The sequence below is a fragment of the Pelmatolapia mariae genome, linkage group LG12 (assembly GCF_036321145.2).
Source record: "Pelmatolapia mariae isolate MD_Pm_ZW linkage group LG12, Pm_UMD_F_2, whole genome shotgun sequence".
Taxonomy (NCBI): Eukaryota; Metazoa; Chordata; class Actinopteri; order Cichliformes; family Cichlidae; genus Pelmatolapia; species Pelmatolapia mariae.
In genome coordinates, this window is record NC_086237.1 from 26199892 (window position 1) to 26270299 (window position 70408).

At 41.5% G+C, this 70408-nt stretch overlaps 4 protein-coding genes across 5 annotated transcripts; 3 read left to right on the forward strand and 1 right to left on the reverse strand.

Moving 5' to 3' along the window:
- The first annotated feature begins 8204 nt into the window (after window positions 1-8204).
- Window positions 8205-19070, forward strand: LOC134638544 (mothers against decapentaplegic homolog 4-like). 2 transcript variants are annotated; one of them, XM_063489250.1, is made up of 10 exons: window positions 8205-8478; window positions 9522-9880; window positions 11022-11196; window positions 11738-11995; window positions 12151-12255; window positions 12351-12401; window positions 12640-12823; window positions 14676-14844; window positions 14966-15104; window positions 15760-19070. In XM_063489250.1, exons 2-10 carry the CDS (start codon window positions 9641-9643, stop codon window positions 15969-15971), a joined length of 1533 nt encoding a protein of 510 aa, XP_063345320.1. In that variant the 5' UTR covers window positions 8205-8478; window positions 9522-9640; the 3' UTR covers window positions 15972-19070. The 2 variants fall into 2 exon arrangements, with proteins under 2 accessions (XP_063345320.1, XP_063345321.1); XM_063489251.1 differs by lacking the exon at window positions 8205-8478 and adding an exon at window positions 9033-9178.
- An 8716-nt stretch (window positions 19071-27786) lies between these two features.
- LOC134639027 (RNA-binding protein MEX3B-like) lies at window positions 27787-33398 on the reverse strand. The gene is made up of 5 exons (XM_063490031.1): window positions 32664-33398; window positions 31520-31758; window positions 31290-31335; window positions 28819-29534; window positions 27787-28501 (listed from the first exon to the last, which is right to left on the reverse strand). The coding sequence occupies exons 1-5, from the start codon at window positions 33265-33267 to the stop codon at window positions 28091-28093; spliced, it is 2016 nt and encodes a 671-aa protein (XP_063346101.1). The 5' UTR covers window positions 33268-33398; the 3' UTR covers window positions 27787-28090.
- Window positions 33399-35203: 1805 nt separating this feature from the next.
- tmed7 (transmembrane p24 trafficking protein 7) lies at window positions 35204-40646 on the forward strand. The gene is made up of 4 exons (XM_063490116.1): window positions 35204-35243; window positions 35527-35724; window positions 37106-37351; window positions 38309-40646. Exons 2-4 carry the CDS (start codon window positions 35566-35568, stop codon window positions 38543-38545), a joined length of 642 nt encoding a protein of 213 aa, XP_063346186.1. The 5' UTR covers window positions 35204-35243; window positions 35527-35565; the 3' UTR covers window positions 38546-40646.
- Window positions 40647-42431: 1785 nt separating this feature from the next.
- Window positions 42432-49907, forward strand: fem1c (fem-1 homolog c). Its single transcript, XM_063489392.1, has 6 exons — window positions 42432-43788; window positions 46789-46958; window positions 47044-47232; window positions 47516-48027; window positions 48329-48505; window positions 48672-49907. The coding sequence occupies exons 1-6, from the start codon at window positions 43245-43247 to the stop codon at window positions 48934-48936; spliced, it is 1857 nt and encodes a 618-aa protein (XP_063345462.1). The 5' UTR covers window positions 42432-43244; the 3' UTR covers window positions 48937-49907.
- Window positions 49908-70408: the final 20501 nt, after the last annotated feature.

Genomic DNA, 70408 nt, shown 5'->3' on the forward strand with positions numbered 1-70408 from the left:
GCGGATATGCTCTTTTTTGGTTTTTACCATTACCTTTTCTGGACATCCACTCTATCCGATAATGTTTAGAAAAGTTCAGGACAAGCTAGTATGTGTGAAAACAGCTTAGGAGAATCTAGGGTCCTAACAAGAAGTACTCTTATCTACATCTATTTGATAAATAGTAGATATCTTACCACTAAAAAAAGAAACAGCAGTCCAGTTTGGGGGGGTCTACAAAGACTGCAGGAGGTTGGAGAGGTGTTGGTGTCACAAGTTGCACTGTTATCAGTTCGCCAGCCAGCAGATTGAATTTAACATCCTGTGTGAAACTCCCTGTATGCACTTCCTTTAGCTTTTTTACACATAGTTTTTTTAAAAAATGATTAATTCTGAATATGTAATTAGACCTGTGACACCGTAAACTTCACATTGAAAAATAACCAAAAATGGCACTAATACCACAATCTGGTGAGCTGTGCAGGCCCACCAAAGGAAACCCTATGAGTTACTAAGACATGCAGCTACACCTTTGACGTAACAGTATTGGTTTGCATCCCTCGGCCTGCTACACACAGTCGACTACTCTGCATGCATCGGTGCAATAATACAGTTAGCTAATATGTTTCCCAGTAAGATGTTGACTGGTTTGTTGGGGCCAGAGGCATCGTTGGCAGACTTACACAAACAATATTCAGAAGCACATACAACTAATCAACTTCGAGGAGGTTCAGTGTCCTTGAGGAACGCAGAGCAATCCAAGCATCACAGGTTTACGCGTTGCCTTGATAGCATTTAGCCCTGTGTCCCAAGTGAGCTTCTTACCACCCACAAAGAGTACCAAACAGAAACAAACTCTCAATAGAGTCACAAAAACATTCAACACATTCAACAAACACTTTTTGAGCTCTTTTAGAGAAACTAAAATAAACTTTTCTGAAGTGCTTCTTTGTTTGCACCACTTGTTGCAGCACCAAGGAATTTTGGGGTAAATACCACAAATAAAAGAAAATTCATGATGAATTACTCATTTTTGTGTTTCCCTGTTTTTTCTATCCTCCACTGTGCCCTCATCTCTGTTCTCACATTTGCTTGTTAGTCATTTCTTTTTAGTTACTTCCTATTTTCTGATGTGCTCTGTTTTCACTTTACTGTTCCTTTAATGTCCTGATTGTTGTGTCTCATTGTTAGATTGTATGCTCACCTTTCTGTGTCCATTGCGTTTTAGTGTCGAGCGTTCATCTTCTTAACCACTATCTAATTCAAGGTCACAGGGCTGGAGAGCTGAACCCTAACCCAGCTGCTCGAGAGATCGCCAGTCTGTCTCAGGGTTTGTTCCCATTCCCTTCTTTTGGAGTTCTGCTGTTTCCTCATCTCCTCTTGTTGGAATATCCTTCTTAATTTTTGGATCAGTCCATGATTTAGTCCATTATTTGTTTTTCCCCTGCACTTTGGACTCCATGGTGTCCTCTATCTGGGTTGTTTTAATAACTTTGACTTTACTCATAGCAAAGACGTGCAGCAAACAAAATGTGTAAATTCAAAGAAAAAGAAAAACACAATAAATACTTGAAAATAATCATACTGACTGAATTTCTTTTAGATCTGGTAAATCTTTTACAAACACCTTCTTTGGTTTTCTAACGTAACATTTTGTCTAAGTCTTTAGATTTTTATCAAGAAGTGTTGTGTTTGATTTCTCTTAGACATTTTTGATTTCTATCAGAGGTGTGTTCTTTTGGCTGCAAACGAAGAATAAATATCTCGGAATCTGGTGGAATTTCTTTTGAAGTAATCTTCACTCATCTCTGAAGTCCTTCCACAAAGGACCAAATTTTATTCAACATTATGCAGTCTGTCTGCTTCCCAGCCTGAGGAGGGTCGCTCCTACTATTTGCCCAACATATCCAACTTTTTGTTTTTATTTGGGTATTACAGTCAAACCTCATTGGCAACAAGGCTGATTTTGTGCGGATGTGTTTCATTTGAATTAGCTATTAGAGAAGAAAACCTTTAACAAACAGCATCCCAAAATGCTTTAAACACAGATGGAAGAGATTTTGATTTCTAACTGTTTGCAAGCGGTGCAAAAATGTGTGTGTATCTACAACCATGAGAGAGCAAGTGTGTGTGTGTGTGTGTGTGTGTGTGTGTGTGTGTGTGTGTGTGTGTGTGTGTGTGTGTGTGTGTGTGTGTGTGTGTGTGTGTGTGTGTGTGCGTGCGTGTGTGTGTGCGTGTGTGTGTCTAACCATGAGTGGATGAGGGGAGGCATGTGGTGGCCATTTAGAAGGATTAGAGCTGTCAGAGACATCAAGCACGACTAATTATTCTGTTAGCACACTACACTGCAGGGATACAGCATGTGTGTGTTTGTGCACGTGTGTGTGTGTGTGTGTGTGTGTGTGTGTGTGTGTGTGTGTGTGTGTGTGCATGCGTTAGGGAGCTGTAAGCAAGGAAAGATGGAGGGCGAGCAGCTAGTAGCTAGAACAGGGGAGATATATAAGAGATATGGATATGGAGGGCAGATGGAAATGGATAAGGCCAGACAAAGGAGAACAAGAGTGGGAAAAATTGAGGAGCAGTGAGAGCTGCAGTTATTACCCAGAGAGAAAGCACTCTGTATGAAAGATGGATAGATGGGAACAGAGGGCAGATTTGGAGGTGCGTCATTGAAAAGCCCAGTGGTGAAATGTGTGAAACGTAACATAGACGGAGAAAGAAACAAGAGAATGAGGACGTGGGGAAGGAAAGAGATGTTAAAATCGTAAGGACGAAAGAAACAGAGAGAAGAGGGGTGACCTACCTCATGCCTTCACGGATGACTGCATTTGTATCCAAACATCCCAACATGCCCTGCTCTGCCACTCGGGGCGAAATCAGCCTCCAGCATCCAATCAGCCGTGGCCTTTTATCACCTCGCCGTGGGGCAGAATGTGCACGAGGGAGTAAGTCAGTCAGTGTATTTGTGTTTGCATGTGTGTGAGTCAAAACATGAGCGCGCGCACACACGCATCTGTTTGTATATGTGCGTGTGCGTGTAGTTATAGAGCTCCTCACTACGCTGCCTCTCTGATTTATCTTCAAACGGACAGCTCATTTGTCTCCTCTCACACACACCTCCTCTCACATCCATCCCTTCATTCCTTCTCTCCCTCGTGTTCACCATCTTCCATCCATCTTCTAAATACCACCCAATCAATCCAACCTTTCCTCACTAAATTCATGTCTTCGTCCATTCACTTCTCCTCGTTCCATGTACCCATCCCTCAATCTGCATTTACTTCCCGCAGGGATACACAATTTCCACAATCGCACTGAGGTGGAAGGATTTCAGATTTAATACATCCCCCACTCGTGTGATGTGCTCAGGCTTCAGAGGAAGAGGTGAGGGGTTCGATGGAGGACAGGGAACGGGAAGCAGCAGAAGCAAAGTTGTAGGATGAATACATGAATGAAGGGAAACCTTACCCAGGGTCCTCTTGCATTATTCAAACACAGCAGTCTGTCTTTATCCTTGACGTTAAAAGTGAAATACACTGTTTAACATGCGGTGTCAATCAACAGCAATTTCAGCCAACGGCAGCTTAATTACAAATCTAGTTCACAGATGACAGAATCTCCTCGTGTCACGAGTCACTTCAGACAGCATAATTAGTGGCCACAAGCAGTAGTTTGAAACATGATTAGACACACAGCTGTCTGAAATCAAGAAGTATTGCAAATTTTTAGGCGTTACCTCAACAACCTTGAGAGACATCATTATCTGTACATCATGTCTCACAATTTTTCATCTTAAATCAAAAGGTCTTTTAGAAGTGATGCAGAAATGAGTCAGTGGAAAGACATAAGAACAAAAGCAGGAGACAGAAGACAGTGTGACAACAAGCAGCAACTTCTCAGGCTGAAAACTGAAGCCAGAGCAGAAGTGCCTGAAGCTGCAGTTCCTTCAGTTGGTCAGCAGAGGTGATTCTAAATTGCATGTGAGTGCAGGCGGTTTTCTGTCTCACTGTGTTAGGCTTGTGACACACTGGTGACCTGTCCACAGTGTACCTCGACTCTCCTTCTACATAACCACAGGATGTAACCTGTCCCCCTGGGACAGAATCAGAATTGCATTTATTGCCATGTTTTCCACACAAATGAGGTGTACGGGTGTTGGAGGGAAGCCAGATCCCAACCAATCACCTTCTCAACCTGATGAGGGTGGTGTCATCTGCAAACTTCAGGAGTTTGACAGACTGGTGAATGGAGGTGCAGCAGGAGAACTGCTGCTAATGGACTGATGGTCAAAGTCAAGTGAACAAGCAGTGACGAGGTGAATGACCTCGTCCCTTTATTCTTTCCTCTCGGCAGAGAGATAATCACATCACCTGTCTTGCTTTTCTGTTTTATTTACATCTTTGACCATGTTAATGGGAGCACAGCGTAAAGCCCACACACCAAAGCCTAATTTAAAAATCCGTGTCGTACCTTACAATGCAACCAGAAACCCCTCTTCCATTCAGACATTGCAGGCTGTGTTGATCTGACATGTAGTTACCTTTCTCTGGAGGTGCACATCACATTGCATGGAAGGTAACGTTACAGGGTTAAAAGGGATTTCCAGTTAGGATGTATGTTGCCACAAATGTCTAAGGCACTAGAATGACAATATTCACCTCTGAGGAATAGCCATCACGGTGAAATGCTCTGTCTCCGGTGTAATGGTGCAGACCTTGCTGCCTTTCAGTGCATCTGAGCTATTTGTGAGCTTGTGGCATGAATTTGTTAAGAGACATCCGTGATGTGTGCTGCTTTAATGCTTAAAATATTCACAAAACACTTTTTTGTTATGCCATTTGAACATAAATTAAAATACATTTTACATAACGCATAGTAAACTTATAGTATATAAGTTGACTATAAATGCAATGAAGCATTGTTGTTGGTTTATGAGGATAAAGAAGGGGGGGGGGGGGGGGGGGGGGGGTTGCTTCTTTTACCTTTTTTCTCCTTCAGTGTATTTGATTGCACTTCTTTAGCCTTTATTCAACTTCTGTGGAACCCAAAGAGATTTTTATTATTTTATTTTTAGAGCTTGCATTACACATATTTGTCACAGCAAATGAACCAACAAAATTCATCATAAATTTTTATACTTGAAGACCGTCGGGAGGTGGACACAGAGCAGAGCTGGTGGTTTATAGGCTGGTGGTTACTGCACTCTGCTGGTAAGTGATGGGACTTATACAACATACAGCCAAGTCAGGCCGTGTGTGAGTGTGTATATTTCTAGATCAGTTTTTCATTTCCCTTTCAGCTCTGGTGCTCCCTCTATTCAAGAATTGTGACTGAAATAACGAGGTCACGATTTTTAATTATTATGTTGCTCATGGACAGCGGGAGGGGAAGAAAAAGAAGTATCACTTAAGAGTGAGAAATGGGAATAAAGTGCAACTGACAAGAACAGAGAAAAGGGAGACACTGAGAATTAAAAAATAATTGTCCTCGCAATTTCCTCAGTCAAGGTTATTTGCTAGGAATAAAGATCAGAGCACAATGAGCTCAGTGAGGGGGTGATAAGAAAGGGAAACAAAGAGAAAGATGATAGACAATTAAAGTCAAATTATGGGGGCATGCCAACTACATTAGCTACCAAAGCTGATAATTAATCATCATCGTGTGCCTGTCAGTGGGTAATAGTCACATCTGTAATTGGGACAAATGGGTAACCAGTGGGGCATTTAAACTTCGGCGTGTGTGCGTGCGTGTGTGCAAAACATGCTCTCATTAACGTGAAGAGGGTAAAATGAGCGTGCCATCAAAGATAAACAGCGTCTACTCTTCATCCCAAATAAACACCACAGCAGATGTTTTCACGTCTGTAATTAGCACCTCGTTAAGCACAGAGGGGAAAATAATGTATGAAATAAGCAGCTGTGGAGGAGCAGCTAAAATAAAACCTTCATGTTTCACTAAACGCTGGAAGATCAATATGAAACATTTCCTTCTGCTGAGAATCGTGTTTGCAGTAACTGCATGCTGCTCGTTTTGCAACCCTGTGTTAACAATGTTTATACTGACTAAAGATATATAACACTATGACACAGAGATTGTAAGGTATGTGTTAGATTGTATGTAAATATGTAATTACAGTGACCTCTTGCCTCATTGTAAATGTTAGACCCTCAGGTAACTTTCTTTCTAACATATGGATGTGTGTATTTGTAAATCTTTTATTGCTGGTTTCAGTCTCTTAGATTTACCTGGTCCCAGTCCGCTCTTCTCTTCCTCCCAGGCGTTGACATTTTGCCGCATTTTCCTGAGAAACAGGGTGCATGGGAGCTTCCCCACCCTGTTTGTCAGCAGCAGATCAAATTATGCACATCTAACCTTGCTGTACCAAGAGACTACTTCTGTTTGGATCACGTCCAAACTTGTCCTGCCTCTCTACACAACTTAATTAATTCTGATTGGCTCTCATCTCTCCAGAAAATTTTCGTCTCATTTTTTTTTTTTTTTTTTTTTATTACTTGTGAGCGAAAAAAGGACAGTAGTAGTCAACAGTGTGGAAGGGCATCCAGCAAAAAAACTTTGTCAAATCAAACGTGGATCATCAAGAATGAGATTTCCATACTGGACCAGTCTCCATCTCTCCAGTGTTGTTGGCCAACACTGTGGTGGTCCTAATGCTCGCCTAAGGCAAAGGAAGGGGAAAGGTGTGTTCGGGAGGCAAGGCGGAGTGGGTGGAGATCAGTGTCAGGGGTGATTTGTGACAAGAGAATAGCATCAAGGGAAGGGTCACAAGATGGTAATGAGGCCTGTTATTACGTTTGGTTTGGAGACAGGAGGTGGAGCTGGAGATGGCTGAGTTGAAGGTGCTGAAATTGTCGCTGGGAGTGACTAGAGTGAACAGGATTAGAAATGAGTACATGAGAGAGACAGCTCAGGCTGAGCGATTTGGAAACAAGGTGAAGAGGGCAAGCCTGAGATGGTTTGAATATGTGGAGAGAAGGAATGGTGGATGTACTGGGCTTCCAGGCAGGAGAAGAGGAAGCCCACAAAGAAGATTCAAGGATGTAGTGAAGCAGGACATGCAGAGGACAGAATAGGATGGCAGAGATGGGGTGAAATGAAGGCAAACGATCCACTATGGCGACCCCTAAAGAGTGCAGCAGAAAGCAGAAATGTGTAAACTGACATATTCTTACAAGACAGTATCAGTATCAAATATTGACTGAGCTCAAATGTTTGCACATGATCCTTATTTAAAGATCCATCCTGCATACAAACATACCTTGAGGAAATGTATGATTTATAAAGTTCTATTTCAGTCAAGGACAATCTAAAATAATAAAATAAAAATTATATCTCATAAGTATTTTACTGTATTTTCTCATCTGTAGCTGACTTTTGCAGCATTTGTTTTAAAGATAGGCACAAACTTAACTGCTGCCCAAAAACTAAATAATCTGAAACCTTTCAGTCCAGAATCACGCAAATACTGGAGACCTGTTGAAAATCACCTCTAAAGCACTCTAGTGCAGTGGAAATACCCCCAAAATTTCAAGATACCCCATATCGAAGGTAGAATATAGCACAACTGTGTCTTTGTTTTTATATTGTCTGAGGTTTCTAATATATGGCACACCAAATTTGGGTGGAATCATACATTCCATTATGAAATTACCCAAGTTCAGGTTTAGCTTCTCCCATTCATTCCCAATGCTTGCAATTGTTTTACAATTTTTCAAGTTTCAAGGGGTTTTGTTATCAGTAGTGAAATATTACTATATAAGTACACATTTTATATATTACACACATTAGACAAAAAGGAAAATGGTTTTGTTTTGGGATAGCTGTAGCTCCGGAGACAGAGCAGATCATCCACTTATTAAAAAGTTGATGATATGAAAGAAAAAGGGAAAAAACATCTATATCTGTAGGGCCTTCTTCTGACACAGAAAGAAATGTAAATATATTACTTTAAAGTTTTCAAAACTGAGAGAAAACACGCCAGGTGCAGGTCAGAGTAATAGATGGGCAGGCAAAGTAAATGCATTCAGAGAAATCATGAGGTCTTTGACGTAGTGAGAAGTTGTAGCAGTAATAATTAGTTGCAATATCTGTAATAGCAGCAGGTGTACTAATACAGCTAAAAGTAAAATTAAAATCATGAGTTATCAGAACGACTTGAGACCATGCTGGCGCTCTTTACGCATGCGCAACGCGCCATTGGAGGAAATGGTTAGAGAGGAGTGAGCGGATCGGCCGTGAGTTTCCACGAAATCTGAGATTTGACTCTGATTTAATCCACGCTTCATTTTATAGGGTATAAAGCTGAAGTTTACGGACGTCGGAGCTTTTCCCAGTCGTTCTTTAAAACACCTGCTGGAAATTATAAGGATAACCTAGGCGGTGTGCAGGACCCGCACAGACTCATCGCTGGCCCCTGTCGGCACGGCAACTTGGGGACAGAGGCAGGGCTCGTCTGTTAGCCACTACACCAGCTAACTCCAGGTAAGCGTAAAGTGGAAGGTTTGAAACACTAAAAACGAGTTTGTATTTTTAAACTACAAAGACCTTACGCACCAAACAGTGTTTTACTACTTGTGAGTGATCACGTTGTTGCTTGATGTCGTGTGCGGCGGAACTTGCCACAATAACAAACACGTCTGCTAACCTCACGGTTGCACGCTACGTAATTTGCTATCAACAGTCATCTGTGCTAGCTGATATTTTGGTATCGGGTAGCTAACGAACTACAAGAGAAGTGGCTTTAATTAAAGCAGTTATATCCGGGAAAGCACATCAAAATAAAATTACAGGCAAAGGTGATTAATATATGCACCTAAGATATATTTTGATTCCTCTACCTTTCTCTGAGAGATTTGTGTTAAAAAAAAATAATAAAATAATACTTTGTGGCTTGTGTGACTAACTTTTAATGCGTCTGTAGACCAAACCATTGTTGAGTGCCCAACCTTTAATTTTGAAGAGATTGTGCGCGCATTTCCGGTTATGTCTGTCAATTGGGAGTAATTTCCTGAAGCTTCCTTCTGAACAAGCGGCAGCCAGACTGGCGCCGCTAGTTAGCTGAGCAGCTAGCGTGCACAACAACTTAAACTTCATTTTTTTCCCACGAATAAAAAGCTACGGGAGTTTCTAAACTCGGCTGTGGATATACGGAAAGCCGCTACGACGTGTCATTTGGTTGTTGGTGAGCTAGCATTGTCATTATTCGGCTAAAAACTTCTTTTTTCTTTATAAGGTTAGAGTTTCTGGTTCACACCTGCTGCCAGCCACCCAGACTCAATACAGAAATCCTGTTTGTTTGTTTGTTTGTTTGTTGTTGTTTTTCCTGGAAAGCTAATCTGTCTTTTGAATTAACAAGGCAGTAACTCAACAGAAAAAATGCTGTTAAAATGTTTTGTCTTAATGTCTTTATATTTACCTACTGAGCTGTGCAGCACCATAATCTATTCTAGAGGTTTCAAAATGACTGAAAAGCTGAATCAGCTTTTCAGTTAAACTGATTTTTTGTTTTTGTTTTTCACTTTCAGAGCTTGTCACCAGTCTCATTAACAAGCACTGCTGAACTGTGACAGTCTCTCTGCCCTGATATCTTGACAATGAGGTGAAACCGTGTCAAAAAGCCGCAGTGGGAAAAACATTAGCCGAGATGTCCATCACCAACACTCCTACCAGCAACGATGCCTGCCTCAGCATTGTGCACAGCCTCATGTGTCACAGGCAGGGCGGCGAGAGCGAGACGTTTGCCAAGCGCGCCATCGAGAGCTTGGTGAAGAAGCTGAAGGAGAAAAAAGACGAACTTGACTCTCTCATTACAGCTATCACCACCAATGGGGCTCACCCGAGCAAGTGTGTGACCATTCAGAGGACACTTGATGGACGGCTGCAGGTATTTAAATATAAAGGCTGTTTCTGCTTAACACATCAGTGGTCATGAGGTTTTACACATCTATGAAAATTGCCAAAGATAGCACCGCTTGTCAGAAAAAAAAAATAGTATTTCTGCACCACAAAGGTAATTTGCAAAGAGCTATTATCCAACAGATTTGGCAGATATCAGCATGGTGTGCAATGAGTTCTTAAAGAAATTTGAGGAAACTGGACAAGAGGAGGACAAAATACATGGCAGGCCTTAAAACTAAACTAAGGAATGGCCCTTAAGATGAGCCATCTGCCAGAAATGGTATCACTGGAAGGGAAACTGGTGCGGAAAATCAGTGGCAACAGGTGAGAGAGAAGAAACTTAATTTGATATTTTTGGATCAAGTTGTCACTGATATACACAGATGAGATCAGGAGAGAGGTACAACAGTGAAAATCTATAGCCATCTGTAAAACATGGTGGAGACTATGCACTGTCATTATGTAAGTTTGAAAATTGCATGAATATATTCTTTTTCCCCAGAGGCCCATAAAAAAACATACATGGGCCAGTAAAACGCTGATCCACTGACCCTAGGGCTTTTAAACTGGATGCTAACATCTACTCCATCAGAACGTCTATTATCTGCAGCAGGAAACGTCACATCAAAGTGCAGGGCAAACCTCAGAGAATGCTGATATGCTCGCTTTTCTTGAGCGCACCCGCCACATTTTCTTTTAAAGGCTTACAAACACACATACTCACTCATTCACTAGCACGTTTAAACATGCCAACACACACATGAACATATACCTAATGTAATTCATCCAGTCAGAACTCTTTTTGCCTCCTGCTAATGTAAGGAAGACTTCCAAGAAAAAAGAGGAAATTTTATGCCTTAGTTTAGGTTGTATGTACCTTCATTTATTTGACATTGTTAATTGTCAATGAATTTTTTTCCTTTTTTTTCTTTGTTATTTATAATCATTTATGACACATAAATGCAACGGTATTGTATTTACAGATATTATATACAGTTAAACTATTAAAACATCGGTTTCCATTTGAGAAATATCAATGAGCTACACAAAAGTTGATAATAGGCATTCTTTTCTGCAGCAAGCATATAAATGAATTAACTCTGTTTTCTGTCTCTCATTGTTCCCAGGTGGCTGGACGTAAAGGCTTCCCTCATGTAATCTATGCACGGCTGTGGCGCTGGCCTGACCTGCATAAGAATGAACTGAAACACGTGAAATACTGCCAGTTTGCCTTTGACCTCAAGTGTGACTGTGTGTGCGTGAACCCCTATCACTATGAGAGGGTGGTGTCTCCTGGCATAGGTGAGTAATTGGTGAGGTTCATTTGGGATTTGCAGTTGATCCAGTTATAATCTGAGTTACAAATTTGGCTACCAACAGTTAATAAAACACATTTGTTGACGTACAAAGTTACTGTGAAGCATTTCGCTTTTATTCATTCATTTGGTAGTTTTGTTTACAAAAAAAAAAAAAAAAACGTTGCCTGATGAGGTGTTGATGGATAAAAGGTTATGTGTTTATTGTAATACCTGTGCTGATTTTCTAATATTGTCTCTGACATATGCCCTCCATATGATAATATTTTAAAACTAAAACTGAAACTAATACAAAAATAAGCCCAAACTAAACATTTTGAAAAATAAAAACTAAACTGAATCAAAAACAAAAATTAAATTTAAAAAAAACAACACAAAACTATAATAACTCTGGTCTGTAACACAGATTGTAGTTTGACAGCTGCTTTGCCACCTTAAGTGTTGTGATTTTTACGCACATCTGCATACCCATGAGCATCTGGTGCTGCCAGTGACCTGTTCCACCTGTCCTTTCTCTCGGTGTGCAGACTTATCAGGACTGACCATAAACAGCTCCGCAGGGCACAGCTCATCCATGATCGTTAAGGATGAGTTTGATTTTGATGGACCGCAGAGTGTGTCCTCCATTGATGGCGGCCACTCCCTCCAGACCATCCAGCATCCCCCAACCAGTAGTCGGCCACCACCGTCGGAATCATTTCCAACTCCAACTCTGCTCCCGCCCCCTGAGCCCTCCACCTCTGCCTCAACGTCATCCTTTCCTGCTGTTGCTGCTGGATCAGGCAGTAAGATACAGTCATAAAACATCACCTCGTAAACTTGTTTGTCAGTCTGAACGTTTCATACAGTCTGCTTCTCGTCTTTGAAAGTGTGTTGCACTTTTTGGAGTTCCTTGTCTTTGTTTGTCCAGCTTCAGATCTGACTTTCGTTCTCTCCTCAGATCCCACCTCCACCTGGCCCAGGAACGGCTTCACTCCCACCATACCCCACCACAGCAACGGGCATCTACAGCATCACCCTCCTATACCACATCCAGCACACTACTGTAGGTACACACGGACACTACAGCTGTAACTGTTTATAAAATCACAGACTTTTCTTTGCAGAGCAGGTGATCGCTGACATCTCTCTCTTTCTCAGGGCCAGTTCACAATGAGCTCGCCTTTCAGCCTCCTATATCCAATCATCCAGGTGAGGAAACACAACCCACCCACCCAAATACACAAACCCTGTTTCAGGGGTGAATATAATAGAAAGTCTGATTTTATAGCATTGCACTTTTATAAATGTAAAATGTAGTTTGGTTTTTCTTTCATTATAGATATATATAACTCAAAGATAAGAAAGTTTATGTAGCCTTGAGGATTAACTACGGTTAATTTCTATTGGTGATGTGAAATCATTGATATCTTCTTACCCTCTGTTTCAGCTCCTGACTACTGGTGTTCCATTGCCTACTTTGAGATGGATGTTCAGGTTGGGGAGACATTTAAAGTGCCCTCCTCGTGCCCCATAGTGACTGTAGATGGCTATGTGGACCCCTCAGGAGGTGACAGGTTCTGTTTGGGCCAGCTCAGTAATGTACATCGCACTGAGGCTATCGAGAGAGCAAGGTAGGCACCAACAACAATAATGAACTGAGATTTTAACATGTTTTGCTTGGTTTGCGTTTTTGTTTGGTTGTTTTTTTGTGTGTTGTTTTTTACAGATTAATTGCATCAGTTTTGGTTAAATGTTTGAAACTGAACAGTATCATATGGACATGCGGCCATGTGAAAAACTAAATGCACCACATCATTCAGCTGTTTACCAGCAAACCACTTTACCAGCAATAACTCAAAGTAATCATTTTCAGTGTTACTTAATCAGTCTCTTACATCATTGTGTAATTTTGGCGTGCTGTTCTTTACACCTTTGATTCGGTTTGTTGTGATTTGTGGCTATTTGTTTATGTGTAGCTCTCTAAAGGTCCTGTCACAGCAGGTCTTGAGTATGGTGTTCTTAAGTATTGGTTTTCTTGAGTATTGGTCTTGAGGTCTGGACTTTGGCTGGGCCAAGTCCACATCTCAGTCATGCTGTTGTAGATTTGCTGCTGTGCTAGGGATCATTGTCCTGTTGCATGACGACCTTTTAGCCAAGCTGTAGCTGTCCTACTGATAACCTCGCTTTTGACTTTAGAATACATTGGTATACAGGGGATTTCATGGTTGGCTCATTGAGAACAAGGTGCCCAGGTCCTGTGGTTGCAAAACACACTAAAATCCTCACCCGTCCACCACCGTGCTTGACAGTTGTTATGAGGTATTTGTGCTAATATGTTGTTTGGTTTTTGCCAAATGTGGTGCTGTGGATTATAGCCACAGTCTAAAGGACATTGTTCCAGAAGTCTGTCAGTTTTTTCATATAAAACTTCGCAAACGAATATGTGCTGCCGTGTTCTTTGTAGAGAGATGTTTTCTTCTGGCAGCACTTCCATACAAGCCACACTGTTTTGAACGTCATGCTTGGATGAGTGATATGTTTGTGGGGTTTTTTGTTTTGTTTTATTTTTTTGCAGTTTCTCTGAGCATTGACCTTGAGGCCAGGGAAGATTGGCAGCTCTCTTGAATGTTTTCTACTTGTTAATGTCTTTCTTACTGTAGAATGACAAACTTCAAATTGTTTGGAAATGACCCTCTAACTCTTCCCAGATTGATGGACAGCAGTAATTGTTTCTCTAAGATCACTGCTGATGTCTGTCCTCTTTAGTATTGTCTTGTCACAAACCTGGATGCTCCAAAATTTCTGCTTTTGTCAAGGTGGTCACATTTGCTGGTGATCAAAGAATAAAGTCCATTTGATGAATTTCTACGTACCCTCTTAATTCATATGGGTGCAGTAAGACTGCCAAGAGAAAAATGTCTTTTCACATGGCTGTAGGTAGAAATTTCAGAAGAATCTGTTCTTCTTATAACTTCCGTTTATGCCTTCCTGTTTACTTAAAGAGACCCTTTATTCTACCGGCATGAGAAGTCATTTGACTTGAAACATAACGTTTGGCACATTTTGCTACATTTTAAGCGATAACTTGCGTATTTCCTGTAAATGTGACAATGGGTGTTCTGTGGGTCATGCCATCCTCATCTATAGATTTAGGGAAGTGAGGAGTTGCATAATAGAGGAATATCAGAGGAGGCAGCTGGAGTCTCCTATAAACATGAATTTTACAGGAATAATTTTAAACATTTACCTCTGAGGCTGAATGAAAGTAGATTTTGGAATTGCTGTTTGTTTTGTGTAAATATGTGTCCACATCAAAAATGACAATCACATTGTGTGTTTACCTTTGAAATGATCTATGGATCAAGGCCTTGTTTATGTGAACTTCTGAGTGCAAAGCTGACATTTATAGGAAGTGCACACCATGTTTTGGAGAAAGTCACTCCAGTTCATTCTCTTTCTCATGTTTTCCTTCTTTTCTGACAGACTTCACATTGGTAAAGGGGTCCAGCTGGAGTGTAAAGGCGAGGGAGATGTTTGGGTGCGATGCCTCAGTGACCATGCTGTGTTTGTTCAGAGTTACTACCTGGACAGAGAGGCGGGCCGAGCCCCCGGTGACGCAGTTCACAAAATCTACCCCAGCGCTTACATCAAGGTGAGGCCACAGGTTTCAGTCCACAGCAATTTTTCCTGTGTAATAAACTTGTCAGCTTTCATATTTTTGGTTTGAGAAATGTAAATAAAAACAGTATTCAGAGTGTCCTCTGTCCCACCAGGTGTTCGACCTGCGTCAGTGCCACAGACAGATGCAACAGCAGGCTGCTACGGCTCAAGCAGCAGCAGCAGCTCAAGCAGCAGCTGTGGCTGGAAACATACCTGGACCTGGATCAGTAGGAGGGATAGCTCCAGCTATTAGTAAGATACAGCGACTGCAAATACTGATGCTATGAACAGAAATTAAATCAAAATGATTTTATGGACTCCTGCTCGGTAGAGTCTTGACTACCCCACTCCAAAACTGAAGCTGGAAATCTTTGGATGTGTAACTTTTCATATAGATATAATCTGAGTGTCTGTACATCCAAAACCTCACAATATTGAGTTTACTGTCATCTAAGTATAAGAAAAACATATTTTGATTTAAAAATGTCCTTTCTATTAAGTTTAATAAATAGCTTCACTTGTAGTTGATGAGAATCACTTGTAAGCTCACCTGAAGACTTTTTCTGGATATTACCTGACGAAGGTGGACAGGAGAACACAACTGTTTCATATAGTCAGCTCAGATACTGAATTCTCTATGATTGCTTTTATTTATAGAGTTTTTGGGGATATTGCTTCTGATAGTCCAGTGAGTTTACAGCTAGTGGTTTTCTTGCCTCCTGCAGGCTGTGTACTAAGCACACTATCCCCCTTGCTGTGCTCTGGTACAGAGACGTGGTAACTTCAGACTTGTTCCCAACATTGTCCCAAATTCATCTGTGAAAATTGGCTGATTGAGGGATGCATTTTGGGTTTGTTTGTTTTTGTCACAGTGGTTTTAATTGTGTCTTTCTCTGTCTCCTGTCAGGTTTGTCAGCAGCAGCTGGAATCGGTGTGGACGACCTGCGGAGGTTATGTATTCTCAGGATGAGCTTTGTTAAAGGCTGGGGGCCTGACTACCCACGCCAGAGCATCAAGGAGACCCCCTGCTGGATTGAGATCCACCTGCATAGAGCTCTGCAGTTACTGGACGAGGTTCTGCACACTATGCCTATAGCAGACCCACAGCCTCTCGACTGAGATCTTTATAACAGCAGCATGTCGCTGCAGTATGCAGTGGCAATGAAAAGTCTTCCTCTGTGAATTGTTTTGGGTAGAGAAGATGAAACTGAAGCTGTCCCACATGAATAAATACTTCCAGGTGTGTTTAAAGCACCTTCTGTGCACTGTGGCCCTAACTTTAGCTCGTGACACTAAATTGGCGGAAGCAGTTTATTAAGAATGCTTATCCACATTTTTGATAGATGGCTTTAATTTGGAATGACTGGAATGGCTTAAAAAAGTCACAGAGCTTCAAAGTATAAATCACCAAACATGCACAAGGTTGACCTGCAGACCCCATTAAACTAGAATGTACACCAACACAACCACCCCACTACTGACGGATATTAAAATCACACGCAGGCAAAAACATCTGTGTACTACTGGTTTGTGTTGTGTCAAGTTTTATTTAAACTGTTACAGACTGCTTTACACCTGGAGAAAGACACAGGTTCATTCAGCTGTCAGGCTGAATAGCAAAGCAGCAGCACCACAACACTCAGAGGAGGAAAACCCCTCGACACCAGCTCGACTCTCACCCATCCACAAATGTTGCAGGAGAAAACAACATGCCCCCGTGCCTGAAGACTGCTTCCAGCTCCCTAACTGAAACATCTCTGTGGACTTGGGTTTTTTTGTTTGTTTTTTTGGTGTGGTGTTGTCAAAGTACAGGTTTGGACTTCAGGTGATAGGTGCAAGTTTGTGCCCATGGATGTCCTGATGTCCTAGTTTCACCAGTTATTATACAGTGTGCTGTGCAATGAGCAGAACACCTGGCTTACGTTTTGAACAGTAGTTTTTCAGGGGTGTTGTGTAAAGTTCAGGTATCCAGTGGGTAATAGAGTACACCAATCAGTAACAGCAGTGAAACCACCTCGCTGATATTGTGTAAGTCCTGCTGCTGCTGGTAAAACATCTCTGACCCATCGTGTGAATGGGCGTGGAGTCTTTAGGTGTCCTGCATTGTCTTGCGCAGGGCTTTTGACGGCAGTTAAATTTGTGAATCGTGCTTTTTCAGCGAAATCACACAAGTACTTTATTGGATCGGGACATGAGGAGCTTGGAGCTCTTGTGGCGGGTGTTTTATCATACTACAAGAGCTTTCTGTCCTGCTAGATGTTACATTTAGATGGGCGTCAAAGTAACATTCATACAAAAGCTCAGAGTCAAGATTTCCCAGCAGGCGATTGGTGTCTCAAGAATAACTGAAAAATAAGTAATAAAGTTTGTTAGCTTAGCACTTCAAAACCAGCGTTACAAAGTGCTTTACACCAGACACACACTGCACATAACAAAATCTACATAAGCATACACGAATGATTCATTTCTGGCAAGAGGCCTTTGTAGGTGATCATTCAGTCTTTTTTTTAAACCATGGTCGCCTCCCATCTGTTTCGGGTACACCCTCCATAATGCCGCCATGATACTCTGGCTCTGTACCTCCTCACTTTTGTGCTGAGAACACAAAGAGAAAAGCTGAGATTCTTTGGGTACAATAAGATGAGCAGAGCAGAGGCAGACAGCTAATCTTTATCTATGATGTGCTTGCAGAATAATGAGCAGGCTTTGTTTTGGCAAACCAAAGCGATAAATACTGAGAAACGGTATAAATGTGTGATCATGACAGCATGAAGTCCAGTCACTGGCAGCTGTTTCTCAACCTCTGTTAGCTGAGGTTTCTTTAATTGGATTTTAAAGGCCTACATAAATTGCACATAGATACCTTATGACTTGCAGCCCACTTATTTACTACTTGATCCAGGTCACCTGTGTGTAGTTTACCCACAAAGAGAAGGAGAGTTTAAGACGGTTAACAGCAATATTGATATATTTTCTTGGTTTTATTTTTGTTACCTTTCTTTGTAAATTTTTAGCACTTTACTTTTTTTCCTCGATTTAATTCAATAACCATTGTTTTGAGGTGGTGAATGAACAGTAGAGCAAATAGGCTGGTTTATAGCTAACGTAGGGCTGTGATCAGGCAGCATCGTGTGATGCGTTTGTAATGAAAACATACTGTATGCAGCATTGGGACACCTTTTTGCCCTCTCACTTTTCATTTAAACACATCTTAGTTTTTCTTTTGGCTTATCAGACTTTTTTTCCTCTTCTTTTGATTTGCAGTTTTGTTTTCCTCTTTAATCCATGTAAATAACTTTGCTTTTGAAATGCATGTCAGTGTTTGCATGAATTTTAATGTCAAAGAAAGCCCTTTTTAAAATGGAGTGATTCATTTGCTCTGCATTACATGCAAATTGTCATCACAAGAGAGTAGAAACCAGCACCTGCTGTGTACTGATGTTTGTGTGTTCTAGTAAAGGCAAATAGAGGGAATCTGCATAGACGTAACTTACTCAAATGATCTAATGAATTTATGTAAAAATTTTAGCATGTCCTATTAAAAAAAGGCACCTTAAAGACATAAATCTAATAAACTAGTCCTCTGGTTATTAGCGGTCCACCTCTAATGAACGACCACTTCGCTCACAGGTTGAAACCTGAAACGGGTGAAGTATGACAAACTATTCAAGAAAAGCGCAATCCGCTTCTCTGGCATTTGATAGATTCTGTTGCACTGTTTGATGCAGGTTTTCACATGTTGATCACTCACAACCATCAACTCATGCTTGTTATTTTAACACATCATAGCTTCATGAAAAGGATTTTTCTTCACGAATGTCCATCTGTCCTTTTATTCTTTGTTCACATGGATCTTCACAACCCAACAAGTAACCATAACTAAGCTGTGGTTTGCTTTCCTTATCCCTGTTTGCATTATGTCACCATCATTTTGAAGAGCTGTGTTCAAAAATGTTAAAATCTTGACACTTCTTATTATGGATCTAATCTATTGCATGGCAGGAAACAGGATAGAGAATTTATGCTGAAGAATAGAGTCCGTTATATGATGTTGTGCTTTAAGGTGGACAGATGTTTTTATATAACTTGCAGTTATTATAGGAGCCAAAAGACAGCTCAGATGAGTTGATGCTGACTACTATGACAAATTGCAGATATAAAGTTTACCTGTATTTCTTATGTGAGAGTCTATAATTAAAAATGGCCTGATATTCTCTACACAGTGTCCTGTTCTTTTTTTTTCACAGCAACATAAGAAAGCAATAATTAAATGAGGTGATCCTTAATGAAAAGGCCTGGATAGACACACAGGAGTGTACAGTTACAACAGAGCTCAAGTTAAAGTTACGATAACACTTTGAATTTCAACAAAGAACACAGGATTGAAAAGCTCAGCTGATGGCTGTGTTTCAGTGCTGCTACCTTTACTGGCTCCAGTTTTGCTAATTCCTCTGATCTAAAGGGGTGATTTAAGTGTACAAAGAAGAGTTGAGGAGACTTGAGCCAAATGTTTTATGAAACAAGTAATGAAAAATATATCAATCAAGAGAAGGGTACGTGGGTATACTATGGCACACAATCACTGGAGATATAGATATATATATGGCACAACCAAGACCTGGATATCCCTCCAAAACTGATGGGAAAACTAGAAGAAAACTGGTCTGGAGGCTGCTGAGAGGTCTACAGCAGCATTAGGGGAGCTGCAGGAATTTCTGGCGAGCAATGGTCGTGTACTAAATGGGCTGTAGTGGCAAGACACGAACACAAGAGAAAGAAAAGATTTTTAGAATATCAACAAATTAAATCCATAGTAAAAAAGAAATTTAAACCGGGTCAAGTTGAACTACAAACACCACCAAGTGTGGTTCAATTTCTTACTCTTAAAACCCCCAAATTACTATCCAAAATATACAGAATGCTTTCTAAAATAGATGAATCAATATCACTTCCTATTGCAAAATGGGAAGCGGATTTATCAGTAAGCTTAGACCAAAACTTCTGGTCTCAGATTTGCTTAAAAACCTTTCATCTAATTAGAAATCCCAGTCTTCAATTAATTCAATACAAAATACTACATAGAGTGCACTATACAGGTCATCGGATGTTCAAGATGGGCTTTACGTCTACCAACAACTGCTCACACTGCCAAACCAATTCACCGGACAATTATATCCACGCTCTTTGGTTCTGTCCACCAGTTCAGAAATTTTGGCGTGAGATATGTGAAGACTTATCGAAGTGTCTGAAATGTAACATTCCAATTTCTCCTTTAGTGTGTTTGTTGGGCAGCTTAGATAATGTCACTTCAGAAAAGAATATAGCCCACATGGTTTTCACTGCCCTATGCATAGCCAAGAAAACAGTCCTCATGAACTGGAAAAATAAAAATAATCTTAATTCTAACCAGTATAGAAATTATCTATTAGATTACATTAGTCTTGATACAGCCTCTGCCACCACATCAGATCAATTGCTCTGGGCTCCTTTGATCAGCTCCATCACCTAGTGGGGGTGGGGGGTCATAGTTTGGTCCCACCTTCACTGTTGTGATTGGTGTGGGGGTAGGGACAGGCTTAGGGCGTCGGGGGGTTCCCCAGGAGCATCTTCCTTGGGGGGCTCAACCCGGGGTAGCGGTCATGGCCAATTAAGGGCTCTGTTGGCTCTTAGGTGACGGTTTCCTCGTGGCTGCGTGCAGCGGGGCTAGGGGAGGGTCTGTGCTGACGGACGTGGGTTACTGACCTGGTAGCCTGGCTGCCCCTGGGTGGGTCCGGGACGGGCGTGAGGTTCTGGGGGCGCTCCGTCTCTGGGCTGGGGCCCTGGCCGGGCCTCGGGGGCTCGGGTCCTGGTTGGTGTGTTGCTGGGGTTGTGGGCGGGTGGGTATATGGGGGCCCAGTCCTGGCGCAGGGCGCCGCCAGTGCATCGAGCCACCTGGGGGACTCTTCAACTGGTGGGGGAGGTTGTCACATCTTGCAGGAGCTTTCCTCTCCTCAGGAATTCTCTCTGCAGGAGGGGGAGATATAGGAGAGGTGGAGGAAGATCTCAGCCTGGGCGTCTATTGTCTTGTGTAGTCTGGAAGATGAGTGGATGATGGGGTGGGTGCAGTTTTCTCTGTAGTGGGGTCGGGTGGGCTGTCCCGGGCTCTGTGGGGCCAGGCGGCGCTGCTGCACTGGGCCCTGGTCCGGATGGGCCTGGGCCCCCTTTCTCTGGCGGGTTGCAGAGCATGGGGGTGCCTACTGGGGTCAGCGGGGGAGCTGGCCCCAGGGAGGGGTCACTTGCCCCTCCCTTTCTTCCCTCCCCATCTCCAGCTGCCTCCCTCTTCCCGCTCCACCACAATCACCCACAAATGCAGGGCCTTGGGGTAGGGGTGTGTCACCAGGGTGCAGAGGAGGCATCCCCCCCCCCTGTCCCCTTCTGGCTGCCTCTGCCTCAATTTTATCCCACAACTTAGACATTCACATTACTCACACTCTCATAACACATACATATAGGATCTTGGGGGTGGGCTCACAACACGGACTCCAAATTACCATCAGGGTGTACACCTCACCCCTGGCGTCGTTGCCCACCTCTCAATTTTAAATACACGTAGACATTGAGGGCTATCAGGAGGGGCTATGCGCTTACCTGCTGCTCTCTGGCAGGTAGCTCCATGCCCTCTTGGGTTTTAATTGCACCTTAGAACACATATACATCAACACTACATATGAGCAGGTAGAGGGAGGTTTGGAGTCTTCTCACACCCCCGGTCTCTGCGGCCTGCTGGAGCGGGGGGGCTAGGAGGAGGAGTTGGCCGTCCGACTGGGGTCTGGTGTGTGGGGCCTCCCTGCTGCTGCGGAGTCGGGGCAGTCTGCTTCTCCCCACTGCAGGGAAAAGGGTAACACCACCTGGGTCTGGGTGCAGTTTCCCCCTCCAGGGGCAAGGGTACCTAGACCCGGTTCTTAGAGTACGCTTGGGGAGTGTGATTGTGTGTACAATCACACTCCTTTATGTCTGTCTCCACGTTGGTTGAGTGTGGAGTAATTGCCTATGAGAGCATGAGGGTGGGAATGGATGTTTGTATTTGAGTGTGCCTGTATGTCTGTGTCTATATGTCAGGTTGGTTATCAGACGCCACCTCTCTGGGGACATCTCAGGCCCTCCAAGGTTTGGAGGCCTATCTCCCCCCACCACTTCCCCTGCCGGTGGCAGACGCCCTCAGACATCGATGCGTTGGTGGTTCTTTGTGTCCGGGGGTGGGCGTCCGGGTACACACCGGCTCACTCCTTGGTGGCTGCTTATCGGGGCCTGGAACCTGGGGCTCGCTCGGGCCACTTCGGGGGTGGGGTGCCCTCGGCCTCTTGGCCTGGGGCTCGGTCACTCAGGCACAGCTGGCTGCCGGCGGAGCTCACGGGCACGTCACTGCAACCCCCCCTGGCTTCTGCTCCGCGGCTGCTGAGTGATCCCTCATCTGGGACTCTCCTCAGCTCTTTCTGGGACAGTGGCGCGGCTGCCCCTCTGTTGGTCTTCCTTGGTCTCTTGTGTTCTGGGGGCCTCTGGATGTCTGGAGTTTTGATCTCCTCCATACCTGCTTCATGCCCTGGAGGATGGGACTGTGGCCCCCCACACCCTCTAGCAGATCATTACATTAAGGAACCTTTTAAATACAAGCGCGCTCATGCTCACAGGTGTACACACAGGTGATCACACACACAAACTACACCCTTTTTGGCTCCTACCTCAAAGCACACTGTGCGCTGTCGATCTTACATGCTGCACAATAATGTTTAATATTAAGTATTTAGTGTTATATTCCCATATATCATTGTGATGTTGTTTATTCTATTACTCTCGTTTTCTTCTGCTTGTTTTCTTTTTTCTTTCTCAACAGGTGATCCAGGTGATCGATATATGTATTTTTTGTCTGCTTATTTTGTTGGTTTTTGTTTTTTGCCCTTTATCCCCGTCCCTCTTCTCCGCTGTTTTTTTTGTTTTGTTTTGTTTTTTCCCCCCTCTTTCTTTCTCCCTTTTCTTTTCCCCTGTCCCGTATCTAGCAAGTAAAAAAAATAAAATAAAATAAAATAAAATAAACAATAAAAGGTAAATCAAATGGACCATTACGGCAAGGCTGGGATGGTCCATTTGGTAAAGTAAATCCGTTGGGCATCTTTCTTCGCCTTTAGACAATAATTCTGATGGCAAAAGAACCAAACGGGACAGGTTTAAAAAAAAAAAAAAAAAAAAGACACGAACCATCCAACCCTGAATACGTTTTGCAACCATGTACACCAGGTTATTAAAAAACATTTGGGGCAAAGCTGTTGAACTTTGTAGCCATAATTCCTACAGCACTGCACATCACCAGGACACCATGATCACGGTGGTAGCGTTATGCTTTGGGGCTGGTTTTCCTCAGCTGGGACTTGTGCTTTAGTCAGGGTGGTAGAAGTTTTAACACAAGAAGACATCTAAAGATAAAGAGCAGTTTTATCTTTTGCTGTAACAAGTTAAAGCATATAATCAACAAAATAATGACTTCAACAAAGAAGATTTGCAATACCCCATCCAGTCAGAGCCCAGGCCTGAATCCCGCCTGTGTCCTGGAGATGCCCTTTGCAAAGAAAAGTGGGTAAATATTGACCCCACCCCCTCATTCAAATGCACTTTTGCTATATTTCATATCTCCCCTCATTCTTCTTTTTGCTCTGTTGCACCCATTTTTTTCCATGTTTGTTTGTCACAGAAGACATTTGGACAACAAATCAAGAAAATGATTTTTAAAGAATATCCATGAGGTCAGAGGACACAGCAGACCCTCCCTTATTTACGCCTGTAGTTTTCCAACTGTCACAGCTCAAAACCTCTCTGGCGACAAGCATTCTGTAAATACACACAGTCTTTATAATACCAGCAGAGCAACATGCACTTGAGCGGATGTTTAATTAAAAAGAATAGAAGGCACATGTGAGTGGGCTTTTTCAAATTTACTGCCTGATGAAAACCGTTAACAGTCGTGTATATCTTATGTTCAGTCGTGCTGCCTCTAATATCTGATTTCTTTCTGTACAAGGCTGGATATTTGAGTGGTGTGAAATAAATAAAAGAAACAAGTACAGAAATCCCTACGGCTAATGTAAAGCATATGGAAAAAGTAATGTAGAGAAAGCCATAAAAAAATGGATGTAAAAAAAAAAAAAGCTCCAACACTGACACACACTGTATTTCTATTTTTTGCTTTATCTACAGAGATGATGAGCGGCAAATTATTGAATCTGTAAACAAAAACAAACTATGTGCTGTGTTTCCAAACTGGAATTTCTAATCACAATTTCTAACTTCACCCTAGTCCGAGCAGCAGAATTCAAAGAACAAAGTCCTCGTGTTATTTAACGCTTACCCAACTCCATATCAATATTTTTTTCCGAAGGCTGCACTTTGCATCGTTCTTTTTTCTGCAATCTTGATCCAATAATTCAATTTTTGCAGGTCCTGAGGGACATTAATGCTCACTAGTGAGGAGTGTGGTGCTGCTTTCATCAGGAATACATGTTAAAATGAAAGCTTATTTCTGCCACTGGTGGAAAAAAAAAAAAAAAAAAAAACCCTTCTCATAAGTCTCATAAGAGTTTCAAAGTTAGCGTTCCAAAATTTCAACTTACTTAGAAGTTTGAGTTGAACTTTTGAGATAATAACTTAAAATTTCACCTGAATCTTCCCACTCAATCACAAAAACCATCCTTCCGTATGTTGCAATTCTGATGAAATCTGAACTCCTCATGAAAACAATCCCACGGGAAATATGAAGAAAAGAAAAAAAAAAAATGACAACAGTCTGGCATGGCTTTAAATGAAACCGTCTTTATTAAGTAACTTTAATATCAGAAAAATAAAACTCTTAAATTCTCTTTACAGCAAATATATAATATCAGTGCTTTGGCCACAATAACTTAAAAGGCCGTTATAAAATATAGTCTGCTTTTAAACTCCTGACTCAATTTGAAAGAATTTATATGCCATAAGACTCCCCCTACATATACATAACAAAAGTAGTAAAATTAGCAAATACTTTGAACTGTTGGTACAGCTTAACAATATATGTATTTATATAGAGATAATCTAAGATACATTTTAATAGTATACCGTTCTTAATTTGGTGGTGTACAGACATGACAGGCAGCTTGAATCCTTGGCCTTTTTACAGTTGCAGTGTGATGCTTTACATTGGCGGTAAATTATGAAGACATGCTCGTGATGCACATTCCATTTTCCACTAGGTTTAAACGGCAGCTATCAATACTATTATGATCAATACTGTAAACTAATACCTAGACTACAAGCAGACAGCACTGACACTCTCCTGCGTGGAAACATGTCTGCGTTTCCAACTCTTCATTCACCTAATCACTCAGAAAATTAAAGAAATAAAAAGAAAAAATTTACAAAAATCTTATTGTAAACATTTTAAAGATATATATATTTATGTATATATGAAATGTAACAAAATAAAAATAAGTTCTGTATATTTATCAGTCATTAACAGTAATATTATATAATACATACACAAAAATGTAAATAGATTCATATCGATAAACTGAGGGCCGACAGTGTATTGCATTCTCTCAGAGAGAAAGACTAAAAGGAGATCGGCTCATCGTAGAGCTGAGAAAACAACGGGACGGATGGATGACCCAAAGAGGGGGGCAGAAGCGGGACTTGTTTGGTTGCATTTTGTTATGAAAGCTCAATGATCCATGGCCAAAATGATGGATATTAAAAAGAAACGGAGCAAAGCTGTGTAAAAACTCCCAAAATACTGTTTACAGCTGGAATGCTAGAGGGACTGCAATCCAATGTCCACACACCAGAGAGACAGCATTGACCTAATGTAGTGCGAGCGCAGTCCGAGCTGAACTCGTTCCAGTGCTTCCCCCTTTTAAAAGTGTCCGTGAGCTCATTCAGTCCTGTAATAGTCTAAAGACACAGATATTTAAAGCTAAGATTTGAGATGATTCTCATCCTTTTTGTACCATATCTTTACGTTTCAGAACTATATATGTATATATATATTTTTTTTTTTTAAAAATATATACCGGTAGATGGAGAAGGTGAGAGGAAAGTCAATAACATGCCTGTCCCGGCTAGTCAATAGTGTGATATGATAATGGGGAAGCTCTGTGCTTAGTAGTGCACAGGACAACAGCAACTGAGCTGGTTAAAGGTGAAGTGTGTACCGTTAAAACATCTCATTAAAGCAAGAACTGAAATGTAATAGGAATAACTAAAATAAACAGACGGATTATTTCTGTCTACAAGTTTAACCCCAAAGTTTGTTTGTTTGAAACCCGAGAAGCTTCACTTATCTAGTGCTTCGTGCTGAGATGAATTTTGCATAGGCCTGGCAGAAGAGACGTGGGATTACGAAAGTGAAGCAACGAGCGGCCTTCATCTCAGTTTTGCATCCCATTGGAATCATTTTCCTGACTTCCTACCGAAAAGCTGTGAAGAGACAGCCACGGGGTAGAGCCGTCCAAACGAGTCGACATTCAAGTGAAAGAGAAGGATATTACTGAGATGTCTACAAAAAGAAAAAAAGAAAAGAATCAGTAGCCTGCCTGTACAGTACAGGGATTTGTTCCAGATCACAGCTGTCTTCATAGTTTCAGAAAAATCTCTTTTTTGCTCCCAGGTGAGATTTAAGTAAGAGTAAATACTTAAAAAACAGGGAGGAGGAATGTTTCCAAAGGTACAAGCTGTGCATATCTGTTTTTGGCTGAAAAACAGCACTTTGTTTCCATACGAGGTCGTAACGGACATATAAATTAGAAGTAAATAAACTGAGGTGGGGGTGGGGAAATGTGACAACAGAAATGGACAAAATAAGAAAATTTGGTGCCAAAAAAGATGAAAGCAACGCTCGATATCAGCTCGGCAAAATAGCAAGCGAAAGAAAGCGTCCTCATGAGACAAGATTTGTTCCAGCGAAGAGCGTCTCGGGAGACTGAACCTCGACAAATATATTAAGACTTCGGTCTGTCAGCTTGTGTTCTTTTGAGCCCGAAAATCTGGATCTGAAGATAGTGTTGTGAATTAATTACAGGCTTCCCAAAAAAAGGCCACAAGTTTGTTTAAAGACAGAGCAACGCCATGTGTCCGCTGAACCGGTTTACTTCTGTTTACACTCAGAGTGGAATTAGGCACAAGTTTACCGTAAACAGTGTGTAAGTATAAGTGGAAAGCAACGTGGCGATACTGAAGTGGCATCTCGACCCCAAAAGTGATAAAAAAGTTACTCACTTGTCGGTGTTATTCTGGGAAAAGAATAAAGAAATGAGGCAACGAGAGATAGCAGTTGGAGTGCGACAACTTTCAAATTGTAGTTAATAAAGTAAAAACACGCCACGGGTGTGTGTCCGTGTGTGTTACACTGTTATTATATTAGCAGTACTCAAAACTTCTCATTCAAGTCCTACTGAATGTAAACATCCTTTTTAAAGATGCGCAGGTGTGCGCCGGTAGCCTGATGATATTTGCACCAATCATCTGGGAAACATGAATTCTGAAAAGACGACCTACGCTGTATCAGATTTACTGCATTAACTTGGTTTTTTGTTTGTTTGTTTATAAGTAACAAGAAGAACACTATTTTTCCTTAATAGTCTAGTTATACAGTCACATGTGGAACTCATGGAAACTCATTTGCCTCTACTTTTTTTTTTTTTTTTTTACTTAAAATAAAGGCAAAGGGTCTTGGCCATAGTTCAATGTATTTAAAAAAAAAAAAACCTTTTGAGATGTAGACAAAAAAGGCCAATAGAATTCAAACTCAATTTAAAACAAATAAAATTATAGGTAGGTACAAAAAATAACAATAACTAAAGATTTTAAGGACAAAAAAGAAAATATGAATCAAAAAATATATCTATCCCAATCCCCCCCCCCCCCCCCCCCCCCCCATGCTACATAGAGGGTTTCGAACCCTCTTGTTGATCAATCAAGGAAGAAGACTTCACAATACCAGGCACGTGAACGGGCTCAGCACCCTAACCTCGGCCCTAAATCAACATCATTCCTTATTCACCTACTCTGCTTCACCAGCTTAAAGGAAGCCAGATGAGAATTACACTTAGACACTGACCTGGGGTCAGTTTTGTATTTCCCTCCCCTACACACACACACGTCATGAACCATAAGTGTTGGGCAGGCTGATCTCTAATCAGTTATAAAGGAAATTGAGGGAAAAAAAGAGAAGAAGAAGAAAATCACATATTGCGAAGCTGAATGGCCTGGGTGGCTGGGGACAGACACTCAGGGCACACAGCGTCTGGACCCTGGCATATCTGGGTGGCACAATTTAGACAGAAGAGGTTATGGCCGCAAGGAACCAAGGCGGCGATCGCCTGGTTATTCATACACTGGACGCACAAATCCTGTCCCCTCCCTGTTGATCCGAGCCCCAGTCGATAGGCGAGCGAGGATTCGGGAGGGGAGGAAGAGGAGGCGGTGCTTTCACTTGAGGAGGAGAAGGCTGAGCTGTAAGAGGGGAACCTGTGGGCATCGAGAGCCCCGGCCGAGCCAAACGGCCCTCGGTGAACGCGCTGGGCTTGAGGATGCTCCAAGGCGTCGGTCCCAGAGAAGGTTGGCGAGAGCCGGGGTGTCCCAGGCTGGCTTGTCTGGAGACATCATAGATGTTGAAGATTAGATAAATGGAAACCATCAAAAAGTTTATGTTAAAATTGAGCTATGCAGGCAAATAAGTTTGTGAGAAACAACATATTAACTTAGCTTACCAAGTTTTATGTCCACCATCATTTTTTAAAGGGATTTCTAATGTTATAACAAAATCCTTATAAATGCACATCTGTGATAAATCACAGTTCTGAGCCTGCAATTTGCATATCAAACTCCCCCTGCATGCTGCTGACCATAAAAAGACTAAAATAAAACTGCACAGGAGGCCATAAAACTGCAGCTGTTAAATTTCTCTTACCTGAGACTGAAGAGCATCAAAGGCCTGGAGGGGCTGGTGGTCCACAAAGGGGCTCCAGATGTGTGGCTGTGCAGTAGGGTGTGACGAATGGGCAGTGGAAATGGTTAATGGGTCAAATCCTGAGGAGGAGCCCCCACCTCCCAGCCCAACCAGCTCCTCAGACCCCACGGGAAGAAGGCCCTCGCCAAACCAGAAACTTGCACTGCCGCCATTGCTGTTGTTGTTAGCGTTGGCATTAAACGGACCGGTCGGGCTGACGTCTGCCAGTCGGTTGACGTTCCCGCTGCTATAAAAAGAATCGGCTGAGCTGGTGCCGCTGCCCAGGGAGCTGGAGCTGTCGTTGCGGTAGTTGGAAGACATCCTGGCGCCATTGTTGATATTGCTATTGACTCGCTGAGTACCGCTGATGTTTAGTGGCAGCAAGCCACCGCCGCCTGGTGATGATGCACCTGCCTGAAGCCATCCGGCCTCTCCCAACCCAGCCGATGTCTCGAAGCTGACATCTGTCCCGTTGAACTGAAAGTCATTGTTGTCTACACCTGGAGCCTCGATGCCCCCGCAGGTTCCGGTGCGGAGGGCGATATGGGCCTCTATCTCCTCCCTCGCCCGGTCTACGTTTTCCGGCATGCCTGTAACCTCGAACACTGGCTCTTTGTCCCGGCTCGGCGTCACAATGTAGGTGTGGGTCTGCTGCTGAATGCGTTTTATGGTTGCTCCTGAAAGATATGACCAGACCAGCTCTTTCACTCAAAACATGAGAGACACATTTTGAGTACAAAGACTCAATCGACGTTCTGCTCACTTTGCTACGTGACTGTCCGTTATAGTTTGAAGTGGATATAATATGTTCATTTTCACCCTCATTATAACCTACATTACCCTGACCTTTAGTTCAGGTTCAGCCCCTTAATTTCACTGTTCCTTAACCCGAATAAAAACAAAGAGTCTGAACAGGAAGTGGGCGGGGCTTAGGTCCTCACAGTCAGAGCAGTGAGATGGCTGTATTGGGAATATACCCCTCCCCCCTTTGATGTCACACAGATACAAGAGTAGAAAAAAGTGCTTGAACAAAAGTGTCACCTAACCTTAACCTCATGATCAGAAACTTTGTCCATGTTTAATATGAGCAGCCACCAATATAAAGCAAACAAATGGCACATGGACGCTTCATTTTTAATAGCTGGTGGTAAAAATCTCAGTTAAAGTAATAATAGTCGATCAAAATCTCAGACTGCAACACTAACAGCTCTGTGTACTTGTTTGTCTTTTAATAACTGCAGCTTGACAATCTGACAAAATAGGCCAAGCTGAGTCACACAGAAACTGCAGTCATAGCTAAATACTCAAGATTTTAGTCACAACGACAGTATTGTGCATTTACGGCAGTTACACTTGTTTCTTGGTTGTTGCTTTTTTTATAGATTTTTATTTTTTATTTTTTTGGGAGGGGGGAGGTGGGCAGGAGAGGAGAGGAGAAAGACATAACTCAAAAGCGGGCCTCAGCATTAACCTTATAGCATATGCATCACTGTTGCTCAACCCAGTGAGTCAAACCAGTGCCCCACACTCAGATCTATTTAATCATTGTGTGTGTTGCTTTGAAAATGGAAACAGCACAGCTGTGCAGTAATTACAGTGCTCAACTACAGGCTGGCCTACTGACTCATCTGGCTGAAATCCACACCACCTGACCAAAACACTGAATTCAGATCCAGTGTGGAAACCTTATCAAATGTCAATACTGTGTTTTTAACCGAGAACAATATCCTAGAGTGCATTTTGATGCTTGTAAATACTCCACAGCACACCTCTCGACTCTGTGTTTGTGTGACGCGGTATTTCATCCTAAATTTTCAACTCCAGTGACTTTTTTTGACACGTCACCACTTCCTTTACAGGTATTATGGCAAGGACCGTTACAGGTTGGTTTAACAAACAAACAAAAAAAAACAAAAAACAGCCCAGAGCTATTTGACACACAGCTGATAATGTCAACAGGGCAAAGAGTTAAAGACAGTGAGCAAATCATAATCAGCCTCAGGGCATTTTCCACACACAGGTGCTAATGTGTACAAAGACTAGCTGAGAGCGACAGGGAACCGTCTGGACTTGAGATGATGGATATCAAGATGCAGAGGCTTTTAGAAATACAGGATATCCATTAGACAACACAGAAACAGAAAGCTGTTAGATGTGGGGCCTGATAGCAGAGCTACACAACTGTGAACAGTCCCATAGTGTCTTGCCTATATCATCCAAAAAACACTTTTAGTCTGCATCTGCTAACATGAAATTTGTTTTTCTGACTCTTTTTGTCCTAAATTGCATGTTTCACACATTTCCTGCCATCTATGCTAAAAGAACATATAATTAAGCTAAAGGGCAATTCTGATTTTTGTTTTAGAGACTTTCTTTAAAACTATGACTTTCAGCAGTTACATACATGCAAACAAAACAAATTAAATACCCACCTTTAGGACCCACAACCAACCCAACAACACGATATGGTACCCGCACCTGTACAGTTAAAACGATAAAGGTTAGCTATACACACTTTAAAATACAAAACACAACAGAGAGCCTTATTTATACAATAATTTTGCCTAGATGCTGACACTAATAACACCGAGTCATCCTAACGGTTGTTCTCAACCCCTGAATGACTTTGTTTTTTTTTTCATTTAAAGTCAAGCTTGCTGACCTGAATGGTAGTCCGTCCAGGTAAAGCCGGAGTCCCGAGGCTGGCTCCTGCAGTAAGAGGGCCTGTCCTGTTCCGAGAGGCTCTGATAAGGGAAAAGTGCTCAGCCGCAGACAGGATCTCCCTTTTAGCCATGGCCACATCTTCTTTACGCCCCGTCACAACAAAGACTGGCTGTTCCCCCCTCACTGGTGTCTTAATGTAGGTGTTGGTCTTGGCTCGAAGTGCCTTGATCTTACAGCCTGTCACATGGGCAAGTTAAAAAGCACATAAAGGAACCACATTAACCTCCACAGATTCAACATTGAACTCTTGAAACGCTGCATCTCCTAATAAACTAATGAACTAATAAAAGATCATGATACAAGCACTACAGCACAGGTCTCCAGTCATTAATGCCACATAAAAGTTGCATAGCTTATAAATTAAATATTCCATTCAGCAGTGGTTGAGAGTCCAGCATCATTACCAGAGCCATTTCCTGTTGTTGTCAACAGCGCAGTCTGTGCACCATCCCCCAACTATAATCACACTGCCCCACTAACCGAGTCCAGCCATCTATGTAAAGTTTATATAAAACAAAGACCACATATAAGGGTCTAAGAACAACGAGGGGATGTTTAGCTGAAATCGTATCGGTTATGTCACGGAGCTAACTATAACCTGCAGCTGATGTGGCAAAGGAATGGTGCCCTCTCCTCCGAGACAAAGCCCAGGCTGGTTTAGCTCAGCAAAGCAGGGCTACGGGGAGGCTCACTGACAGCATACCCGTGATACAGGCGAGCTACTGCACCGAGGCCACAGAGTGGGTTCCGGAGACTAATAAAACTTTAGTTGTAAACTTTTTTCAGGGCGTTGGGCGAGGGTGTTGTTGTTGACCCAGTTTGAAGGGGGAGGAATGCTAAGCTAGTAGCTAGGTATGCCACTTTTCTTCGCGACGATTTTTTTTAAAGCTATAACTTAGTTTTATGTCGTTGCTTTTCTGTTCCACGCCTTTAATTAATTAGAAGATAAACTCGCGATTCTTTAAGTTTCTTTATTTTGCCCATTAATTCGGTCCTGCCTAACTCTCCCCACAAAGTTTAGTCTAAACTCAGTTAGCACCTTAACGTTAGCTCCACAAGCAGTCGAAAAGAAAGCGACTCACCCTGCCTGCCAACGATCTCCGCGACGTGCTCCGAGCTCGGCACGGCCACACACTCGGTCGTGTTTACGCTCTTACGCCGGTTCAACAGTGATGTCTCGGCCTCTCCGTAATCCGGCTCCCCGAACCCGCCGGACGGTAGCATCGTCATGCTGTTACCCGGCGGGAGAGCGCCGCCGACCGCAGGATCGTCCCGCTCGTCTCCGTTGTACAGCAACACAGTCTCGATGTGCTCCATCCCGGAGCTAGCCGGCCCAGAAAGGAGGTGTTGGTTGCGGTGGTGGGCCTGCGTTAGCAACGAGGAATCGGTTGCAACTAATGGCTCCTCCTCGTCCTCAGCCGCTGCCGTTTTGTTAATTTCGTCTCCCGAGGGCGGACGAGGCAGTGGCAAGGGCTTCAAGTCGAGGACCGTACCGAGGAGGCTGAAATGGGAGACCGAGGAGAGCGGGAGGTGGTGAAAGGGGAGGCTCTCGTCAGCTAGTTCGGGCGTCTGGCTATGAGCGCCGTGCTGCTCGTCAAGGCCCATACCGGCGAAAGCGTGCAGGAGCGGCGGTGGGACCTCGGACTCTCCCTCATCGGCCTCCAGCAAAGACGTACTACTCGGCATGATGCAAGTCTTTTATTGATATTGCCGGTAATCGTTATGAATAATGAATGAAATTTGTTTGATTATAAAAAAAAAAATAAAAAAGCGACCAGCGCCTGTTCGTTGAAATGTGTGGCTTTGTTTTGTCTTTACGGCGCTCCTCTTCTCTTCTTTATTGAGGCGCATTTACAGCTGGCTTTCGATTATTTGGCGCATTACTGCCCCAAGTGGTATGGAGTGAAATTTACAACGTCGAGCCAATCCTTTCAACATTCAGAAAAGGCGAGGGGGGGGGGGGGGGGGGGGGGGTGAAGGTGAAAGAAGCAAAGCTGTTCCAAAGTTGAATATTTTAATGATGGTCCAATGTGTCTGATGAAAAAGTCGTTCCTTTCTCCACACCTACTTTCTCCCACTTTCGTTTAAACTCTAGTCTTTCCTCTTGACCTTTGATTGTTTTTGATACCTTTCATTTGACACCTGCTTCATAATGCATTTATTTCCTGCTTAACCATAACCCAACCATAAAATCCATCTGACTGATTTCTGTGGCTTGTTTTGCTTTCACTGCATACACACTGCATGTTCATGTGAAGCTTGTTTTCAGGGTGAGATGCAATTTCACAACTATCAGGAAGATGCACTCAACGTGCATTATGAGGGGCGTTGTGTCATGGGAATATTAGAATGATACAACATCTGTGGGTGTTGGCATGGGCTACACCCCCAAAAGTAGTAAATGAGTACATGAATATTAGATGTGAGAGAAAGACATTGTGGTGTTTTCAGTGTGCATTTTGTTGGTATAAAGATTGAGAGATAAATATAAATGCTTATAGGGATGGGATGTAAATGTATAATGAAGGCATGAAGAGTTTTATTTGCAAGGCAAGAGGATCGATGTAAGTCTGGCTCCTTGCCATCTGTAACATCTCTAAGTGGAAAAGTGCAAGGGTTTGAAGACAGCTGTTCTGAACATTTAAAAGGTAAGCCTGCTATGAATAGAATGATATAGTTTTGTTTTTGTTTTTCATTCTTACAATTCACAGCAGAAATGCTAATATGTACTCAAGACCAATATTTCTTTTTCATGATTTCAGGGGTTACTTTGTAATGTTCAACTCCAGCAAAAATGTTTTAAAAACAAATTTTTCTATATATTTGTTTTAAACACACAGGGAAAATAGATTATTAGCTGGCACGATAACCTTTAAAATCAAGTCTACTACATATTGTGAATGAAAACTATCCACTAATATTTAAGTCAGTCATTCATTTTACACCATACAGAAAGGACCCAAAGTAGACCTCAAAGTAGCTGGAAAGTGGTCTAAATCCATAATGCAACTGCGACAATGAGCCAAAATGTTTTTATAGTAATAAATGAAATCAAAATTTTCCTTTCAACAACCAAATATACTTCTTCACACATTCATCCACATACAGGTAAATTTTAAAGATTATTTCACCCCCTTAATCCTTATATATTGTGTCATTATATAAAAATAAATGAATATAAAACTTAAGGCACAGTGTAATAACAAAAAAGACAAAAGGAAATAAACAAACAAGACAAATCAAACAAACAAAAAAACATGTTTTGTTGCCAGAGTGTGACGCTGTCATAGGGGTTAAATATCCCAAATGTGTTACGAAACATTTAATGTGTCTAATGAAATTTGGTTATAAGTAACATAATTGTAACCACCATGCTATACCGATAGGGTTTAAGCAGCATTTCTACTCCATTCAAACTGCCAAACATACTTCACTTTCATTTTAACCGGCGGCCACGTTGGAGCCCTGGATTCAGGTAATAAAAGGGAAGCTACGCTTTGCTCACACGTACGTGGCCCACGTGATGTCACGATGGCTCCTCCTTTTATGTTTTTCCACCAGTGAGAGCAAGCAAAGGCGGGCTTTTACGGATGACGGCCAATGAGATGTGTCGTTAGTAATACGCGTCTTAGCATTAGTTGCATCCGGGTGAGGACTTTGGGGTGAGTAGGTAATTCTAACTAAAACACAATCTAAAATCGTAAATATTTGGATTTATTTTAACTCCTGTTACTACTTATGTCCTAATAAAACAAGAACACAGCAACCATTGAAACATATTACAAATCCCGAGCTTCTTTCTTTCTCTAAAATATAAAGACCAGCTAGCTCGCTAGTTAGCTTTAAGCTAGCAGCTAGCCGCTTATATCAGTGTCCGGGTTTTCCTTGTCGGTATTTTCGCCACCTTCGGTGACGGTTTTAGTTTTAAATCTGTTGTTTTTACAGGTTTTTTTTCTTAGAAGCTGTCGGCTCTCAGTCTTCAGGATGTACGGATCGTTTCGGGTGTTGCTTCAGGTGCTCTGGGCCCAGCTGCTTTGTGGGTGGGTGCTCGGCTCCGAGCTAACTTTTGAGCTGCCAGACAACGCTAAACAGTGTTTCTACGAAGACATCATCACGGGCACCAAATGCACCCTGGAGTTCCAGGTGCGTGTCTGTTCTTTCGATCCCTCCCATCCATGCGAATCATCCTAGTCGGAAGGTCGTTTTTTTCCCCCCAAATTAAATCGAGTATAGATTGTCCTCTTGAAATCTGTATCAGGCGTCAAAGATGAAAACCCAGGGATATGAACAGCTTCATGTGCATGTCTGATAAATACTAGAAATGTAAACCAGCTCAGTTACTGTACTTCTACCTGAAAGATCTTCAGGTAAATATTTAAATTTAATAAGAGGTGTCCAGGTAGCAGCAGGCCGAGTTATAAGTAATAAATACTATTAAATGATCTTATTCATTATCTGTGACATGTGCCTTAAACATTTCACTAGAACTACACACACACACACACATACATGCAGGGTGTACAACAAACAGATAGAAGAAGTGGCTGATATTGAAAGATTCTACCAATGGCTGGTTAAAGCTTGACAGGGTAGACGGCACAGAAACACTACTCATGGTAGCAAAAGATCCTTAGAGGTCGAGGTCTATCATACAGGCTGTGCAAAGATACCCCAGAGATAATCCAGCACATAACAGCAAGGTGCAAGATGCTAGCAGGCAGGGCATACATTGAACACCATAACCAAGTGTGTGGCATCGTATACAGGAACATCTGTGACGAGTATGGTCTGGAAATCCAGAGGTCAAAATGGGATACACCCCAAAGGTGATTGAGAGTAACCCAAGCTAACATCCTGTGAGACCTCCAGATGCAGACGAACAAACTGGTGATGGTTAACCAATCAAATATAATGTCCACATGGTGGACCATCAGAGGAAGAAGGCCATGGTGATGGATGTAGCTATACCAAGTGAATCAAGAAGAAGGAATACAAGAAGCTTGAGAAATACCAAGGGCTGAAGAGCCCACAGGGCGAGTGGGGAATTATTGTACAAGTATGCATTAGGAGCATAGTGTTGTGTTATTTTTAAAAGTGCAATAATCACATACTGGTGCCTCAAGTGTATTTGCCAAAAAAGAGAAAAAGTGCAATAAATAAAGATTAATCTGGGTGGTTGTTTTTATTTTTTAATTGTGTGCATAATTAGCCTGTAATAACAATCTGATGATATATAACTTTTCACTGTCCACTTTCTGCTGTAACAAAACAAATTTCCCACGTGTGGGACTAATAAAGGTTATCTTATGTTGGGGCAGTTGTTTTAAACTCTGTTTCTACACTGTGTTCAGATTAATTTGCACTGACACTGAAAACATGTGTAGGACTCAGAAATGAAATTGATAAAGAATCTGACCTGTAAGCAAAAACGCTATCCATATATATTTTTAAAAACACTTTGTCAGTATCCATCCTACCCCTCCTTGGCTTTGGTACTCATTCCTTCTGTGCTTTCGATTCCCAGGTGGTGACCGGTGGTCATTACGATGTGGACTGCCGTTTGGAGGACCCAGATGGCACAACACTCTATAAGGAGATGAAGAAGCAATATGACAGCTTTACCTTCACAGCAGCCAAGAACGGCACCTACAAATTCTGCTTCAGCAATGAGTTCTCCACCTTCACGCATAAGACAGTTTACTTTGACTTCCAGGTTGGCGATGACCCTCCACTTTTCCCCAACGAGAACAGAGTCACTGCTCTTACTCAGGTAAACTGTGAGGATGCACACATAAACCTGTTAACTGCCTGTTTCTCTCACTGATGTTTCCTTCATTGTATTTGTTAGGGCGAAATAACCTAAACGGTTATCCTGTCTTCATCCTTGTTGCACAAATGAACCAACACAGTTTATTTAAATTAAAAGCAAATAAATCCTGGTGATAAATAACCCCCAAAAAGCAGAGCAGCCATCTTGCAGAGTTTTTTATTTTATTCAGATAGAAAGGGTCACCAGACAAGCTTTGTCTGTAAATGAAATCTCAGTACTGTGGCTACTCTCACAAGATAATATCAACTAAAAGAAGGGTGAAATTTGATGATGTAGCAAGACAGTGATCTACCAAAGAACGATTTTAAACAAACAAAAAAAAAAGACGTTTGGAGAGACCCAGACAAACCCAGAAAATGACCATTTGAACTTTGTGCAATTACTTCAAGGAAGCTGATTACATCCTAAAAATATGGCTGAGCTGGAGTCATTCTTTTTAGAATAATGGGGGGGGGAAATTCCTGCTAAATGTTGCAGATGTTAGTCCCCTCCTTCTGGAAATGTCTGACCTTATCACCTTTTTGTGTTTCATTAGATTAAGTAAATAACGGTTGTCATTTATCAGGCACAAAACTAAAGGCAGAAAAAGACAGCAAGATGTGGGATGTTCAAATACTGAAATATATGTCTGTTCAGACAGACTAGAAAAAGCACAAAATATCATCTCCCTACTGTAATATTAGCTAAGGAAATCTAATTAAAAAGCAATGCCAAAACCACTGTTGCCAAAAGAATACCAATGATATAAATACAAGCACCACCCCTCCCTTAAATGACAGACTCATATTTGTCAGCCGTGCAGATTTAATGTTCCTGGTGGATGAATTTAGTAAATATTTTCAGCCATCTTCCAAAAATCTAAAATCAGTTTTGTTTTCCAATCTTCACCATTTACAGATGGAGTCAGCCTGCGTGTCCATCCATGAGGCTCTGAAGTCGGTGATCGACTATCAGACACACTTTCGCCTCCGTGAGGCCCAGGGACGCAGTCGTGCCGAGGACCTCAATACCCGCGTCGCTTTCTGGTCTATCGGAGAAGCCATTATCCTTCTGGTGGTCAGCATCAGCCAGGTGGTCTTGCTGCGAAGCTTCTTCTCTGACAAGAAGACCACGACAACACGTGTGGGCTCATAACAGCCTCTGAGATCTGACTCATCACTTCCTTTGTCTGTTCTTGGGCTTGTGTGCATGGAGTGCATAGGAACAGCCGCGCTGATCTGTAATTGAATCATATCAAGCGGCCAGGTCGTACAATCTGACGCGGCCTCTTAAATCAGTACAGCTGTTCTTACAACTTTATGCAAATTAGTCTTGAGGAGAAAAAATAGTTGTGGGTTAAAAGTGTTTTTGAGGATTAAAAAAAAAAAAACAGGAGGAAGACTTGATTGTGTTGCTTGTAACTATCTGTATTTGAAGCAGTTCAAGCACCGGCCATATAGCTAAAGAAAAACTTTAAGTCATTTGAATATTTGAAATGATTTCTAAATGTGTTCTTATTTTAAATGTGTCCTTTTCTAACCCCTGTCTTCATGATCTGTTCCACTTTTCATCCCAAACTGCTCTGAAATAAGCACCCGAGTGGATACTGGGACTAAATGTAGTCATATTATAAGAATACTGCAGATATTTGTCTTTATCTGCACTAGCTCTCAAAAGCCACACTCTCAGTGTGAAGGTTGGATTTGTTTATGAAAAATCTGTTGCATTTTTTTCCTGTGTTACTAAAACTCACTTTATTAAGTGAGAAATGGTAGATGTTGTGTTTTTTGTTTTGATCAGCTTTGCCGTTTTAGATAGTAGTTAGAAAGGAGTTTGCTGTGCTCTGCAGAGAGTAAGCAGTCCTTTAATCCAATATTAGTTTGACACCCTTTGTTCATAAGGTGGTTGTTGGGTTGAAGGATTGAATTAAAATGCAGAAGGTATACCACGAGTGACTGCAAACCTAATTCCTTAAAGAAAATCTCTATAAATTAAAAGTAAGTTTTTGCTTTGTTTCCATTTGCTCTCTTTTACATTGGGGGAAATATTGGTCGGTTTAAGTGTGCAACATAAATTCTAACAAACGGGATGTAGGGTTTTTTGTTGTTGTTTTTTTTTTTTATTATTACATCTGTGTGACTCTGTGGCAGACAAAAAAGAAATGACTCATTCTTGTATTTAAAACTGCATCATTTTGTCTGTTAAGTGGCAATCCCAGCTGTTAGAGGTGCACCAGTTCCTTAAGTCACTGTCTTTCTTTGAGCCGACGCTGTCCATTTGGTTTTGTACAACAATATTGTAACATTCGTGTGGTTGGAAGAATTGTTGCTTGAATAGAAGATAATTCAAGTGAATACGAGTTATAATTTGATGTTTCAAAACTCTCATCTCACCCTTTTTTTGACATTTATTTAGCAGTGCAGAAAGAAATTTTAAACATGCATGTTTATTTTTAGGGGTTTCACTACAAATTTCGGTGAGCAGTTTTTTTGTACTAGTGTAGGTCACATGCAATGGTTTATGGGCTTAGTTCACCTGGGTGGTTTGACTTTCAGGCAGGAATCACGTGGATCTTTATTTGTGGTTTACAAACATCTTACTGTAAATGTATCTCTTTCACATAGACATTGGCTAAAGCACAAGTATAAAGAAGCTGTTTTAGCCTACATAATTCTACTATACACAGCTACATGATTATAAGTTAAACCTTTTCAGTCAGGGATGAGAAAAGAAAAAAAAATCAGTGTACAAATATTATCCCACTGAAAGAAGCCAAAAAAAGCTTGTTTCGTTTTATTGTCCAGGTTTATAGAAGTGTCCTACTTGGGATAGAAGTGATTAAAAACAACAAAAACTTCAAGAACAATCATTTTGATCTGTTATTCTCTCTCCAGAGGTCGCCATGTTTTATGTGGTGCAATTTTGGCATTTCCATTTGCACAGGTTCAGCTCCGAGGCATTGTGGGAAGTTGTTAAGATATTGTGGGATGGATGAATAAACTTTTTGTTTAAATGTTAAATTCTGCACTTATTTAGTCACCATTAATTAATAAACAGTGTGCATTGAGGTGTTGGGTTTCTAGATAACACCATCTGCTCATGCTTCTTTTATCCTGTGGGGGGTGCTATTGTCAAGGCCATCACAATTTTCTAAAGCATGTTCATGGTTTCCTTTAGGTCAGAGGTGTAAAGACTCCGTTTATTTCCTTTGTCACATGCAGTCTTATTTTTTATTTAATTATTTTTCTCATTTAAAAAACAATAAATTTACAAACAGCCTGATCTTTAGGTTGTGTAGAAAAACTCATAAACCTGCATTTTATTCACAGTAGAATATGGAAAAGCCCTAGATGAGGCCCCATGGTAGACTCAGGACACACTGGAGAGATGATGTCTCTTGGCTGTTCTGAGAGCGCCCCTGTGTTCCCTCGGATGAGCTGGAGTAAGTGGGGGGAGTGCTGGGGAGGGGAGGTCTTGGCATGTCTGCCGAAGCTGCTGTCCGCATGGCCCAGGCCTGGCTAAGCAATAGAAGATGGATGGCTGGATCCTGCACATCTCTTTCAGAGAAGGTCTAGCATATTTCAGTAAGACAAGACTAAATCACATAATGCTGCTATTACAACAGCGTGGCTTCATAGTAGAAGAGTCCAGGTGCTGAACTGCCAAGCATGCAATCCAGACCTTTTTCCAACTGAAAACATTTTGCAGCTAAATGAATAAATATGAAAAAGCAGACCCAGAACTGTTGAGCATCTAGAATCAGACACGAATGGGACTTTTACAGATGTCATCTCCCAGAAGTCCAACACCTGGTCTCATAAGTTCACAGATATTTACAGGTTGTCAAAGAAGAGTGGCTGCTATGCAGGGGTAAACACAGCTTAAACACTTGATATGTTTTCTCTGTTCTGTTATTATAAACTATAACTATATCCCAAGTTATAGTATTATTTGGTGCATTTGTACTGTTGGCAAACTGATGTACATAATCAAAGTGAGAAAAATTGAAATACAAAGGTGGTAGATGCTATTTATATAACTAGAAGATCAATATGGGACTCGTTCTATGTTTATATACAGTAAAATGTATGCATACATCTACGTATGATTACAAGACCTTGGTATGTGTACAAAAATAAATATGCTACTACACTCATCAGACCCCTATCCCAATAATTTATATGTTGAAAAATTGTTATACAAGATTTTATTGTATTAAATATATACCCATATAGGAAAAACGTGACTTGACTAACTTTACTTTCAGTATGATTGTATATTTATATGCCTTGTGGTTTATCTATACATGTCAGTTACATTCACCTAAGACAAATGCTTGAAAAAAGGTGATAACCCCCACCTCTCCAGCCTCTCTTTCACCTGTTTTCTACTCTCTCTACAGATCACAGTGTTGTCTGCAAACATCAGTGTCAACAAAGAATCCTGTCTGGCCTCATCAACCTGTCTCACTGTCCTGACCAAGCATATTACAGTTATTAACAAAAAACAATAATTTGCAAACTAAATAAATAAAGCATACAATATATGATTAATGTATTACAGGGTATTGATGCAGATGTTAGTGGGACTGGAATCTCCAAATGACTGTGAGTCCCGTGTTTTTATTGCAATAGTTGATCTAACCCTAACAAATAAGTTAAAGGAAAAATAAAAGATTAGATTGGATGAATAACTTTATACATAAATAAATAAATAAATAAATAAGTATAGTCATTAATATAATTTTAAAAATCATTTTTCATACTGTGTCTCTTTAATTTCAAACTGCCTCTGGGAGCAGCTGAGGATGTGCATTACTGTGTGTCTTCCTCAGCTATCAGTGCAGTATTTGAGTCTTTCCTGTGCCTCTGTTTCTCTTTCTATGGTAGTAAGAAAATTCATTGGTGCTTGAAAAACAGACTCTTTTAACTCTTTGTTGTTGTCTGCGTAACAGGGCTTCCAGCTCTCTGATTGGCTGTCCACCTGTCAATCATGTGCTCCACTGGAGAAAAAAAAAGACTGCGTCGGGTTTGTGATTTGACACAAACCGAGTCGTGATCATCCGGTCGAGCCGTGGGTGGTTAGCCTCCCCTGTTTACCTTCTTTTCCTTTGGCGGACCTGCCAGCTTGTTGAGCGGCTGTGTGGACGACTGGTAACCTGCCGTTTTTGTGGTAACGTCTGTTGTTTTTTTGAAGGGGACGAGGTGTGTCTGTGAGGGAGAAACGCGGCACGGTTAGTGGGGGATATCCCCTCGCTTGTTTGACTGAACGTCGTTTTTCCAGGCTAAGCTAACATAAGCAGCAGCAGCAGCGTAAACGGGTGGGGGTGGATTTCTACACTTCGGCCCTTGGAAAGCGAATATAAATAACCCCATGAGGAGTAACGTTATGCTGGGGAACAATGACCAGCGAAGGGGACAGATCTAAGGAAGAAGGGCTTCTCGGGTGGAGCGGACATGTCAGTGGATGAGCAGCGGTGAAGAGTGGTTCGGCTAAGCGCAGCTAGTCGGTTAGCTAAACGGATCGAGGAAGTTGACTAGCCACTTTTGCTAACTGGGCTAAAAACGTCTGAGTTAGTAATATAGTTTAAGGTTTAAGTGGTGTCAACTTTTTAAAGCTGGAGCTTTAGAAAGTCACGAACTATTTGCGGATTTTAATCCCCAACAACAACAAGAAAAGGTAGCACATTGGTTTAACAGTTAGCTAGAAAGTCGGAGCTTGTTATAAACAAAGGCTGCCAAGGTTCACCTGTCCACAGCGACCTTACACCTCCACGGGTCGTCGACCCTATTGTTTGACAGACAGCGCTGCCATTTTTTAAAATACTATTAAACCGTGAATTTAAGTCTCGGGGATGGATTTAAAGACCGCGGTGTTTAACGCAGCCAGAGATGGTAAGCTCCGGCTGCTTCAGAAGCTGCTGGAGAACAAAGATGGGCACGAGGTGACCAAGTTAATGGGCGAGAAGACAAACGGGGCCACCCCGCTCCTGATGGCTTCCCGGTACGGCCACTTGGACCTGGTGGAGTATCTGCTGGAGTGCTGCAGTGCTCCTGTCGAGGTCGGTGGATCGGTGAACTTTGACGGGGAGACTATCGAGGGGGCGCCCCCTCTCTGGGCTGCCTCGGCAGCGGGACATCTGAAGGTAGTCCAGTCCCTGCTGGGTCACGGAGCTTCTGTCAACAGTACAACGCTGACCAATTCAACGCCCCTGAGGGCGGCTTGCTTTGACGGCCACCTGGATATTGTGAAATACCTGGTGGAGCACAATGCTGACCTGGAAGTAGCCAACAGACACGGCCATACGTGTCTCATGATTTCATGCTACAAGGGGCACAAGGAGATAGCGCAGTACCTGCTGGAGAAAGGGGCAGATGTCAACAGGAAAAGCATCAAAGGTGAGTCTGTAAAAAGCTTTCCTCAGAAAAATGTTGACTACATGGATGATAAGCCGTATTTTCTTTTTCTTTTTTTTGAGCCGATAGCAGATAGTTTGAGAAAATCAAGCAACAAATGGGCAAAATGCACGTGACATGCATGCATCCAAGTATAGGGTTTGTTATGGGATGACAAAATTAACTAATTTGCAATTGCTTTTTTTTCCTGTCTGAAATGACTCAACAGCAAAGCATGAACTTCTGGTTTCACAGTGGAAAGTTGCAAGCTAGCTACGTCAGCCTGGATGCGTGCGTGTGTGTCAGGGTGTGTCTGGAAGCTCATACTTTGGATGGTGTTTTCTAAATACAGGAACAATAAGAATTTGTGTTTAAGATCATTGTGTTTTATACCTGTGCTTAAAAAGAAAAGCACTTAACTGCTCAGGATGTCCATTATTTTCTCTTTCTATGGAGACGGCTGCTTTGGTAGGCTTGAATTCATGGTTTCTACAGTGAATTTCAACCACAGACCTTTGGCTACCTACCTAGATTGGCACATTTAAGCCCCTACTTTTAGCTCTTGTGTGATCAGAACTATACAGTTGTAGCTTATACTTACTTTCCTGTGACTAGCACTAAATTCAAGAGCAGGGCACAAACCACCCTCTCTACACTGCTTTTCACAAAACAGCTGTATTGACATAAGAGGGTAAATCTCTATTATTAGATATGACTGGAAACTTTTCAAAAACAATAAAGCTTATGTTTAGGCAGGAAAGTGAGCAAGTTAGAGGAGAAAAACAGTCCTGACAAAATAATCACAGCTGACTAGACTACTTCAGAAGTTGTGCCCTGCTCACTTCCTTCTCAGAAAAGTCATCACTTTTCAGTTCGTGAAAGACTTCCAGTAAATAACCTGTTTGGTGAGGTGTCATCTTGAATTGATTAATCCAGACAAACCAATCTTGAATGATTTCTTGAAGTTTTTCCCCAGTTTTTCCAAGCTTGTGTCTTCATGTTTTGAGGAAGCTTTGTGGTAAATTTCGACATGTTGTAATATCAGCATTATTTATCCAAACCACATTAAAACACTGATGATATAATCAAAAGTCAGTTTAAACCATTTTTTAGTATAAACATGGCTTTCTTGTTGTTTACCCAGTTTTGCTTGTACATATTTAACTGAGGGGGGAAACTGTAGCGCTTCTGCTGCTACTGCTGCTGCAGTTTTCTGTCCAGAATTGTTATTTTTGCAGAAACATAAGAATATAACTGCTGGTTGATCCCAAACTAACCCTGTTTGGTCTCATCTGACTGAGTGTGGAGTAGCCTCAGAGAGCAGAAAGAAAAACAAACACACTGTTAACCAGAGAAAAAAAAAAAAGATGGGGGTGAGCTTGAAGTGTCTATAATTCCCAGTCATGGCATGTGTTGAATTTCCTCAAAGGGATTTACTTATCTTTATGGGACTCAAAGTTCAGTAAGCACGTGTGTGTCTGTAGATGTGTATCCCTTCCTCTTTGGGGAAAACTGAACCTGATTTTTCAGGACTGAGTGACCTACTTTTAACATGCCAGTCTTGAGTAAATGTAGCAGTGGTGGAAATGGTCCTGCTTCTGCTCCATGAGTGATCTTGAATGTTATTTTTTGTACTTTCAAATTGTGGGTTTGTTTTGTTTTTTTCTTGGCTACAATACCACTGTGTGAATCTCGCACAGTTTCACTGACAATGTGACATACCCTGGCACGAAGGCAAACAAGTCAAGACTGAAAACACTGCTGGTGGAACTTCATTTTTCACTTTAATTGTTTGTAATAGGTCCTCCCCCTTTTTTTTTTTTTTTTTTTTTTTTTTGTTTTGTTTTGTTTTTTGTTTTTTTTGGTTTTTTTAACAGTAGCTTAGCTCACCTGACAAAGTGCAATCTCTCCTTTTTATCTGAGGAATGTGGTGTTGGAAGTTTGTGGTCATCCCTAAATATTCTTACAGTTCATGATGGAAGTTATCTGCACTTGACTCACCTTTACGTCCTGCAGTCCAAAGAACCAGTGGAGAACAAGATTGAAATTTTTGAAAAATTTTGAAGCATTTTGTGTTATTGTATACATTGCATTGAAACCTTTGTCTAATAAAAAGACTTTTGAAAGAAAAAAAACTTTTATCAGAACAGCTTCTCTGAAATTCAGCACCACAATAACACCAAGGTACTTGAAGCTTGGTGACTAATTGTCTTCTTATTATTGACTCTTAATAGTTGTATTTAGTCTCAGTAGTGAATGGAGTTAAACAGAAGTGTGATTGGGAGTACTTCCTTGTTTTGAGTTTGTTTGGTAAATTCCTGGGAAACCCCCAAGGTGGAGAGATGTCTTATTTTTGTTGCTAAACTGGATTAAACTAGAGCTCTGGTATCCCTGGAATGGAACATTATCAACTAAAAGGAAACTAAATTAAATGGATGAAACTTTTAAGGAATGCATTCTGTGCTCTTCCTTGTTAGACATTTATATTCGTCTTTGTCTTTTAAACTGCTTATGTGTTTTTGTTTTTGTTTTTGTCTTTGTTTGTTTTGGGGTTTTTTTTATTGAGTTGCATGTTTTGTTTTGTTTTTTTTGGTTTGTTTTTTGTTTTGTTTTTTTTCTTTGTCCGTGTTGTGCTAAAAAATACTTAGTGTGATGTGTGTCTGTTTGCTCAAATCCTTTGTAGAAGTTGATTCTCTTTTTCTGTTCTAAAACTGATGAAACCACAAAACAAAGTGAATATGACACATCTTATGGTATAAATAAATGTAAAGTGGTAGCATCCATAAGAACTTTAGCGTCAGTCATTGAGCTCTTTAAATATTTTTTTTTTTAAATTACCAGCTTATGGTAACTTGGAGAGAGAAATTCCTTAAGTCCTTATGAAGGTAATAGGATGGATGTAGTCATGGCTTTGCAAACTGAATTCCTGCTAGGCTTCTGTGAGCTAATGTAGGTCTTATTATGTTTAACTCACTGCACAACATGCGTCTTCTTTGTTCACAGGCAACACGGCGCTTCACGACTGTGCAGAGTCAGGCAGCCTGGAGATCATGCGGATGTTGCTGCAGTACGGCGCAACCATGGAGCAGGATGGCTACGGCATGACACCCTTACTTTCTGCCAGTGTTACAGGCCATACTAATATTGTAGACTACCTGACTACGCATCAGCAGGTCAGGCTTCCTGTCGCCTACAGTTAAAGTTTGTTTGTGTAGAGTTGTGTGAGGATCACATAAATCACATATTTTGTCTCTGCAGACGAGGCACACAGAGCGCATTGATGCCCTGGAGCTCTTGGGAGCTACGTTTGTAGACAAAAAAAGAGATCTGCTTGGAGCTTTAAAATACTGGAAAAGAGCCATGGATCTGAGGTACATGGACAGTAACAACATCATCCAGAAGCCGGAACCCAAGCAGCTGATCATGGCATACGATTATGCTAGAGAGGTGAGTGCATTTACCCAGCACCACCTTAAAGTGGGCTTGCAATGTGTTTAAAGCTCTTGAAATAAGTTTTCTTTTCACATGATGTCACATTTTGACATCAAGATGGAAAAAGTAAGTTTTTATTTTGCTGGGGAAAACCTTTAATGTTACACTCTGGTCTTTAGTATTGGAGACGTAGCCTAAAACTTTATTAATTAGCTATATAGATTAAATCCAAGTCCGATATCTGGGTCTTGGTGCTGAAGTCACAAGTCACTCTGCTACTTTTTAATCTGCTTTCTAGGTAACAAACGCAGAAGAGCTGGATGGACTTATTTCTGACCCGGATGAGATGCGGATGCAGGCTCTGCTCATCCGAGAGCGAATCCTCGGTCCACAACACCCAGACACTTCCTACTACATCCGTTACCGTGGTGCCGTCTATGCTGACTCTGGAAACTTCGAACGCTGCATAAATCTGTGGAAGTACGCGCTGGACATGCAACAAAGCAACCTGGACCCCCTCAGTCCCATGACTTCCTCCAGCCTGCTGTCATTCGCTGAGCTCTTCTCCTTCATGCTGCAGGACAGGGCCAAGGGGCTCTTGGGGACATCGGTGTCGTTTGAGGACTTGATGGGGATACTGTCCAAAAGTGTGATGGAGATTGAACGAGCCATTAAACAAAGTGGACCAATGCCTCCTGACCCTGCTCAGCTCAGCAAGGCCCTCTCAATTATTCTCCACCTCATTTGTCTTTTAGAGAAGGTGCCATGTACTGCAGAGCAGGACCATTTCAAGAAGGAGACCATCTATAGGTGTGTTCCTATTGAAAATCTCCTCAGTGTTGTTTATAAAGGTCACATATATCTCTGTGTACACAATATGGTAGTTGGAAGGGTCTAAGAGTTTCCTGTGACAGTGATTTATGTTAACGTTCCTTTCCAGTCACATATACAGCCTTTTTTAGCAAACAGGCAGGATGTTAATTGACCTTTGCCACAGGCTTTTTGCAATTCTGTCAGTAATCTTGATTTAAGAAAAAATATTAGTTTAATCAAACTTATTGTTCATATTCATAATTCTTTGCCTTTCATTCTGACACTGTTGCATCTCTAGATTCCTGAAGCTCCACCCATGTGGCAAGAATGGCTTCAGCCCGCTGCACTTGGCAGTCGACCGCAACACTACTTGTGTGGGCCGTTATCCCGTTTGCAAGTTCCCTTCCCTCACGGTCGCTTCAATCCTACTTGAGTGTGGGGCAGATGTCAACAGTCGAGATGACGATGACAACAGGTCTGTTTTTAAATATCGCGCTTCTGTTTCACCCACACTCTCCAGCTTTTAGTTTTCACCTAGATTTGTTCAGGGGAAAATGGCAGAGAGTGGATAAGAAGACATGTGTGCTTGTATGTTGTACAGGATAATCCTCTAACAGATCTATTATCTTTGTATCCACCAGCCCCCTCCACATAGCGGCATCCAACGGTCACCCTGACATCATGAACCTGCTCATTTCCTGCGGGACTCACTTCGACAGCACCAACGCCTTCCAGCAAACGGCCTGCGACCTCCTGGATGAGAAAGAGCTGGCCAGGAATGTCATCCAGCCCATTAACCACACCACTCTGCAGTGCCTAGCCGCCAGGGCTATCATCAAGCACGGCCTCGACTACCGGGGAAACATCCCAGAGAAACTGGAGGCCTTCGTCTTGCTCCACAGATAATGATTGTGAAGGAGTGGAGAAGAATGGATGGGTGCACGGGGAAAAGTGTGAAAAGGAGCAACATAATCTCAACGCCTCACCCACAGGGTGCTTGAAAAACAGAGACAATTATGTGGGTTAGGTTTGCAAATTCAAACTACATGGAGAGTATGAACTTGTTGGAAGAATTAAGTGCACAAAAAAAGTCCTCAACTAACCAGGATGGACTTAAAATGATTTGGATTAACTGGCCCAATTTTTGGGGGATGCATCAGGAGTGGATTGCAACATGGACAAACACAGCTGCATCTCTGGATGAACTGAGCAAAGGGGTTTATGTATTTTTGCTTGAGATTTTTTTTTTTTTTTTTTTTTTGCATATTCCTCGATTTCTATTTATTAAATGAAACTTGAGAGATTTTTCTCCATGCTGGCTGCAACCCAGTCTCAACATTGCCTGCTCACGTCTTCTCAGTCTCAAGGCATTTCTACATATACTGGGAGTTCAGGTTGTTATTATTATTAAAAAATATTTTTGGTTTGCCAACAGTCATGGACCCTTCCTCAGTCATTAGATTTTTATTTTTTTTTTGTTTGTTTTAGGTTTTTTTTTGTACTTTTACAAATACACCTAGTTTTTGGTCATGCAAATCTGGACATCTGCCAAGTGCTGTGGATTCTAGACTCATTTGTCGTTCCCACTTAAGTGTACAACAAAGCTTTACAAGAAGGGTTTAATGCGTGCAAACACCATAAGTGCTTTATTCTTTCTATGCACAGGCTAGGCTGTTGGAAAGAGAGACTGTTGTATTCTGTGCCGGCACTTGTCTGTGCAATATCTCTCATGAGTTTTTGTGTTTACCTCATTGCTGCCGTTTTCTTCAGTATCCACCTACTTCACTCAAAAAGGAGGGGGAGAGGGGTGCAAAAAAACATTGTACTGATTGTTGTAAGACGAGTGAATGAATTTGAGCGATTTTTTTTTTTTTTTTTTTTTTTTTTTTTTTTTTTTTTTTTTTTTTTTTGCCTGAGTGCGTGTGTGAAAGAAATGCGAGTGCCCCCCACGGTGCGTTCCTTGTATGCAGAGTGGGTTTTTTTGCTTTTGTTTTTTTTGTTTGACTTTACACAAATTATTGACAATGGGAATTTTGGTGAAGTGGCGCTCATGGAGATTCCACAATGCACGTGACTGCCAGTAGAAACCACAGCGGCCAAACTAACAGTTCACAACCGCTGGCGAGTGCAGGCTCGTACACAGAAGTGACCTCTTTAACATTCATACATGGCCGACCTTTAAGTACTGTCGTTCTTTAATAATTTTTATCCCCCCAAAAAAAGTCTGGGTAAACATTGTCCCACTGTTCACGTGCAGCAACATATCAGCCAACCAATCACTGCAGAAGACCTTTCATGACAACACCTACACTCCAAACTAGAGCAGAGCAAGGGTAGATCTGTTTGTCTTATACAGCTGTCATCCAGCTGTGTGAGGGGTTGAAGACACGAGTGGGAGGATGCCTCTACATACAGAATAGGAAAGCTTTGTGAATTATCTCGTTTGCACATTAGCTTTAGATGTGTGGGTTGGAAATTTTAAAAAAAAGGGCTTTTCATAATTCTTAGGATTTCATATTACAGTTTAAAAAGGAAAAAAAAGCAGACTTAGCAAATGTATTGAGGACACCCAGGGCAACTTGATGTGAATCTGCACTTTACTACAGCGGAGTTTAAGATTTGATATGGCATTAATTGAGTTCATGTCTTAATAACCAGTTTGACAATAAACCCATGTTGCACTTGTCGTTGTCCAAATGTCTTTATTTCCTGGTTTTTCTCTCTTTGTTTTAATAGCTATACACCAATCAGCCACAACATTAAAACCAGCTGCCTAACACAGTGTGAGACCCCTATTGTGACTTACTGGGTCAGGCACAAGGGACCTCGGGGGGGTTTCGTGTGGTTTCTGGATTAGGAAAGCTGGAGAAAATCCTTTCAGGATGAGACTTGTCTCCCATAAATGTCTGACTGGATTGGGAGTTGAGCAGTTTGGTGGCTGGATTGATGCACCTGGCTCTGTTTAGATTCTTTGCGCTGTGGCATTGACACATTCTCCTCCTGGGAGAGGCTGCTGTCAATGCGTGTTGTGCTTGACCTCCAACAATGTTTAGGTGGACGTTATGTGTCTTAAGTGAACTCTGCATTCTAATAAGGCAATATTACTTGACCTGTCTGCGGTTTTAATGCTGTGGCTAATGGTGAAAGAGCGCAAATAGGCTACAGCTGATTGAGTCAGTGTTCCCACTGCTTTTGCTCTGTAGTCACTGAACAGATCTTTGAGCTGGGTGAAGCAAAGAGGACCCCTGAGATGTGAAACTGCAGACGGGGGTTGCTCATGTTGTTCATGAGTTTCTTCCAAGAATTGCCCCCAAGTAAAAACAAGCTAATTTATGACTTGCTTGTTCAATACTTTGTGCATGAAGCAATTAAAAACAGCAGCTGACTGCTGTGCAGAGAACCTTGGAGTGTTTATTCCTCTCTAGACTACAGTCATTAGGACCCAGTAGCAAGTATTGTCTCTGTATCCAACACCCGATGTGCTGTGTTGTATATTAACTCTGTGTGGCTCGAAGCTTCAAAAACACATCAGCGAGGCCCTTGATGCTCCACAAGAATCAACAAGAAAAATCTAATGAATTATTTAAAGACCCAAGATGATGAGATTGGTGTTCAGCCATGCTGTGTTATGGCTCCACTGGTGGCAATGTCATTTACTTTGCGCATTACCCTCCAGGATTACATCAACATTTCACCAGGAGCCAGAGGTTTTCTCATTTTAGAAAAAAAGGCTTCACACAAATGAATGGATTAACTTCAAGTGTGGTATGATATCAGTCGACAACATCGAGTGAATGGATCTGGACTCAGGCTAAATGAACTTCGGTGGTTTTATTTAGAAAATCTGGTGCCTACACTGCAGTCCTGCCAGTTAATTACTGATGTTCTTATACTTTTGGTTTATGGGTGAATTTGGGACAAACTCAAGGCCTCACTCAGCTAAAAGCATGACTTTAGATTTCTTAATTGATACAAAATCCACATTCACCACATGCGCTGCCTTAGTTTAATCTCCCGAGTGATCATAGCTAATCCCGTTTCAGTTTAACAAAGTGAAAGGGTGAAATGTAAAGAACTGTCATGTAACAGCCAGATGACGCAGCTTCCTCACACACAAACTGACAAATACCTTCATGAATACACATTTATTCCTTGCTTCCTCCACATGTAGAGCCAGCAGCGTTCATCCCCAAAATGTGAAACCCGTCCTGAATGTTCTGTGATGAGTCACTGCCAGGATCTCCTGTAAAGCAGAGAGTGGGACTTTCTTAATGAGTCACGATCACTGTAGGTGTGTGTGTGTGTGCGCCAGGCCGCCGAGGCTGGACGGAGTGCGTCTGGTTAGATATGTATGAATCTCTTTTACGATCTGCAACCATTTTGTGGTCTATAAAAATGGATTTCGCAACCTTCAGGGACTTTTTCAACCAGCCTTCCTTAATAAGTGGTTATAACATGTAGCCATCTGAAATCATGCCACTCTTGCGTAACAGACCTAGCCACAAAAAAAACAAAAACAACAACACTTGAAAAGAGAAATGGAGACAAATAAACAGGTAAATCAATTTTTTGAGGAAGTATTTACCGCCGTTCCTTCTGAGAAGTGCAATTAAACTTTGCTGTTTTGCATTTTCACAACCACGCCCAGAATTACCTTTCTAAAATTAGCAAAGGTATCATGAGGTGAAAGTGGACACATGTTTATTTTTATTTAGTGTGAGGTGTAACTGTAGCTGGAAAATCTATTTGGTTTTACGCACATCTTCCATTCCAGCCTCAGTTATGCAAAGCTCAGGTAACCTTCTTTTCCTTCTGCAGGAACGCTAACATACCTCATTGATGGTAATTGTGAAATATACGGTTTAGATGTTTCTAGGTCGAAGTGCACGGAACAAGTCGAGGCTTATCACAGTACTGGTGTTTACGTGGCTCAGCCCCACTTGAAGTGGCTCTCTGTCCAACAAGGAAGAGTTTGAAAAGGGTGCAAGGAAATAAAGGTGAAGGGCTGATATGAGGATGTTAAGTTTGTACTAAGGCTGTGTGGATAAAAGCCAGAGTTTCTAGAAAAGGAATTGTCAGCTCAGCAGGGAGGGGGTGTACTGAGTCAGAGGAATGCCCATGAAGTCTCACGAATGAAGATGATGAGAATCTACCATGCTGAACTGTCTTTTACTAAAATTCAGGCTCCCTACCAGCTTTCAAAATTGTGTCATTCTTTCTCACTAAAATATAATAAAACGCATATTCAAAGGATAAAATTGTTCATATCTCTGTTAAAATAGTGACATGCCCTTATTTCCACCAACACGTTCTTATTACCTGCTTAACTTTGAAGTGTTTGGAAATTTATTTTTTTCCATCTCTTGCATTGAAATTGCTTTAAGGTGCAGAGTTACACATGGGTATAAAAACATGTATTTGTCATCAGCTGATATCATTAGGAAGGAGGTAAAGAGGAAGACCGCAGAGGAGGTTTGTGGATGTATTGAAGGAGAAGATGGAGAGGGTTGGAGTGACAGAGGAGGGTGCTAGGGATAGGGTGAGATGGATGATTTGCTGTGGTGACCCCTTAAGGATCAGCCAAAAAAAGGAAAAGATTTCCTAATTTAATTCAATTCAGTTCATTGTATTTATATATCCCCAACTCACAACTATTGCCTCAAGGTGCTTTATATAGGCTACAGAACCTACAATATCAAACAAACTAAATAACAAGACAAAAACAGAGAAATCAGATGACCTCCAATTAAAAAGCATGTGGAGATGGTGAGAAGGAAAATCTCCCTTACCCCCCTGTCACAACCATTTGGGGGTGAAGGAAAGAAAAGAGAGGAAAAGAATCTCTGTGGGAGAGAATGAAATGAAATGAATGAATATTTTATAATAATTCTGCTTAAAGGAAATAAGTATCATGTAAATAGACTTGGTCCTAGCACAGAGCCCTGTGGAACTCCATAATTAACCTTAATGTTTGAAGACGACTCCGCATTTACATGAGTAGGTTGGAGTCTAACAGATAGATATGATTCAAATGCTGCACTCTAGTCTACAGAAATGAATCCACTGTCACAGACCATAGGAAGGTCGTTAGCAACACCCACGAGTGCTGTTTCTGTGACACTCTAAATCCTGAGTGAAACTCTCAGAATAAGTCTTTCCCTTGCAGATGATCAGTTAGCTATTTAATGAGGTTTGCTCAGGAATATGATTTTGAGCTGGTGACATGTTTGAGAAATTCTCTGAAGACTATTGTTTCTCTAGTTGTGATTACAGCTGTAACAATCAGTGAGCTAATACAAATGAGCTAATACAGAGGAGTTTGAGATTCAAGACTCATTTTAATTGTGTAACACAAGGCTGTATAATGAAATTGTGATGAATCCCCTGCATGCCTCCAGCAAACTAAATATGAGTGAATAAACAGACAAGTGATAAAGTAATAAAGCCATTACTTGTGAAGTGTACAGGGTGAGCTCAGTACTTTCAGAGCCTGAGAGGAGAAACTGTCTGGAGTTTAGCGCTTTCAGATACTTCTGTATCACTTGCCAGATGGCAGCAGGGTGAACAGGCTGCAGCTGGGGTGAGAACTGTCTTTTAGTATCCTTTGGGTTCTTCACAGACATCTCATCTTACTGATATCAGTGACTCTGTGGGAGGCTTTAATCACCTGCTCCATATATTCTGTATCTGAGAGCGATGCTTATGATGCGTCACTTAAACTCCAGAGTGATTTTGCTTTGGCAAACAAAGTGTATATACAGGTATGTGTTTCTGCCATAACCAGTATAAAAATGACATTTTTGTACATGTTTTTTTTACAATTACGGTGCTTTGACACTGTTTTGCCACCTTTTTCTATTATGTACAAGCTCAGTACAGCTCAGAAATAGCAGCTAATTGAATTTATTTAAACATTTGCGCATTCAATCAGGGCAGAAAAAAGAAATAAGATAGTGGAGATTGAACGTGTAACCCTGACTCCTCACTCACTGTACACAAGGCTTCACATCAAGTCTTATTTTTATGGCTTTTGGCAGTGCTGTCAGCTCGGCCTACTTCTGCCCTGTCTATATTTAGGGCTGAATAATGCCCTGCTGGAAAGCTGTCCTACATTAACCGTGCTCCTCCGTGTCTGAATACCTGCAGTTGAACTCACCACCAGACACCTTTTCTTTCCCCGTGCCTCAGCCTGTCTGTGTGTGCCACTCAACCCATTTCAGCTCGCTTCAGTGCCAAGACAAGCAGGATAATGCTACCATACAAAACCAAGACATGAATATGAATACAAAAATCTGGTCTATTGTCCTTTTTTAACGCTTGATCTCTGTCTGCGTTATTGTGTGTGGCTGTCAGTCTGCCGTCTCTTCGATCCTCTCTGGCCTTCCCCACAGCAGCAGGAGACTCGAAAGCTTTATAAATGGATGAATTCTCCGGTCACGACTCAAAGGAAACCTGATTTTCTAGTCAGATGGTCTGACTTACTGCACAGAAAAAGCATCAATAGAAGCAATGTTCAGGGACAAACTGATTACTGCTTTTGAAACTAATTTTCTTTGGACTTTGCTCTCATGCAATAGGCAATGTTTCCATTTTTTGCTTAGTCATTTAACTTCTCTAATAAAGAAAATATGTCTTTAAGAATAACATTGTCTGGTTCTAGTTTCAAGGATGGATTTCATTGTGTTTCATGATTGAAAATTGATTGTTTTGGGGTTGTCCTCTCTTGAGATGCTCTGCTTTCACTGCAGCCACATTCACTTGAGCTTGATTGTAGGTTTCTCTCATCCCGTTCTGTCTTCAGTAACTCAGATGTATGCTATACTGTTCTGAGATCAGGTGATTGAGATGGCTATTGAAGAATATCCAATTTCTTTGCCTTGAGAAACTCCTGAATTGCTCTTGCAGTATGCTTTGGGCCATTTTCTAGTTGCACAGTGAAGTCTGATCAGTTTTGCAGCAATTGGCTGAACCAGAGAAGAGAGTATATCCCTGTACACTTCACAATTCATCCTGCTACGTCTGTCAGCTGTCACATCATCAATAAACACCAGTGACCCGGATCCACTGGCAGCTATATGCGCCCATACCTTCACCCTGCCTCCAGCATGTTTCCAGCATGTCTTTCATTATTCGTCTGACATTTTTTAGGTTAAGCATTTTATCTCTGACTTAAAAATAGTAACTGGCAAGCTTAATGTATAAACGATGCAAGTGGTAAGATGCTGTCCTAAACTCCATGCAACAGGAGCTCCTTTAATCTCCATTAATCTGGACTTTTCCATAACTGCTAGCTGCCAGATGTCAACATCTCCCCTCTTATATATTTCAAATGAAGCTTTCAGCGTGGATACACGCAGACCTCATTGCATGCTCGTGTTCCTGGCTATCTTCCTGTGATTGCTCGCAGCCCCACAGCTTTGGGACAGTAAATCTGTCATCACCGTCCCTTTTAAACAGAGTTTAGATGGAGATTATCCTCTGCACCGATTCACCAGAGGGTCACTCATTGCTTTGCTGTTTACTTTCATGGTCCAACATTGCATCTCTTTGGATGAGAGGAGCACCTGCTGACTGTTAAATGACAATGTGGTGACGGACAAAGGGGTGCTGGGAAAACGTGACAGATTACATAAGAGACCCCTCAGCTAAAATAGACTGGCAGGGTATTAACGTGGGGATCGCTGTGGTCTGAATCTGACACTGGTCTGGACTGGACACAGTCTCCACATCACCTTTTCTCTTTCTGACTTATGCACATAGTCGTTGATTGGACCATGGGGCAATGCTAATTGTGTGTGGGTGACTGTGAGGGATAAATGATCTATTGTGTGTATGTGTGATAGAGTTTTCTGCTCTCCAAGCTCACTGGCACCAAAACTTTCCACTTTGAGTCAGCTGTCAAAATAACACTCATATAAATAGAGGAGGAATTAGCTGGCATGGCAGTGATTAGCACAACAAATACACTAATGTAGCACACATGCACACAACAGACACACACACACACAGGCCGGTCGTCTTCTGACAGAGGATCTAACACTCAGATGAGCTCATTAATATACACTGTTAAGTCTTCAGGAATAATATTAAGCAAACATACTTGCACTTACACACACACACACACACGCACGCACGTGTCCTTCCTGCCAATTTTTAATATTTGTATTTATCTTCACTGATTTTTTGCCTTTATTGGACTTAAGAAATAAATAAATTAATGAATTAATTAAGAAACAAAATATGTGGAGCAACAAAAATAAGTGGCTTGATTACAAGCATGAATATTGCAGCTCTGCTAAGGTTTATGTTAAAGCCTTTCATGCAGTTCTGCAATCTGTCACATTAATATTAGTTAGCATGTCCTGTGAAACAAGATAAAAGGGAAACGCTACAGTATATTATTGTTTATTCATTTATTTATTTTTATTTTGTGGCCATGCTTTCAGCTCCTCTGTGTGACCCGGTGACTCAAATTCTAGTGTTTAATAGTCTTTTACTTTGCATTAATAAGTCCACCCATAGAGTCTGAACGCAGCATTCTAACCAACCAAGTTTGTTTGTGTTTGCTGATAAGTTAACACTGCAGTGTTTTATCAAAGTAGCTCAAAAAACTAAAAGTGAAACCTCAGAATCTGGATTCTAAAACCTGTGGGTGACGTGTGGTGGTTATGTCCACGTTGCCAACCCAACGATCACTTCCTGTTTCATATTGTAATTGCTTACCACGTATAGTATACTGGTGCAGTTGTTCTGCTTTCTGCTTTGTTCTTGCCTTTGAGATATGAGAGTTTTACCTGGTTTCCTGTTTGTATCTATGTTTGAGTTAGTTGTTTGATATTTGATGCCTCTTTTTATTTATTTTTTAAAAAAGAAAAGAAAAGTAGTAGATTTAGACTAGAACTCCTGCACAATGGTGCACTTAAGGATTGATTTCTAAAAAATGCTTTAACAGGTTGTGTGAATCCCATTTTTTCCTGTTTCTCTTTATCGGGGTCACAGGGAGAGGGCGCTTACACCCTATCCCATCTACCATAGGGCGAGAGTCGGGATACACCTTGGACAGGTCGGCAATCTGAGACAGGGTTAATGCGGAGAGCCCGGTGTTACCATTCACAGTTACAGTCACATCTATGGGGAATTTAGAGTGACCACTTGAGCTAACCCCACTAATTGCATGTTTTTGGGCTCCAGGAGGAAGCTGGAGTACCCAGACAGAACCCACGCAAAATTTCAAATCACCCTAAACTGGTATCTTTCTGCATTTGAATGGTCTCTAAAGAGAAACTAACTTTTTGGAGGGCATGATCACAGTGATGTTTGAGGAAATTCAAGCCAGGTAATCAGTTATTAGCAGGACTACATATTAGGAGCTAAAAAGTTTGAGATTGTGCTGCCCAAACTGTGGCTGACACACATCCCACACAAAATGATCAGGGAAATTAATATTGTACAGACTTTGTTTATGAGACGAGATTGCTTCCAGAACAATTTAAGGTTTTGTGAATAAATACTTCTGCAGGTTGTTCTGAACACTGCTGCAGGGCTTCTGACTACCACTGCTAACTCAGTTCTTCTGACTCTCCGTTAACCTCAAAGTCTATTTTAGGTGGTTTTGACTTTTAGCACAGACAAGCTCTGGTACACATCAGTAAACTTTTACATACATTACAAGCAGGCCCCAGACGTCATGTGATCAGTACCTGCTGACTGTGCATCAATCAAAACAGAGAACTGAAGTAGGCAGAGCTCTGTCCCACTGAGTCTGAGATCTGCTTTTTAAATTTTTTTCCAAATTTGCTTTTGGGGGAAAGTTTTGACTGTATAGCTTCAGTGCTTCTCATCTGTCATACTGTAAATGTACTGTTGGAATAGTGGATGCTCAGTCCTCAGTGTGCTCTGAAAGCTTTACTTCAGATATTTTTCTATCTTTGTGTCTGTCCCTTGTGATTTCAATGCTCATATCACGCACTCAGCTCTGAAGATACTCTTGGACGGATCTGCTTCAACGCTCTTCTACTCATGCTCTGTAGCTAATTTGGCTTGCCTGGTGCAGCTGATACTGGTAGCTGTCCAGGCATGAACATGCACAAGTGGGCATCCTGAAACTCAAGTATTGTTCAAAGTAAACGATTGCTGGCAGCACTGATGCTGAAAGAGCCAGGAGTCATTTTACACAGAGATTAATCAGGCATTTGAAACTTCGGTCTCCAGAGAGCAGAGGCTGCTCATTTATAGCGTGTGAAGCTCAGAATGATTTGATATAGAGAACTGTAAACTGACTTCATCACCCTTATCACTGTCTCTGGCTTCATGATATTTCTTTTCACTGCATTTGTGCTGGATCTTCCTGCATAGGTTTTAAAAGACTAGTCTGCAGAACTGTATACACTGATCAGACATAACATTATGATTTATGATTTATAATACAGATTGTCTCTTGATCGTGGCACATGTTAGTAGGTGGGATATATTAGGGAACAAATGAACATTTTGTCGTCAAGGTTGATGTGTTAGAAGCTCTTGTGGGCTTTCCCCTGTCTGCATTGGTCAGTATCTATCAAAAGTGGTCCAAAGAAGAAAGAGTGGTGAACCAGTGACAGGGTCATGGGCAGCCAAGAGTGGCCTGTGTGGTGTGATTCAACAGATGAGCTACTTTAGCTCAAGTTGCTGAAAACGTTTGTGCTGCTTCTGATAGGAAGGTGTAGGAATACTCAGTGCGTCACAGTTTGTTGTGTATCGAACTGCATAGCTGCAAACCAGTCAGGGTGCCCGTGCTGACCTCTGTCCCCTACTGAAAGTGCCAAAAATGGGCGCATGAGCATCCAAACTGGACCATGGAGCAATGGAAGAAGGCGGCTTGGTCTGATGAATCATGTTGTGCACGTGCATGTGTGTTGCTTACCTGGAGAACACCTGACACCAGTATGTACTACAGGAAGAAGGCAGTCTGATTCTTGGGTCATGCCATTCATGGGGGTGTTATTTTGACACATACCACCTACCCAAGCATTGCTGCAGACCATGCACAACCTTGGAAACGGTATTCCCTGTGGCTGTGGCCTCTTTCAGCGGGATAATGTGCGGCACCCAAAAGAAAAAAATGGTTCAGGAATAGTTTGAGGAGCACACCAACAAGTTTAAGGTGTTGACTTGGCCTCCAAATTCCCAGATCTTACTCCAATCGAGCATCTGTGGGATGTGCTGGACAAACAAGTCCAATCCATGGAGGTCCCACATCGCAACTTAAACAGAGTTAAATGATCTGTTGCTAACCTCTTGATGCCAGATACCACAGCACACCTTCAGGGGACTAATAGAGTCGGGTCAGAGGTGTTTTGGCAGCAAAAGGTGGAACAACACAATATTGTTGGTTCACCAATCAAAACTATTTTCTTTATAAATGTGATGCAAGTTGTTGTGCTTTCATTTATCAGTCACGCACATTAAACTGGGTTATTGCCACTTACTGTAGAGAACTGCGGTTTCACAGGCTAGATAAGAGGAAAGTGAGTTAAATTAGCAAACACAAACACCGATATCAGCGTCTGCACTCCCTGCCTTATCATTATGAATCATCAGAAAGTGGCAGTCATGTTCTGCTACAGCAGATGCTCACATTTAATTTTTTTTTTTTTTTTTAATTCTATCTGCCTCACAGAAAGCACGTCAAGCTGAAAGCGTTTCTCTGGTTTCGGTTGTTTATTACAATCAGAATATTTTCCTCTTCTGTTGCTCTAATGAAAAGCATTCAGGTTACATTACAGAAAAGCGTTTCCCCGAGATAAGAAATGCTTCCATTTCCATTCAGTGCTTCCATTAAAATGCAGCTTGTACAACAACAGTTCCTCCTGATCAGTGAAATTGTTTGGCGGCGCCCACATTTGTTGCCAATGCCAAACCATCTGCCACAAAGCAGCACTGACTCATCGGAGCCGCCTGCGCTCTCTTTTGAGAATCCATAATTTCCACAAGGTACCTCCTTTTCTGTCTCGTAACAATGTACTGCACCTTGCCCGGTGTTTCTCTGCGGCTCTGAATCGAACTCAGACCTGAGTATGTGGGTGCAGAAGTGCTGCAGATAAAAGAGCAGTCGTGGCTCAGAAGCTCAGCTGTGAGGCAACTGTGCAAGTAATACATAACTCTGGGGGTTGGTGGGGGGGGGCATCCAGATTTCACGAGCAAGCACCAAGAGAAGGAGTGCTAGATGAAGACTAGACTAGATGAAGAACATGGGCTTTGGGAAAGGTTTCGCTCGAGGATCAATGTGAGTCAGTGTCAGGCAGAAGAAGAGGGAGAGGCAAAGAAAATGAGATCAGGTGTGAAGGGCAGGTAGGCATTTATGACAGGATGGGTGCGGCCCTGTTCCTGAACCTCACAGTTATTTCCAATCACACACGTCAAACCTATTCTACTCTATTGTAGAACATTCAGCTTTATGCCTCATTGTCTGGTTCACTTGTTGGACTGTTCTGTCATGCCTCTGTTGCTCAGGCTTACACTGATTTGCACGTGTGAAAAAGTGTGCACACACACACTCACTCACTCACACACACACACACACACACACACACACACACACACACACACACACACACACACACTCACCCACACATATATTGTCTCTTTCGCTTTCTCTCTCTCGCTCACTCTCGACCTTGGCACCTATCAGTAGCTGATAATCTAACCAAAAAGAGGCGGCAGTGTTTGCTCTGATCCTGAGTTGCTGGGCACAGGCAGCGACAGATCCAGTGTCTGGAGGATAAACTTGATGCTCCAGCCTGCTGGTGTCCATTACTCACGATCTCACTGGTGCAGCCGATACCTTACCCCAAGCTTTCACGGCTTCTCTTTTCTGTCTGTGTCCACTGCCTTTGTCTGTGAATTTTCTTTGGTAGTTCTACTCCTGGTTTCAAGCTTCCATCATACCTCTGTTCTGTTCTTCTTCCGCACTTCTGTTATGACGTTACATCTCAAATAAGGGAGTGTCTGAGAACAATCCACAATTATGAAGGGTGGTGTGTGAAATTACAGCATTGTTTTGTTTGCTCATTTTTGTTCTCCTCTCTCAGGCAATGAAACTCTGAGGGAAACTGGTGTGGTAAAGGGAGGGGAGTAATCAAAAAATAATGTGGTCACATACCAGAATTAAAGCAGAAACCCCAGTTTGCCCCTGAAATAGCCCGTCAGTGTGCTTCATGACACATAAATTTTCTTTATTGAATCATCTGTATCTGTGTCTGAGCTTAAAGCCTCTCATAAATCTTTCAGGTACGGGTTTCCAGAGGCTTTTCCAGATAAGCACCAGTAGTTCAAAGGAGCACAGATGTGAAGAGGTGGGGTTTATATTCAGAATGAAAAGATAAGTCTTCTTATTTCCTACTGACAGCCATTTTTAGGCAGTAAAAAGCTGTGATAGTGGCGCAGTCTGACTGACATCACATTCTCTGAGCAAAATGTTCAAGGCTTTAATCGATCACTGTTAAACTTAATAAAGAAATCCACCTAACTGAACACTTTTTGCAGACTTCATTTACTCTTTTTCAACTATTCTGAACACATGTGATGCACAATTGTAACCGCAGATGGCAGAAGCTAAACTCAACCACAGCTCGGGTGTTGTTGGTTGCAGAAGTACTAAAAATTGTTCTCGCTTGTATCTAATGATGCGATGAAAGTATTATAAACAGTACGAGCTCAGACTGCACAGTGTGGCGTACACTGAAACCAAGAAGTGGATCTGGTGAGTCTTCGAGGCAGAGTGGGAAGACTGTGTGTGTGTGTGTGTGTGTGTGTGTGTGTGTGTGTGTGTGTGTGTGTGTGTGTGTGTGTGTGTGTGTGTGTGTGTGTGTTTGGGAGCTAGTGGATGAGGAGGATGAGAAGAGCAAGACAAGAAGCAGTTGTTCAACTCAGTCTCCACAGACCCTCTGTGGTTTTGCTAATAGGGAAATTCAGAGGAAAATTATTTGAGTGATGGCTCCTGCAGCAAATCTATTTTTATACCTTGTTGTTACTATAAGCCTGTGTCCACAAGGAAGAAAGTGAAACTCACCATGCAAAGGCTGGTCAAAGAAAATCAAATCGAAGTGTCTGTTTTAAAGGGATTCTGCCTGACTGCTGAGCCTCACCAATCAGCCTGTAGATCATTAAACAATCTGATTAAGTGAGCTTCTGTTCCAAGTATCCATGACCCAGAAGAGAAGGACAAAACAAGCTGAATGAAAGCGCCATAAAATGTGATCATTGTGCATGAGTTTGTGGAAATAGGCAAGTTCCCCCAAACAAAAAGCTGTCCTTTTCTGTTTGCAGCATAACAACTTGCCTGATCAGTCGGAGGTTTTGCATTTACACTTTTGACAAAAAGCTGGAAAGTTTTAAGAGAGGTGTCTTAGTAGTTGTGTTAAACTGTAATAAAACTCTCGGAGTAGGGTGACACCAGCAGCCACGGACTTTAGAGCAGACAGACAGCTCATTAAACCACACACACACGTGGGTATTTATATCCTTGTGGGGACATCTCATTGACATAATGCTTTCCCTAGCCGCTTACCCTAACCCTAACCATCAAAAATGAATGCCTAACCCTGACCCCTACCCTAAACCTAACCATAACCTAATTGTAACCCTGACACTAAAACCACATTTTGAGTCTCAAAAATGCCTTCAAACTCATGGGGACCGTGATTTTGGTCCCCACAAGAGCTATTTGTCCCCACAAGTATAGTAAACTACCAATTTTTGGTCCCCATGAAGATGTTAATACCCGTCCACACACACACACACACACTTAAATGCACCCCAGCACACTCTCTGAACCCTGAGTGGCATCTCTGCAATCAACTCCTATAAGCCCCATGGGTCATCTCTGTAACGTTAACACTTGTCTCTCTCTCTCTCACACACACACACGCACACACACACTGTGTGTGTGGTCAATGACAACAATATCTGGACTCCTTTTAACAGTCTCCCGGTGTCCATGTGAGTCTTCATTCACTTTCTTCCAGTTAATGCTTAATCAGCTTGTAGAAAACACACAGACAGGGCTCAGACCACAGCTGCATTATTTAACAGATGCCACAAGATTTTACTCCAACACAATTTACTTTTCCAAAGAAGAAGCAAGAGTCTGCTGACATCACAAACATAGTTTTCAATTAGTTATGGATTTTCTTAATGTAAAAGTTTGTTAATTTAGGAAAAGGGAAGAAAGCTCCAGGATCCTGTGTTGTTGGTTTAATTTCAGAATGAGTTATCTGAGTAATATTTCACACAAAATGTTGAGTTAATCTAATAATGAGGTTAGAAACATTGTTTTTGGGTCATCTCTCAAACTTTATTTCCTTAATTATCTAATATGAGAACACTACATGAACACTGATGAGATGCAAAAAATGGATCCCAACACACAAAAGCATATTTTTCACATTTAAACCACTTCATTATGTGATCTGCTTGTGTGTATGAGGAAAAAGGTTATTCTTTCATCATTAACAGTTAGTTTTAGAAGTGTATTAAAAAAAGGTGTATAAGAGGAAAGCTAAAATAAAACAGTGCAGCTCTGCTGTTTTAACCTCAGCAGGCTGTCAGGCAAATTTTGCTAGTATGGCACTGATGTGAAACTTATAGGTAGAAACTCTGGCATACACATGCTGCATATAACCGGATCGTGTTTATCCCACGAGGATACTCTGTGGAAAGTATCCTTTTAGCCAGAGCTCAAGCACACACATGTCCAACATGAGGGCTGAACCGCGTGATATGACTTGAATAATTAGTTGCAATACTAAGTAATAAAGTACAATCATAATTTCAGTTGTAATGTACATGTTAACAGGTTTTGAAAGCAGGACTGACTAAAAAAAAAAATCAACCAACTATACATTTTTGTTTGTGCTTAGCACAAGGTCCATTTGATGACTTTCTTGATCTGTCTTAGGCGAGATGTCAGATTTTCAGTTTTCCATTTTAAAAGAACTTAATAGGGTTTTTCATCATATTTGTACGGAAGCATAAAGCTGCCACCCAGGCAAAAGAAAAATAGAGCTATATCATGTTATAACATGAAAAGTTTATTTTTCTAAAAATATACTTTTCATGTTAGTACAATATACTTTTCACATTTGAACATAATTATCACATTATAACAAAAAACTTTCATGTTCTTACAATATAAATATTATATTGTAATAACGTGATTTTTATGTTGTTCAAACGTGAAAAGTATATTGTACTAACATGATAGTATATTGTATATATAGTATATTGTACTTTATATCCACGGGTGCACATAAGTTGTCCGCTGGTGCGCATGGGCTGTCAAAATAAAAGACGCGCACCAGATAAGAAGTTGCAACGCGCGTTTGCGTACGTAGGATTTTCTGGAGGAGGACAGACATTTGTTTAGAACTCTTAAAGATGTCGAACAAGCAAGCTCCTTTAAGCAAGTACTTTGGTGTTCCTCCACCTCCAAAGAAATGTCAGAAAGACTCCGAACCGCAAAAGAAACGCGTATTCTCGGAAAAGTGGTTGCAGGAGGTGAGCTGGTTTCAAACAAATGATGAACGCACAGAGATGTGATGCAGAATATGCTGTGAAAATCCCACTCTAGCGGACAAAAACAGTGCCTTTTATATGTACGCAAATGCGCGTTGCAACTTCTTATCTGGTGCGCGTCTTTTATTTTGACAGCCCAGGCACACCTGCGGACCACTTATGTGCACCCCTGTTTATAACGTGATATAGCTCTATTTTTCTTTTGCCTGGGTGGCAGCTTTACGCTTCCATATATTTGCTTGTCTTTAAAGTCTTTAAGGAAATTTAACTGCCTCCAATTATATGACTACTGGTCAAAACTCCCAAGCTGATGAATTTAACAGTTCAGTGACAGCCATTCAGGGAACATTACTTCATATTTGCATATGAAGTAATGTTAGCTGCTTCTGTTGTATCTTTTATTTGGGTAAGCTTTAGATATGCATAGATCATAGATACTTCAACCACATCCCAAAGGTGCTCTATTACACTTGGATCTGGTGACTGTAAAGGCCATTTGAGTACAGGGAACTCACTGATGTGTTCAAGGAGCCAGTTTGAGATGATTTGAGCTTCATGACACGGAATGTTATCCTGCTGGAAGCGTCAGAAGATGGGTACACTGTGGTCATAAAGGCACGGTCAGACTCAGGTAGGATGTGGTGCTGAAATGGTGCTAAGCTGGTATTACAGGCATACTAATAAAATATCTCCTACACCATTACATCGCAATCAACAGCCTGAAACACTGATACAAGACAAGATGGAGCCATGCTTCACGTTGTTTACACAAATTTCTGACCAAACCTAGCCTTGCTAGCGCTAGCCTCTGTTTCCTGTTTTTAGCTAACAAGAGTGGCGCTTGGTGTGCTCTTCTGCTGCTGAAGTCAGTCTGCTTCAAGGTCCATTGTGTTATGCATTTACAGATACTCTTCTGCACACCTTCACTGTAACAACTATTTGAGTTACTGTTGCATGACTGGCTGATTAGATATTTCCATTAAAACCCATAAAAGTGCACACTGAGCGTAGGTATGTGCAGTGCATGTGTGTATATATTATGTAAGATTTAGAGCCCCGCCACTCTATATAAAGCATTAGAGTAACAACATAACCCTCTCTGCAGGTTATCTGAGGTCAGCAGTGAAAAGCCTTGCTTGTACATCCTTTATCTGAGAGGGTTGTTGAGGTAAAGAGTCATGTGAGAGAGCCTCTTATCCAGAGGCTCTCTCACATAAAAGTGGACAATATAAGGAAGGCAAACAGTAAAAACTGATTTGTCTCTAAGTGTTGTCTCTAAGTTTTTTATAAAGCTAAGCAGAATGTATAGCTTTCGACGTGACTGGAAGTGCGGCTGTGACTGTCCTTGTATGACATTCAGGGTTGTTATCTCTCAAGCGTCTACTCATTTTTGTGTGACTTCCTGCCTACGCTGATATAGCTTGCTTTAAGTGTTTAATTCAGGAACTTGTACCATGATTTTTATTAGCAATGCGGTCAGAGAGTAAAAATAGCTAAAGGAAGGGTTAAATCAGCAGTTCACATATGCTGTGCATATGTTTTTCACAGCTAGCATGCTACAAAAATGTTTTCAACCTTTCATAAAAAGTTGAGGCCACCAGGTTTTTCTCCTTTTAATGATTCTTATTAAACTGCCACTTATTTAACAAGTAAAGGTGCAATGATACTGCAGCTCATTTCAGCCATCCTGCATAGAGCGGAGTGCTGGATGAGCAGAAACGACGGCCCACTGGTGGTGTTGAATGAAAGGTCAAAAGAGAGGATGACTGAAGTTATCAGGACTCCAGGGACCGCTGAGGTTTGCATGCCAAACATTCACCCTGTCCAAGCTGTTGCATTATTGCTTTCTAGACCAGTCATTACCCCCATTTCATGCCCTGCAGCTGTGTGAAATAAAGCAACTGTTTAACTGTCAACTGTCCAAAAGTAAGAAAAAGAGAAAAGTCGATATCGCTTCTCCTCAGACGTCTCCTCTGATCACTGAAAGAGGTGCAAAACTGCTATTTTTGAAGCAAGAGTTCCTACAAAGTCTGGCTGCAGACGATAAATGTGGTTATGTTAAGGGCAAGAATAAAAGAAATAAAGGCATTAACACAAGCACTCACAATAAATGACCAGAAGATCAGAGCGAAAGGAACATTTGCAGAAACATTTATGTGCTGACGTCAGAGAGGATGTACAAGTATGAAGCACAGCAGGAAAAGCAATTAGACTGATCACTTTCCTACTGCCTACTCAAGTCCTTAGAACACAAGTGATTTACTGAAATGCATACAAACACACACGCACACACACACATACAGAAATGCATGTGTCCGCCCCGGATGGCAACCTGTATGGGTCTAACATGCTCAACATGCGCAGGGCACAGTCAGATCGTGTTGCTTTGTAGCACCGTATACAATTACAGCAGGTGTCAGAACAAACTCTGCGTATGCGGGTGCACGGCATTGCTCATGTTGTGAGGACCTAAATCTGTTTAGACAGTCAAATCACAGGCTGGAACTGTCTTAAGTGGACAAAAATCAACTCCACCACAATGCAGATCACTCAGTTTTTATGTTGAAGACATATTAGAAGATTTAGATTTAGGGTGAAGTGATGGATATGCAACTGCCTGTGCATGAATGGTCAAATGAACCTGTTAAATGGGCAACAGATAAGCTATTGCATTAGCTAAATAACACTTTTCTGTAAGCTTCACTGTCACACCTACATCTGGGTGCAAAATTAAGACACAACCTTACAACGAAAATAAGAACAGGAGAAATGTCGCTTTCCCTTTTCTCAGTTAGTTGGATGTTGGAAACAGCTGGAGCAGGTCTCATTGGGCTTTTTTTCTTTCATTTTTGGCAAAAGAAAAGAGGCCATAGTTGGAGAAGGCAAAGAAGATAAAAAGGGGGACAGCGATAGTGACTAAAAGTAAAACAAGCCTGAACTTTTGGCAGGCATGCAATGGAAGGAAAGAGCTCCGAGACCTAAAAGGGTTCAAAAACTAAATTTAGTTGACATTATTTCTATCACTAAGAAGTAATGCATTTTTTCCCATCCCCAGAGGGGATGAGATGTGTTTTGCTGTGCCCCAGAGCCTAGACAACTTCCTCAATACTGTGGATGTCTTTGGTAATAGCATAAAGAAAGCTTCACATCTTTATTGTCCATAAATATCTTAGCTGGGCACCTCCACAAGACTCCGCTATACCTGCAGGTAGCAGATATAACTTAATACATTTAAAACTAAAACTATAAGGCATGGGAGTCCCCTCGGATAGATTGTTAAACAGCCATCATGTGTGTGTGTGTGTGTTAATGCTTTCCTATGGGAAACACACACACAGTTTGAAGAATGGCATAAATTTTAATTTAAAGATCTGGCATGAGTGACGCTGATACTTCCACTGTTCAAGAATGCAAAACTGTCCACTCAGTTTACAGCGATCGTGTGTCATAACATTTCCAAATAGCTCATTGGCTCTTAAGTAAGAGGTCAGAGGTCATGTCATTCTTTCTTTCATTCTTTCTCCTACCTGTATTGCCTCATCCAAATGCCTTCCAGTTTTAAGACATGATTTTAACATTGACTTACGAAAGTTTGACTTAAGTTTTAATCGGTTTTGTGACCTAATTCTAAAAAAGCAAAAGTGCATTTACTCTGAGTTCTTTGTATGTCATTTATTTGAGTTACTCCTCACACAGAGACAGCTGTGACAGGCTCCAGGGCCCCGGGACTCTAAGCTGTATAAGCGGTAAAGAAACATCATGGCAGGATTTTAGGACTCAAAACATTAGAAACTATATTATAGTGAATATTGCAAAGTAGTGATGTACATTAAGATACCCACCTGATAAATTCTACAACTGCAGAATTAGTGATATCACTAATTATTATCCAATAACACAAAGTAATATAAAAATTTGTGTATAAAGTATTTTTTAGTTTTGGCACTTTATTTTGAAAATAAATTTGAATCCGTGGGTTTTACTCAGAAGTGGGAATCACCACACACCCCATGATACAATATCATCACAATACTTCACTAATGATGTGATATTACTGCAATTTTTTACACTAAGGTATCCTGAGTATTGCAATGACATTTATTGTTATTTCTGACCTTTTTTTAAACGGCAAGTTATGTCCACAAAGTTAAACTTTGTCTTTATTTGTTTTATCCAATAAGATTGTCAAGCATACGAAGGCTTTCACTAAAGCCTGCCATAAAATGTTTCCACAAGCTGGAGTCAGTCTGCTATCAGTCTGCAAACAAATGGGGTCAAGGTGGCAACTGCATGCAATCTGTTTCTGATAACACAGCAATTAACTATGATAAATCATTAAAAATCTCATATCTGTTGCTTGCAAGGAGGTTGCTGCGCAATTTCTACTCCTGTGGCTGAGCCATTAGCTTGCTCAGAATATCACGCGAAGTGTGTCCAGTGTTGGATGGTGTTTCAGTCGAGCTGATTTAATGCAACTTCCCTCAGCTAACATTATCTCAGGACGGTGGTGGTGCACGGGATTTATTGAATAAAATGTTGAATTAAACAGCTGTTTTTTAACTTCCACTCTGTGCTACTGCTAATTTTATATTGAGTATTTCTCCTGTACTGTTGCTATGAGACATATCTAATCACACGTTTAACTTATGACAGCCACATATAGTGGTAGTAGGTGATCTTTGAGTTGTGGGTTGTTTTGCTGAGCTAATGCCTTAACGCTGGAACGAGTTATGTCATCTTCAAGCTACTTTCATTTGCTCTCCTTGACATTTACATTTTTGTATGCAGATACAAAGTATGTGGTCTGGAAATCCCCAGCTTTGTA

What these genes read in the sequence shown, in the direction of transcription:
- LOC134638544 (XM_063489250.1), top strand. Translation starts at nt 9,641, where the DNA reads ATGTCCATCACCAACACTCCTACCAGCAACGATGCCTGCCTCAGCATT. An exon ending in TCCTATATCCAATCATCCAG is followed by an intron (nt 12,402 to 12,639) that starts GTGAGGAAACAC and finishes CCTCTGTTTCAG; the next exon opens with CTCCTGACTACTGGTGTTCC. An exon ending in ACCCCAGCGCTTACATCAAG is followed by an intron (nt 14,845 to 14,965) that starts GTGAGGCCACAG and finishes CTGTCCCACCAG; the next exon opens with GTGTTCGACCTGCGTCAGTG.
- LOC134639027 (XM_063490031.1), bottom strand. Translation starts at nt 33,267, where the DNA reads ATGCCGAGTAGTACGTCTTTGCTGGAGGCCGATGAGGGAGAGTCCGAG. An exon ending in CTGGACGGACTACCATTCAG is followed by an intron (nt 31,336 to 31,519) that starts GTCAGCAAGCTT and finishes TTAACTGTACAG; the next exon opens with GTGCGGGTACCATATCGTGT. An exon ending in GTTGGTTGTGGGTCCTAAAG is followed by an intron (nt 29,535 to 31,289) that starts GTGGGTATTTAA and finishes CATATCTTTCAG; the next exon opens with GAGCAACCATAAAACGCATT.
- tmed7 (XM_063490116.1), top strand. Translation starts at nt 35,566, where the DNA reads ATGTACGGATCGTTTCGGGTGTTGCTTCAGGTGCTCTGGGCCCAGCTG. An exon ending in AATGCACCCTGGAGTTCCAG is followed by an intron (nt 35,725 to 37,105) that starts GTGCGTGTCTGT and finishes TTCGATTCCCAG; the next exon opens with GTGGTGACCGGTGGTCATTA. An exon ending in GAGTCACTGCTCTTACTCAG is followed by an intron (nt 37,352 to 38,308) that starts GTAAACTGTGAG and finishes CACCATTTACAG; the next exon opens with ATGGAGTCAGCCTGCGTGTC.
- fem1c (XM_063489392.1), top strand. Translation starts at nt 43,245, where the DNA reads ATGGATTTAAAGACCGCGGTGTTTAACGCAGCCAGAGATGGTAAGCTC. An exon ending in CAACAGGAAAAGCATCAAAG is followed by an intron (nt 43,789 to 46,788) that starts GTGAGTCTGTAA and finishes CTTTGTTCACAG; the next exon opens with GCAACACGGCGCTTCACGAC. An exon ending in AAGAAGGAGACCATCTATAG is followed by an intron (nt 48,028 to 48,328) that starts GTGTGTTCCTAT and finishes TTGCATCTCTAG; the next exon opens with ATTCCTGAAGCTCCACCCAT.